The sequence below is a fragment of the Cariama cristata genome, unplaced genomic scaffold (assembly GCF_000690535.1).
Source record: "Cariama cristata isolate BGI_N322 unplaced genomic scaffold, ASM69053v1 scaffold5797, whole genome shotgun sequence".
Classification (NCBI taxonomy): Eukaryota; Metazoa; Chordata; class Aves; order Cariamiformes; family Cariamidae; genus Cariama; species Cariama cristata.
The window spans coordinates 8,204-64,020 of NW_009626971.1; the positions used below are offsets into that span (position 1 = coordinate 8,204).

The 55,817-nt window shown below is 35.7% G+C and overlaps 1 protein-coding gene across 1 annotated transcript; it reads right to left on the reverse strand.

Moving 5' to 3' along the window:
- Positions 1-1,959: 1,959 nt before the first annotated feature.
- LOC104164807 (cadherin-8-like) lies at positions 1,960-47,745 on the reverse strand (the record flags this gene model as incomplete). The annotated part of the gene is made up of 6 exons (XM_009704254.1): positions 1,960-2,096; positions 9,226-9,479; positions 11,968-12,155; positions 16,091-16,258; positions 30,022-30,141; positions 47,451-47,745. Coding segments are annotated over 6 exons (1,162 nt in total), but the record flags the coding sequence as incomplete, so codon positions are not given.
- Positions 47,746-55,817: the final 8,072 nt, after the last annotated feature.

A 55,817-nucleotide genomic window follows, 5' to 3' on the forward strand; every position in this document is an offset into this window, starting at 1 on the left:
TTGGCATTATTATTTTCATAGCTAGTCTGTTAAGAGGCAATTTTACAATAGCGATAGATGCTGAGGCTCCCACGAAGTCTAATGAAAAGGCTGAGTTTTTAGAAAATTCTTGAGTATAATTATGCTTTAAAAATCTGAAGATGCAACAGGCAGACGATTCTGATGTGGCTTAGTAAAGTGCACTTCTGTTAACTTTCTTCTGACACGCACGTATAAGGGAGATGAAAAAACGAATTGGAGAAATTTCTTGAAAAATTATTCTTTTTATTTTGTTATTTTTTGACTTTCTGAAGGAAACAAAATGTAAAATTACTTCATTTTACATCTTACTATTACAATGTCTGAAAACTTTGGAGCACAAATGAAAAATTCTGCTTTTCACGCCATTGCTAAATCTCATGATATGAGATTCCTCGTATGTCTTGAGAAAATCTGTATGGAAATTTTATATCCTTCTCCTTTAAAAACATCAAAATTATTAACTGGTTTGATATTAACCTGGGCAAAATATGCCCTATGAAACCAGAGCTTACTTTCTTATTCAGTTTGATTCCCTGTATCAGCTTGGCTTTCCTGCAAGCAGAGTGTATTCTTGCTAATTTATCAAAGCAGTGTTTGCCTGCAAGATTTAACAGTAATTAAACAGGGCACTGTTGGCACTACTGCACTACTGGCAATGAAATATGCAAATTATTAAAGTATGTCATAGAAATACAGTTTACAGGGGTTGTAAGTTGAGAGCTTGGTTTATACTCAGACCTATCCTTCTCATTTATGTGTGCCTTTTCCGTTACCTGCCACAGATTCCTAACATGTTTTTTTTTTTTGAAAACAAGCACCACAGAAAAATATTGGACCACAAAAATGGGCCAAATAAGCATATTTTATCCTCCCATTCATTATGTCCATAGCTACAGTATTATGAAACTGAGCATTAAAAGTTCTGTATCATAATACCATATCCTTTAAAAAAGATACTCTGAGGGAAAAGCAAGCATTAACATCACCCTATTTTCTACATGCAAGAATTAGCAGCACTGGTCCCTCAGGCTCTGAAGACAAATATTCTTCGAACAATATGTCAAGTGTGTATGTACGTATGGGAATTACGCATATACATTGATTGCAGAATAGATAAGTCAGCAGAAACATTTTCATAGTTTGTGTTTCAGTTAAGATGATGACATGGGATGACAGACCTATGTACTGAATCAGTTCTTTTGTTGCAATATGTTTATGTTAAATGTATAGTCTAAAATACAGTGCTAATATTAATAATAAATTATATTGTCACATGTGATCCTGTCAGCAGTGCTTACAATTCCAAATTAATCAAGAATTCTTCTTGATTAAAATCTAGGACCCATATTGCCAGACAGGGTGACGCTCCTGGCACCCAATGATTTAGGGGTCACAATCAGTCACAATAGTTTTGTGGATCTGAACAATCCATGTTCTTGTCTATAGCTGTATATAAGTAAATTTATTCACATGTATCAAATAGGACTACTTTCATGCAACATTACCCATGTACTTAATAATTTATGGTACTGAAACATAACATCACTCAGCATTAAGAACTCCTGGGTTGAGTCTAAAATTTACTTCTACAAAAGCAAATCTTTAATTTTTTTCTGTCCAAATATAACCAACCAAAAGTAAGGCTTTATTTTAGGGTGTTTTTTTTAAACACTTTTAAACATTTACCCTATATACCCTCTACAAATGTACTTGTGTATCTCTTCAAAATCTATACTACTGTATTCGCTGAAAAAATGCAGCTTTGAAAACTAAAAGAAATGGAACTTCAGCAGAAATTAAGTTTTCTTTCAAAAATTCTGTAATTCAAAAATCCAATGTGTTTTAGCTTTTTCCTAAATTATATACAGTTTGCACGGCACATGTCAAAATTAATTACCAAACCAACAGAACTAAAAGTCAGTATACACAAATACTTACTAGTTTCAGTAGCTACAATAGTTATGTTGTGCCACATATTTGTTTCTCTGTCCAGTGGCGTTGCCAAAGTTATTTTCCCATCTTCTGCATTAATGTTGAACTGTCTCTCAAGGTCAGTATGCCGATCAATTGAAAACCTACAAAACAGACATCCCTGTAATCTACTTAATGAAGTTGGTGTAATCCATACAATCACAAGACAATTTAGGGAGCCCTCTGAGAGCTGGAGTTTTATAGCCAAGTGGATTGAGAAGCTCAATAGCATAATAATTTATAAGACAAAATGACAAACTGAGACTACAAAACTTAATAATTATTGCCCAAGGAGTAATTAGCTGTATACCCAGTGTGAAGGTCATAAAATGCCCTCAGGTTCACTGGGTAACATCTTTGAAAAACGGTGCTGATCAAGAGTTAATTACACAATCCATCACGTTTATTAGACAGTTTCTATGGTATTTCTCAGTAACCGATGATAATTTCAACAATAATGTATTAAGCACACAAAAATGCTGGGCTTCATGGTTATTTTAAAAAGGGCTGAATAATATTATTTTACCAATAAATTTCAGATTAATGAAGCATGAACTATTCACCAAGCATATTATTTGGTTATGGTTCAAGCAACTCCATGGGCAGAACGCAGTTGGTGAATCACCATTTTCCTATAAAACACTCCAAGCACAGAAGGACTGATTGTTGTACAGATTGACATCACTGATTTTTAACAAAACAAGTTTCATCTGACAGGTAGTCAGAGTTTGCAAATGTGAATGTCCAGGTAAATTATGCAGCCCAAACAGAGCCAGCTTGACAACAAGAAAGAGCTGCAGTAGATTGCTCCAACGGTGCATTAAGCAGGATGATGATTTAAAGCTCAGAACAGGATCTCCAGGAAAGCTTTTATGTTTGTCCATTTTCACAGAGTTATTTTATTAATGTATTATTTGCAAAAAGAAACTAAATCAGAAAATTAAGCCTTCCAATTTTTTGACAGGAAAGGTACGAAATGAGAGAGTTTAGCGATAAACTATTGATATGGTTCAACAAAAATTGACTTCAAGGAGTTTTACTGAATCCTAATTGTGGATTTATATAAAAGCCTTTTAAGCCTTTGTGTCTATGTATTACAGAACCTAACAGCATGCACTGACAACTTTTACATCTGTTCTGCATTACATCTAGGAATAACAGGAATAACAAGTTAGGATACAGTATCAGACTAGATTACTTTATAGACTGATCAGAAAAGTGACTGACTGTCAGTTTCTCATTACATTTCTACTTTTTGCAAATATGCTGTTAAATTCACTGATAAAAGAACACGAGCATATTTTGCTACGGTGGTAATGGCACAGTTATCTGAAAATCAGTTATTCTATTCTGGTTTATCCTTTCTCATAAGCAATTTCCAAAAAAAGTTCAAATTCGGAAGTTCATTTATATGCTACAGTAAACATATTCTGATAGACTCAAACTCATTCCAGCATAACACAATTGATTTTGATAGACATAGCATTAGGATCTGATTTCAAATTTAGGATTATGGTGTTCATCTTTTTTTATTTCAGTGTCAGATATTTTCATATTTAGAATGAAAGATACATCGCAATTAGATTGCTTGTGCAATGCATTCAGTAAGATACAGTTCAGTTTCAAAAAATTAGTTCTAAATTATGAAAATTTATCAAAATCTTAAAGTTCAAATGTTTAAAGACTGTATTACTAAAGATCAAGGCTAGCATGATCACACTGGTAAGGTACTTAACAACTCATGGACTTAAGAGTAAAAAACCCTGTTTACATAGGAAATGGGATTTGTTAGATATTTAAGTTTTACTCGCTTAAAAATGAGTAGTTTGGTTAAGAAGAGTACCAGAAAAAATAGGAAGTAAATTTCCAAATGTATGTGCCTAAAGCTAGGCACATGCATCTATATTTGGTCATTTAAGCAAACTGATATTTTAGTGAGCTCAACATACCCAGTTCTCAATGGTTTAATGGGAATTGTACTATCCTCAGCATTTCCGAAAATCAGGTCACTTGTGTGGAAGAATAAAGCTGTAGGTATCTAACTTCAGGCAATCAATTTGGGAAAATGTATCTTAACCTTATTTTGATGTCTCCCTAGTTCCAATTAAAGTATTAGAAGTAAAATTTGGTAGTAGTGAAGTTAGTAAAAAATATCTTACAGACTTTCACAGGTTTAAGATTTCACTCAAGAAAATACAAAAAAGACAGCAATCAACTTTTTAAAAAATGTCATCACTTAAAACTATCTTTTAGTTCTTGATATTTATGTAATGGTGCAAATATGTTCTGGTATCAAACATTTATGAAATTTTTACAATCCACAAACAAAATAAAATATGAAATGGTTACGTACTATTTAACGTTTAGTTGACCTGGGCTTGACATAAATTCCATTGAGATAAACACAGTTTTTCTCTAAGGATGAATCTTTTTTTTAAACTTCCATTCACAGTCTTCCTGCAGTACGTTTTTTTGAAGTTATAAAACTGAGAGCGTAACATCTGTGAGTTTATTATATTGCATTTCATCTCATCCCAACAGTACTTATTCACAATGCAAAACCAGCATCCAAAATGAAAATTTTTAATATAAGTTACATGGCTTTACAAGACTACAAAGATGTAAAATCCTCTCCTGATTTTAATTTGATAAATATTTGGTACAAAATAAAAAATAAAATCTGCAGTGTCATAAACCTGGGAAAACTAATAGTACATTTGCAGTTTCCTTTTCGTGATAATGGTATTGTAACTCTCTTTAATGGGAATGCATTGTCGGATCCATAAGCTATACATAAAACATACATTTCTCTAAAAATGAGAGAATAATACCTTGGGAAATAATATCTTTTGAAATTGCCATAAACTCAGCACAGGATATTGGGAAGTTTTGCTCAGTTTATGGGTATGCTATGGCAATTATAGGAACAACCCCACAGCGGTTTAACAGAAGACTTAAAATTATTCTCAGTCCTTGTTCCTATGCTATTTCTGTTATCACTTAATTTGATCTATTCTTTATTTGCACCAGTGTAAATAAGAGCAGAAATCCTTTTTTGCTGCACCTACTGAGATTGGAATCACGGTACTGACACCTCATCAGTGGTAAATCACCATTGTTTATTAATGCCAGGCAGATCGGACATGCTACTTAGTGACAGATAAACAGCTGTACCGTTAGGGAGGCAGAAAATATCATATCTAGGTTTTTAAGGCCTGCTGTGAATTAAGAAAATGATCAACTGCTGCCAAAGATGAAATCTCTGTCAATATGAATGGGGAAAACCTGCCACAGTGAAGCTTATCTCTCCACAGAGAAAAACACTGAAGGGCAGTGATTTATAGGAGGGCAGATACAGTATAGGAAGAAAGATTATTGCTCTTGCTTTTTTCCGTGCACTTGGATCACACTTTATCCAAGATAATTCACTGCAGATAAATAGACCACGGTTATAAAATAACAACAGAAACATTAAATAAGTACTGCTGGAATCAATAGATTTGTATGCTAAGAGATAATGATTTCTTCAAGCCTAATTATACTATAAGCCAGAATGTACCACCCTTACTAAAGAAACTACAGTAGAGCTTTACAACTAGCTTAGCTGAATTCACGGGGTCTGTTTCCTAAGAGAGATGCATGCAGTCTAGGTGTGGTAAGATGTGAGTCACTGATGCATGCTTCTGAAGTGACTAGGCTAGGATAAGACAAACTATTGGCCATTTTTACAATTATTAGCCAAATCTGTAAATCCATTTCACCATCAGGCTTAAAAGTGAGTCAGGGACTTAAGCAACAGGCACAGCAGAATATCGAATAAAGATAAAAAAGAAGTTTTGCTGCTTATTTTAAAAATACTGGGTTATGAACCATGTGATATAACTTAGACTAAACTAACAACTGATATCAGATAAGTTCAAATTCATTGGAGAAAAGGATAACGAAAGCATAATTCAGCTGGATATGACATTATCACTTGGTCATTCAAAGATGCCTTTGCGTATCCATAATTAGAGCTCAACAACGAGAAAAGTCCCGTATAACATACGCATCCTTTAGACCCAACCATCTAAAGATGACTAAATTTCTTTGGTTGACACAGACATTTCAGACTAATAACCACTGCCAAAACTCTGCATTTGACAAAAGACATTGCTAAATAACCCTTTTCAGGTATTTCCAGAAGGTAGGCACATTCAGAACCAAACTGGTAACCCATCTATACACCTGCTTGTAAATCTGTGATAGCTTCATACCTTTTAGATTAAATGATGGGAAGATCAGAGAACATGTTTCATCTCTTCTAAGCAAGCATAAAAAACAAAGTAATGTTGTATTGGACAGAAATGAGATTAAACTTTTTTTTTTTTAAAAAAAGAGAAGACATAGGAGAAGTTTCTTTCCAGGCTGTTTTCTATAATAATTGTTCTAAATTCTTTAATGTTTTGTCTCATGACTTAATTATCAGACTATTTCCATGGTCAGAGATATTCAAGTTTTATTTCATTTCTGCCCTTTTAACACTCTGAGTTTACTGAGTCTTTGTGTATAAGACTAATGTGCAGCAGATGTGGTATTGGTAGCACATAAGGTGACTCCTATTTTTGATTGTGTTGCCAGGGTTTTTATAACAAATGTACAGAAAAGCTATGTCTAACCAAAATATTGATAGAACAGATCTCCATTGAAAAAATACAATTTCCTTGAAGTCCAATTGGTTGTTGACTCCTAAAATACTGTTTTAAAGAAAAAATACATTAAAAAATGGCCAGCCAGTATTACGACAGTATATTATTTTTAGAACAGAATGTTTTAATTGTTTTTCAAATTTTTAACTTATGTGTAATATTTTTGAAAGTGTATCATAGAACATATACGTAGAATTTACACCATATCCATGATACAATAACAGAATAAACACTTGAAATGCACAACAAAAATGCAACATTCCAATACAACAAAACAATGCTTCCACATATTTTTGTTAGAACCTGCCATGTTCCAGTTTTGCTCCGAATTGGAAAGAAACTGCACTTCTGCTCCCTACTTGTCTCTGATGAATCTTTTTGCTCCTCTAATAGTAGAATTTCTATCTTGAAATCTTTTTTTTTTGCCTTAAAATATTTTTCATGCACAAAATAAAGGCATTTGGACTTGCCAGAGCTATCTCAGATAAAGCTAAACTAATCAGGTAAGCAAACAAGAAAAAAAAAAGTTGCATAGAAAATTGAGCTCTACATGTATTTCTTAATTAGCTATCAAGCCAATAACATAGAAAAATTAAATCTTATAAAATACTGCATATATTTTAAAATAAAATACAAATCACACTAATTAATTACCTCTTTGTTTAAATGTAATGAATTTTTGCCAATTGTTTCATGTATATAAATTGTTTCTACATGACCTCATAAGTAATAACATTCTAATTCAGTTTGCACGTGTAAAATATTTTTGCTTTTAAAAGCTTGAAAATATCTTGATCTATAAAATGACGAAAAAATGGAAATGAAGTAAATATTTTACACAGTTGAATTTTTTGGGCTTGAACAGAATAAGGAGGCTCAATTTTAGGACACGGGCAGGCTTGTAGCCCGTCTAAATTGTTAGGAGTTTGGGGCAGGACTAGAAAAGAATTCTAGGGAAACAGAACAAAACTGGAAAAATAGCCAAGGTAAAACTGAAGCAAGTTGAAGCCAGGCTGAGATGAGGAACAAAGGGGACACAATCAAGAGGCAGAGGAGCACAGGGCCAAGCCAAGAGCAAAGCAGAACAGGGTAGAGGGAAGGAACTAAGGTTAAATTGAAAGAGAAATTACTATCGAGCTGGAATAAAGGGAAGAAAGCCAACTTGCTGCCACCATGGCTGGTTTCACACACCTTTCAGAAGACCCCGTCTTTGTAGTGGCAGGGCAAGCCCTTTTTCACAGATGCCAGTGCACAGCAGTAATAAAATAACAGCGAGCCCCTGCTTAAATTGTGATAGATCAAACTCTGTGCGTTCTCTGTATTACATTTTTTTCTGTTTACATAACATTTTTCTAACCTGGGTAACTACCCTCATTTATTTCCTATTCCTATGATCAGATTACCATCTTTGATCATCCTGAAAACTTCTCCAGTAAGAAAATATATTCAGTGCCTATTAACACTGTCTGGGTTGTGTGCTGCAGTAGAAAATATATTAATCAATCAATTTGTACAGAAAACTGTGATAGTTAATGCTATGTTTAGCTAGTTTTGAAAGGACAATTTAGAAATGAGAGACTCCAATATACTCTGACGTCTTCATACATAAATTCTAATACATCCAAACATGTTGGAAATTCTGAATTTCTAATTCTGAAAATACTGAAATATGACACACAACATGTCGTCCCCCTAAATAAAGGTTTAAAGTTTGGCTCTGTGACAAACCTGATGTAAATGACGATGATTAGAAAATGGTCTTATGAGACAGATTGTAACAATTAGCATCATCCTCACAATGCTGAAGATTGCTGGCGTAGCTTAAATTCCCTAAGGCAGTAATGTACAGTGATGATTATTATTAACCAAACTCTCTCCAAATATGCCTTTACTGTGAATGTGATGTTCTGGTGTTTGTTTTCATAATGCTTTTAGCAGGCAGCACTATACATAGCAAAATATGTTTTGGGAACACTTGCGTCATACCATACTGACCATTACAAAAGGGGAGGGGAAGATGTGTGCTCATCAAAATGAAATCGAAAACACTGATCTGATGAAACTGGAATAACAGATTTTGTTCAAGTTAGATCAAAAGGGGAAAATATTGTAAATCAAAGATCCAAAAGTCATATGGGCACAATCATCTCTGACTTTCTATTTTTAAACCTGGAATGGGTTTAGCCAAAGGAATACAAAATATATTTTGACAACCTTACAACTACATGGAACAAATTCAGTGTTGTTAGTGCAGACACTAGCAGATTATTTCAAATACCTGCAGAGATATACATTGATGATTCAACCCCATCTGACCTCATACCCCCATTTCATTTTCTCATTGCATTCCTACTCATGTTGGAAGGAGCATGTTTGTGATTTTGAGAGTGATCTGAAGTGATAAATCTAGCATCATAAAACAAATCCTATACAAGTATTTTCATAGAAATAAAATGGCATGAGAACAGTGTTATACAATGTATGGGAAAATATACTTAGTATTCTGCTGGTAGTTTTTTCAAAGAGAACTTTAAAGCAGCACTACCTTATAGGACTGGAAGACACGTCAGGGTCATGGGCAGTCACCTGACCAATCACAGAGTTAATAGCAGCATTTTCATGCACTTCCAGTAGGTAAGTAGGTGATGAAAAGACTGGTGGCTCATCAGCATCCTCTACTACAATTTTTACCGTTGCTGTATCCTTGAATGGTCCTCCACTGAGGAAGCGAGGATCAATATGAACGTTGGCTGCTTCTACCTTCAGAGTATAGGATTTTTTGGTCTCAAAGTCCAGTGGCTGTTAAGAATGACAAAGATGAATGCTTTTTACTAATGGCTACAGAGAAAGAACAAGCGAATGTAATGCTGATGGATGAAAGTTATGTGCATTTAAACACATTCAGTGAGTTTTAATGCAATCACATCCCACTCCCAGAAATCCAACCTGCACATTTTCTAGGTATATATTGATATCTGTTTATTAACCAGTCTCGGAGAAAGCAAGACCCATTTTCTTGCTTTGCACAAGAAATTTACTAAAATATTCTCTCTCGTGAATTATACCATTACAATTACATATCAGATAAATACTACAAATTTCTTGGTGATGACATGACTTGCATACTAATCATGCACTTAATCGGTGCTTTGTTAGTTGGAGATAAGAAAAAAAAATTATAGTAGCTCCACAAAGAATAAATATTTTATTACTTCCAGAACAATGTGAGAAATGCAAAGAACTAGCAACTATTATTTGTTGGACATGAGAGGCATTATGTGGAAAAATGTAGAGCTAATCATATAAGAAAGTACTTCAATATTATTGTACTTCGGGTAATTCTGCATTTCTGTTTATAGGGGTAAATGAGGTAGACATCTCTCAGGAATTTCTTCAAACAGTAGCAATTCCTATTTCTGTATCTTTTTTTTTTTTTCCAGAGAGAGAAACACGAAAGCGATTATTTTATCAATATACCTGCCATGTCACCATTGTTTTTACTATTTCAGTTCCATATTGAAACATAAAAGATCAAAACACAGTGGATTTAAAGGAATGAAATACCAAATAAAAACCAAATCTGTGACACTTTTGAATATTAGAATTTTTCATTATAGGAGATTCAAGTTTGTATCTTGAAGCACATCAGTACATTCACTATATAAGTCTCTTGTGTCTCACAATGATTCAAATTTCAAAGATGCAAATTGCCAAGCATTGGAAAGATATTATGATTTGCATTACAATGTCCCAGGGATAAAAAGGAAAGGACATAGAAACTCTGAATCTGCAATGCAAATACCAGCGAGAGTACAAACAGGAACCTTCAGGAAGTCTGTCAAAGCCTTCAATATGTATACTTTCAAATTTTGTTTATTTTTTTCAGGTATGACTCAAGCTCTAACGGGATTTGCTCTTTCTCAAAAATTCCAGTAAACATGAGAAAACCTTGCTTCTTTAGCAGCTCTTAAATTAGTAAGCTTTTGTAATTATGAATGGTGATTTATAAATCAGCATATTCACAATTTGCTAATCGTAGCTCCTGTATCATTTTTTCAATTGCTTTTCATATGCTTTACAGAAATGACAGCACCCCAATACATTTAGTCATGCTTAATCAGAATATTTTATTTAAAATTTACTCTGCATTGTCTAAACCCCATGAATTTATGCCGGAGAAAATCTGTTGGTGAACAGTACCCTCCATACATCATCTACTGTAGTAGAACCAAAATTATTATTGCTGTCAAAATGAATATATGAAACAACATTATGTTAGAGACTCAGTTATGAAATAAAGCCAAGGGAACTGGGGCAAAAGGCTAATTGCCTTAGTTTACAAAAGAGGCCACAGCATACAATAAATAACAGTAAGGAAGATCAGGGATGTATATCATAATTTTCTCTTTAGGAAAACAGTTCTAAATTTAGATAAATATACATAATTTTATTATACATCTACAGTGCTGACCTACTCACTGAGAAACAGAAAATAGAAATTTTTGATGGGTACTCTGCCTGACCTCTTTAATTACAGCTACAAATTGAATATTAATTACCTGTACTCGCTGGATTCTTCTTTTTTTCACTGGAATGTCATGCTTTGGTTTTTTGTTTTGCTTTTTTAAAAACAAAGATTCATTTAAAGTGCTCTACGCTACATATTTAAAACCCTCTCTGCCACTGTTACAAGTTATATTCATATCCTTTTTTGGAACACAGCATGAGAAGCAGCTCTCTTCTCCTTCCTTAGAAAATAATGAAAATTAAATCTGCAATTAATGTTTCCTTGACTTTTCTAGTCAAGTTTTGTTCTAGATACGCTGTTTCTCCCCATACTTTTGTATATAATTGGGTGGTCCTTCTGTTGTGTACGTGTAAATAGCTTATCTTGCATACATCAAGATTGTACAAGCATAGAAAAGGTAACAGAGTTGTAGCCTTCTTTAGGGCCTGAATTTGGCACTTCTCATGTGAAGTAGTACTGATGATCTTGATAAGTGTCACTGAAATCACTATTCATTGAGCAAAGAGAATTCAACATGAAAAAAGCGGAAGACAAAGCCTCTCACACATCAGGTAATTTAAATTGTCCCAGTTGTCCTTTAAATGGCAATTTTGAGGGACATGGCTAATACATCCCTTTTTTATCACTTCGCTGGCTTGACACCTCATCCATAGATAGAAGGATCTTTGGAAATCCAGCATCTTCTCACAGAGTAAAGTCTGGCTGGGTAGTTGCATGTACAATAAACATTTACTTTTTTTTAACAGAGATATCATTTACCTTTCTCACTCTAATAATGCCGTCCTGAGTTTGGGCATCTGTAGTAATTTCAAATATATCCATTCCATCTCCTTCAATAATATCATAGGATGATTTAGCATTTTCTCCAATATCCAGGTCATTTGCTTTCACCCTTCCTATTGGTTCACCAAGAGCAACATCTTCCATTACTGAGAAGTGATACAGACCTTACAAATAAGAGGAAAAGACTAAACATTACACCTGATACTAGTATCTCTTGTGTGCTCTTCAATTGTTTATGCTTCCCCAATGCAAACTCGTAGAGATGTGCAACTGATACAAACCACATTTACACAAGTTATTTACTGAAAGCGGCAAAACATGTTCCTTATATAGGCACATTCAGTTTACTGTATGTGAATGTTCTTTTCATTATAGTAGTATCCTGCTTCTTCCTTGTAGGGAAGCTTAGTGTTGGCAAACATAAATATTAAGCTACTTTCAACACTGAAAGTACACAGCATTCTCTACTGCAGACATTGCTGAACTTACCATTTTATTCACAGACATTTAGCTAGAATTCAACTATGAAACTCTGGCTTTTACTCTTTAGAAAACTGGTCTAATACTTTAAAGATGCCTTAAACAATTTCACATCTTTGCTATTTTTTTGACCTTTTTATTTTGATTTGGTTTTGTTTGTTTAACCCCTTCCACCTCCCTTTTGCGGTAAGAAACTCATTAAGAAACATTCAAGAAAACTCCCAAAATTTATGTCTTAAAGGAAACAATAACTTTTCATAGCAATCATCACTGTATTTACTGTTTGGTTGTAGGGTTAGACTAAAATCCACTAGAAAGTGCTATTCAAATTGTCAGTATTTTTATTTTTTGTAATACTCGTTTCAAACCTCCTGACCTAAGCAGCATCAAAAATTTATTTAGAACTTGTAATATAATATTTTAGGTAAGCATTTTATTAAGAGAAAACTCAAAATACCCATTTTACTATTGTATCTCTCAGTTCTCAACAGTACTCTGAAAAAAAGAAGACACATGCATGCTTTACATCAAAAATTCTGTATGGAGTGCCTATTCTTTTACCTTTTGGTAATTTACACTTATTTAAGCTACAGTTAATATGTGATCTAATCACCTGCAGTGCCACTTAGCAGTTAAAATAGTCAAGAGGAATTCAAGGTTAGCAGATGAGACCGTTAAAATAGTTTTTGACAAAGGGTTCTGGATTTGTTCTTTTCTGTCCTCATAGTCATTCTAAGACAACATGCCGTTTTTACTGTTACGTGCAGCTTGCAGTCTTCTAAAACCAAAATGATCTGGAGTTGCTGTTTTAACTGTTTGTAGGCTGACTGCAGTAGCAACAGTTGAAAGTAGGAAGGAAACTGTGAGGAATTCACAAATATATATATTAGCTATACATATAGTCTGTCCCAAAGTGAAATTTTTTTTTCTTTATTGTTTCTAGGCTAAATTATTAGAGATAATTTGGAGATCATCAAGATTCCTCAAGAATATTCATAATGGCTTACAAACAATGAGCAGTCAAAGTAATCAAGTGCCTCAGGAGACCAAATTATGTGTTCATAATTTATACTGCTGTCCACACTTTGTGGTTTGAATCTCCAGACACAGTTGACTGCACTTTTAAGTTGATATTTTTCTCTCAGATTTATTAAGATAGTTTACAAAATATTGTAAAACAAAAAATCTATGATGCAGCTGACTCTTTGACACAAATTGCTCTCAAGATTTATGAATTGTCCCGTCAACATCCCATAGTGCAAAGCTTAACAAAAATCCACACTGCACGCCTTTGAAAACCCTTGCTTTTCACAGCAGTGGACAGTTCTTCTCAGTACAATCCTATGGAAAACTGCCAGGTTAAAAACTTCTGTGACTTATAAAATGCCTCTAAAATTATTTCAAAGAGATCACAGAAGTAGTGAAAGTTCATCTTTTTCATTTCTAAAACCCAGGAGGCTAACACTCTTTGAAATCAAACCATAAATATACATTTTTTGTCCTGCCTGGAAACAATAAACCAATAAAACACACTGCTTTCTGAGTTCATTACAATTTATTGTGAAAGCAGTATGTATTACATCTTACGAATTTCTATTGCATTCTGCTTAGGCTTTATTGTAAGTTTGACCCTTTCTTGTTTTCCTTTCCAGGCAAAAGCAAACCATGCTTCAACAGTGTAAAAAAAAAAAAAAAAAAGTTAAAGACTTGATCAGCCCTTGTATAAGGCCAGAGTCATGACCAATCTGTAATGCTAGGCATCGTGCTATGAATACTTACTTTTAAAAGGCAGAATTTGCAGTAACACCGACTTACAATATTTACTATAGCTCATCCTTGTTAAATGCAATATATACTTAACCCGAAGTTATAGTACATGCAGGGTTTCTTTATTGAAGTTGCATAATGGTCAGTGTTATAGCAGGGTGGTTATTCCTAGACGGTAGCTTGACTTGTGCACTGGAATGCACTAGCTATAACAACTTCAAAGACAACAACTCTTTGTTGAAGGAAAATTAATCTACATTTTCCATAGAGAAAATACATTTCAGGGATCTGTGATGCAGTCTTCCTCACGCTAACCAGTCAGTGCGTCACTGTATCCAAACGACAAGAGAACAGATATGTGTAAACTCCAGAGGGAAAGTGCAGTTTCATCTCCATACGCATTCACTCCTGTGCTTCCTGCCCAGACCTTCAGCAAATGTACCAATTCGTACCAGTTGTGGTGCTGATTTTCTGATCAGCTTTTTTCATACTGGCAGGCAAAGGCTTTTTGAGACAGAAAGTGCTGATACAAATATAAAAGCCAGGTAAGCTGGCAAAAGTAGATCTATAGTCACTGAGCTAGAGCTACAGCACATTGCAGGTATAAAAGAAATACCCCTCTGCATTCTGGTGATATGGTTCAGTCAGGAGTCTCATCTATAGATGTTTACATTATTAGGGAAATTGTTGTCATATATTGGAAAACATTACTACACAAGTGCAAGCAAAGCAACGTGATATGAAGTAAAAAATTTACGCATTTCTTATTTTTTATAATGAGAACACCTTTTATTGTGCACCCAGTGCTTATCTGCTAAAAACCACTAAGATGAGGTAATAAAACATATATTTTGCAAATAAGCTTTTACCTCTGCTTATTTATTTATTTTTCTCTCTATCTGTATGTGCATTTTCTACACTATAGGAGAGTATTTATCACTTGCTGAGTGTGTCTTTGCTCATTGTGTCCTCAGAACAGGGCAAAAGTGGACTTCAGGTCATACATATGTGGAAAAGAATTAATTTTACATTGGGTGCCTAAGTACTTTGTTACAAAAACATACTTCTTATAACGTAAAAATGATACAAAGTCTAGATGTGAACATTCTCCAAGCCCAAAACAGACTCTTAACACCTTACAACTTTAGTTTTTCAGAACAAGCTGGATTAAAAGGTAAGTTTCTAATAATGCATTAGATTGCAGCTGTTCCAAATAAAATCGATCCAGTCATCATACTCTTCCCTCTTCTTTTTTCTTTTTGTCTTCATCTTTGAAATAGACTACAAAGCTTGTAGAGAATCTCAGCAGGATGCCAAGTCATTTTAACCTAGCCCAGCGTAATATCCATTGGAACCACAGCAGTAAATATAGATTTTGAATTACAGATCAACAATTACCTAGACTAAGACTTATTTTCTTTGTTTTCTTCACTTTTACCTAATTAGTCAAACCTTTATTTCTTTTATCAGTTATGTATGTCTTTTACTGGTGGTGTCACTTGTCTGCATGAGAAGGAAGCACATATAACAGCAACTGAAACTAGCACTTAGAAACAACTGCACTGAAAGCAAATAAATATATGAAAGGAAGTCCCCAAGCCCTTTTGTGTGGATGTAAGAGAGGTAACAGGGAAGAGAACGAGCTGTGTACACTGTTGTGGATGTAATTGCCTCTTTCCTAAGCTCTTAATCAGGCAGAGGACTATTAATCTTTCTCTAGTAGCAGCTACATATTTTTAAATTACATTACAAACCCAGGCAATGTGATGATAAAAAAAGAGCTTAGAAGAAAAAAAAAAAGCACTATATTACTTTCTTATATAGGAGAACACACACACATAATGGCACTTACTCTGTGCAAACTTAGGAGGATTGTCATTAACATCAGTAAGCGTAATTGTCACTGTTGTAGTTCCAGAGAGTCCACCCATATGTCCTCCCATGTCCTTTGCTTGGATGACCACAAAGTATTCTTCTTTGGCTTCTCTGTCCATGTTGGGAAGAGCTGTTTTAATTATAGCTACAATAATGGGGGGGAAAAAGTCAGGTACAGACCCAAACTCAGGTTTGCAGCTATTTTTACAGATATTTGTAAATATTGGCATAAAAATTGAACTGCTAAAGGTACAGTTACGTTGCCTCTTAATACAAATGATAAAGAAGAATTTGAGATTTTCAAAAAAGTATGCTATAGGTCATCTACCTTGATTTGATTAAAATTGCAATGAAATTGTGGTTCAAACCCCAAGAATTAATTATACCTGTGATGCATATTAATTTTAACATTTTTTTCCCTGATAAACTTTTTGGTTTCTGTCCTACATCCCACAGAAATCCGTTGTTTCCCCACAGAATTCACAAACAGAAGACAATCACATAGTAAACTTAGTCTGCAAACACTGTATACCATATCTGTCAGATTGTTTCAGACATTTTAAAACCAAAACCATTATTTAACCTGCTCTTGTATATAAGGCAGGCTACAGTTGTTCCTTTAAGTCCTAAATGGAGTCCCTAAACTTCTACTGGAGAATGACAGCATGTCTTACAGTATGTCTTTTAGCATAGTCATCAGCACTGCAAACTCCTACAGTCACTCCATTGTCCCTACTCTAGGAGGGTCACTTGTTGGACAATGATCTCAGTAAGCTGCTACTTTATTGGGTTAGAAGTTTTTAAAGGCAGAGAACTAAAATGATCTGTAGTATATCAAAATATAAAATGTCAGTGGGCTAGAAGGAAGATATCTGCAAGGGAAGTCCAATTAAATACGGAGCCAGATCCTCTGCAAACTCCTATAGATTTCATGGACAGCTAACAGAAGAAATAATAACATCCTTTTTTCTTTCGAAAACTTCTCCACCTGTAACGTGCTATTATATTCACAACATTCAGTATGGGAAGTGCAATACTAAATGTAAATTTAAATGGTGTTCATCACAGTCTAGTAATGTCCACCATAATAAAAAGACAATAATCAACTAAAGAAGTCCCACTAAACCTAGGGAAAATGTTAAAATGAAATATGGCATTTTTTTCTTTTAAATCTGTTTTTGAGTTCTATTTTTTAAAAAAATCATTTGTCTGTGAAGAAAGAGCACAAAGTTCAAGTTATTGAATTATCTTAGCGTTAAGTGAAGTGTAAGAGCACTGAGGGGAACTGAATCCACCATTGCAGTAGTTCCTTTAAACCATGGTGCTTGAGGGTTCTTACAAGGCATAAAGAAGAGCATCTCTTTTCATGGGCCTGTACTAACAGAGCTGAAGGACACCGTCTATGAGCAGACATTGACAGTAACTTGCCAAGTCTTTGGAATTCATTAAAAAAAGAAGGCAAGAATTCTATATTGTACTGCATATTTGTTAAGATTTGCATGTTGAATAAAGTGGCCAAGTTCACACCCTGGATCACACATACCTGTTACTGGGCCTGATCATACATTTCATTAGCTCTCGCACTGTATTTTTTTTTAATCTGTTCCTTTTTAAGTGTTGTCAAGAGTTTTTAAATGTCAATCAATCCTTATTGTGAATCTGTTAGTTTTGCTCTCTCTATTGGGACTAGCATAGCTGTGAAGACTTCAAATAGCTCTTTTTCTTTCGTATGGGATAGTTTCTATCAAATAAGCTTCTTAGGAATGACACTCTGGCTGAAATACAGAGATTATCTATTAATGTATTTATGGTGAATGAAGAAATATCCCCGGTCTTTATCATTAATAGAGATGCATTTTAGTAAATTTTAGAATCCATTTAGCTTTAATATTGTAATACTAAGAATCTGATCAGACCTTCAGGCTGAGTACAGGATCAAGCTAAGAGCGAGGGGGTGTAAGGTACTTAGAGTAAAGCAATACGCTTGCTACATCAACCACCAAACATTAAATAATAGCAGTCTTGTAACCTACACTTTTGTAAATGATTTCCATAAAACATTTTGGGTTGTTGTCTTACATATTTTGTAAACATAATTCTGGATGAAAATGAAACATCTATCTTATGTCTGCAACTGCCAAGGCAGACTGATCTCTTGTTCCCAAGGAACCCGAGGTGCAATTGATCTTTCATTCCAACATGGGGTAAGTGGGGTTAGGAGCAGCGAGGCCAACTGCACTGCAGGTAAAGGTGAGCTGGGAGCCGAGCGTGGAAACAAGGCAGGCAGGAGCAGGGACCTCGCCCACAAGGAGCCAGGCTGCAGAGTGGCAAGGCAAGGTCCCACTCCGATCCACAGACAGTGGCCAGGCTGAGCCACAGTCTGGTGATCACCCAGCGAGTCCGCAGCAACAAGGCAGGTCTGAGACCAGGCCAGGAAACCCAGCCAGAGGGTCTGGATCTCGGTCAGAATCGATAAAATATGGGACCGGGCACAGATGTAGCACAGCTGGGGGCAGCAATAGAGCCCCAGGTAGAAGCAGCTCCCAAGGAAAAAGAAGGGCAGCCCCTGCACGAAGCTTTCTTCACAACAGCTCGTGTCAGTAAAGGAGCTGACCTTGGATGCGGCCAGCTACACTTCCAAACTTAACCAACCAAACTCCTTGAAGGAGGCTGTGCTCAGGACTCTGGCCAATACAATGTAACCCAGTGCTTCTAAAACCAATGAAGCAGCCTTGAAGTACAACATTTGTGTAATTTAACTGCTCTATACCGTCTATAGGAGGGGACATAAGTTATTCTGCAAACCATTGAAGAATATGCTTCTGTTAAATTTTTTTGAATAAAAACAGGGGAATAGTAAAACCCAGACAATAACAATAAACATTTATCAGATGTGATAGGTGCAAAATACATTCAGTAAAAGAGTAGGGCCATTTCCTCCATAGCAGCCTGGGTAAGGAGAGTAAATGATATTTATTTCTAAAAGCATTTGACAGTTGTGACTGGTTTGCACTGATTGATTTACTATTTAGGAATAATAATGATGCATTCTGCGAGTAATTCTGTTGTTATAAATGAGATGACTCATAAAAACGATGGTAACACAAACTTAGGGTATCAGAATTTGGTTTACATTGATTTTTTTTTCACTAATAGAGATGATCCAAAGATCAGTGAAATCTTATTTCAATGGGTTTTGTATTAAGCCTACTATAACTTTTTCTCCATTATTATTTTTTTAGGTAGAGCTTCCCTTGTTTGTTTGGTTTTTTAAAAACCTAACTTACATAGTTAAGTCTAACCTACAGATGACTTGTATAAGATGCCACATTTCGTATTCTGTAGTTTTTGCCGAGACAAGTTAATTATTTCAATAAAGTCATGACTTTTCCTAGACAGGTATTTAATTTGTCTCTTAATGTATGGACCAGTCTAGCTCTTGCCTATGGTTTGAAAGATATCAGGAAGATTAAATACCTTAAAAGGTATCTAAATCAGAATGACAGTTTCTGACTTTTAAGACTTTTTTTTTTTGTATAAAGATACTAACATAACTGGTTATTTCAATATTTTTATACATATTTCTATCTGCTGTCTCAGCCCATAAACCATTTGCCAGAAGCTAAGAGTCAAAGACAAAGTTTCAATTTCAAACACATTAAAAAGCTAAAAAGAAGTTTACTCTTAATTATTATTAGAGGAGCTGAAGGTTTTTAAATGTCAAATAAATCCAAGTTACACGGGCTGATTGTTACCACCAGTATTTCCATATTCAGCATGTATAGAATGGAGATCAGCAAAAGAGAAGTGCCAGTATCTCTCATGAGGCAAATTAATAAACACAAAAATGCTCTATCCTCACCTAAGTAATGTGATTGAGACAAAGACAGACTAAGAGAGTTATGCATAGAGAATTTCAAGGATATTTATTTGTTCTTTTGCTTTATTCACCAGTTCTCAGGCCAGGCTCACAGGAAGTACTGAAACTTTTAACCTATTTTTAGAAAATCCAGGCTCACCAAATACTAACACGCATACAGCACACTGAACATTAACTCACTGAGCATTCAACCTGATCTACTTCAACTCAACCCAGAAACAAATTGAGAATAAAAACATAATCACTTTCAGCATGCCATGATAGATGAAAATGATATGTGCCAAACAGGAGAGTGCTTTAAAAGAGAGGGATGAGAACTACTGTAAACTAACGTAAGGCAGGTAGACACTTGTTGGAAGATTGTATTCAGAACAGTTATCGACGGCTTACTGTCAAAGTGGACAGATGGATGAAGTGGTTCATAGGGTTTGCTCTGCTTCTAGTGTCATTCAGTATTTCCTGAATGATGGAAGACAGGAAGAACTTATCAAGCCTTTCAGACGCCACAAAGTTGGGAGCCGTTGCAAACATTGGAAGAACAGGATTAGAGTTCAAAACAATTTAGACAAATGGGATATTCTATAAAAGCAGGATGCAACTCAATTTGGCAAGTAAAAAGTATTTTATGTGGGTGAAACAATTAACTTCACAATTACAATAGAGCAGATGACTCACAAGACAGAAAAGAATGTAGAGTCAAAATGAGCTGAATGTGAGTCAACAGCACTTTGCTGATAAATATGCTCAAACATTTCCTGGTATATAGTTAGTATGTGACATGGAAGAACTGTGGAATAATCCACATTATTATGAACTGTGGAATTCCAGTTCACTCATACTGGTAAAGCTGCAGTTGGAATGGTGTGTCCAGTTTTGAAAAGAACTAGCTCATACAGTTAGGGAAGCATGAGGAAAAACTTGACAGCCAAATATGTAAAAATTCCTGGGAACTACTCTTTTTTTCCACTAGGGATAACAGAAGAAATGACAGGCCTAAAATATAAACCACAAAATGAGTTTAAATTGCAGCAAGACAGATTTCAGTTAAATGTTAAGGGAACACTTTCTAAAAAAGAAGTACAGACAGAAGGCTGCCTGTTGAATTTGTCCTATTTCCATTACTGAAAGTTTTTAAGAATCTATCAGAGAAAAAAGTCTGTTGAGAATGAGAAGGGATAAACCTGATCCTTTTTTTGGGACAAGGGCACTCAACTGCATTCTCACTTGAAGTCCCTTCCCTCCACATTGTCTAAGATAAGGCTTTATCTCTATGTACTCTAAAATACTTCACAAACCTCAGTCCTGTGGAAATATTCAATGGACATGTAGTACAACCACTGAACAGATACCTGCATTGTAATTTGGCTACAGAACCTCTGACTAAAGCTGGAAACATCAGGAAGTGGGTTGGAAGATAAAGAAAGCAGGAAGTAATCTATTTCTTCGAAGAATGAAAACACCCCCAATAGGTGTGGAAGTACTTTTTTCTTTTTTTTTTTGGCTGAGTTGCTTTTCCTAAACAGCTATTGGTGTCACACTGCTCAATAGCAAATAAAACAGCTGCAGAATCAGATTTACTTTTACAGTGGTCCTAAATGCACATACTGAGCAATTTGCACAATCTGCCTCACAACTTGAATCGGTTAAACTGCACCCCTGTGGACTACTTTCAAAAACCTATTTGGAAGAATATACACTGTCTCATACTGAAAAAGATCAGGGGAAAAGAAGCAATGTGTCAGGGGCTATAGCTGATGAAGAGAAAGAAGAGAAGCAAAAGGAACAATAGAAATAAGGATCTGTTTTTCACTTTTCACTTTCCTCTCCGTCTTTTTAAGGATCTATATATGGTAATACTATAAAACTACACATAATAATAATAGAGAACATGGAACAAAACCAAGCAAGCACTACACAAAATTGGAATCTGGCCCTGAAAAGCCTTTCTCAAGCATCTCATTCATCTCACATATTTTGATGAAGACTTCCTGCTTTTTCAACTTGCATACTTGGGAACTTTCCCTTCTTCATTTTGGAAGAGCAAAGTAATTGCTTTGATCTTCCTTCTGTGTTAAAATCGTGGTGGAGATTCTCATTAAATATAACAGACATTTAGGACCCAAACTCCTGAAAAATCAATCTTGTAATTTCTCAAAGAGCCGTAAGATGCATTCTTTGTATTCCTATGAAGCATGCTGACTTCAGCGATGTTTTAACAGTCCATAAAAAAGGTTCACCTGGAGATCTGTGGAACACCTGTGGCAGAATTCCTAAAAAATGAACATATCACAGCTAACTTTCTTGAAAATTACAAAAATTCTAGTACTTTGATGATGTGAGACAGTAATACCGATACACTATTTTTAATTCAATTTACCCTTGATAAAAATCATAATCTTTTTAATAAAAACTATCATAAAATATTCTCATTTCTTATTTAGTTCTAATGCCTTAGTATTTTTATTTTAGCAAGACAAGAAAAATATCTGCAGTCTCTAGCAAAGTTGGCTAACTTTCTAGAAAAAATATCAACTACAGGAGTTGTCTGAAATACATTCAGACGTAAACATATTTCAAATCAAAGACATTAGCCACAGTAAAAATAATCACTAGGTGAGGAATTGGATACTAGTTATACCATTTTATGTGGAGTGATTCTGTGCCGTTTTTGTATTTTTAAGACAGAAGCTAACAGAGTACATATTTTATTATCATATTCATTACTTAAAATTGTACGGAGAAGATGGCAATACCTGCCTTTCTGTTAAACTGTGAGATGAAGGTTGAAAATCGTTTTATTAATTCACTTGTTTCTTGTGTAACCTACAATCCATTGTATTTTCTTTTTCCGTCCATATTATTTCCATTTTTGTGTTTTCTGATCTTGCTTTCATTCTGAAGTAGATCTTGCAAGTTTGCCATTGTGTGTAAATTAACACTACCTACCTTTCACTATATGTATTCTGCTTGAAGAATATCATATAGGATATGACTGGATAACACCTATTATGATACTGCCTTTTTATTTCAGATTAACTTGTATCTGGGTTTTTTAGTACAGGTAAAAAGCTTTCATCTCTCCTTACCAGCTATTCCTTTTTCACTGGGACCAAGTTTCACTGGCATAGTGAAAGGATCACCCTCTCACCAACTGAGAATGAATGCAGTAAATAAACATTCTGCATTGCATTTATGACCTTGATTTTATTTGTAATGATCCTCTAATACCTATAATTATACCAGACACTTTACAGAAAGTAGGTTTGGAATTTTTTTTCAGATGTTTTCCAACTCTAGCTGTGTAGTTCAAATTCCTCTCTCTAATTCAGTCTCTTGAAGTGCAACATTATTTAGACACGTAGCTCCTGTTTTCATACTCAGCATGAGGAAAACGGTTAAGTCCTAACTATCTCACTAGCTTTCTAAAATGATAGAGGTATTGCTCCGAGATGCAAGAAATATGTGTGGTATCAGCTTTTTCGTTACTACTATTACTAGATAAACTCTAGAAGAAGAAATCACTTTTTTTCAAATGCCAATCTGTCTTGATCTTAAGCCCCTCATCTTCACCAACTACAGACTGTCATAACTGGTTTCAAAGGTCTCTGCAGTGATTTTATACTTCTTTTATTAATCAGAAAAGACAGCTCTTGCTGCTACTGAAGGACCCAATCTTACATACCTTATCCATAATAGTTGCACTTTATAGTTCTAAGTAAAAAGCAAGAACTGTGGGACTGACCCTCAGGTCTGCTGCAGTAGCGGTTTGTCAGTACAACTCTCTCTCTTAATGGGCTGTCACCAAGACAACTCTTGGAATCACCAAAGAATCTCTGTACAAACACCTTAACGCAACTCCTAAGGTTGCAGAGTATACTTAGTACACATTGATGAGAAAAGGCTTATACTAGTTTGAAAATATACTCTATTTTGAGCATTGTGCCTAAGTGCATTAAATGCTGTCAAGACAGAGCTGAAGATATTGTAACGGAAGTGACCAGGTATAAACTCCAGAAATCCTTGCATGTGCTGGAACCGATTCTGCTACCTTGGGAATGCTGCTATTCAGGCTGTGTGGACCTACCTTCTATATGCTGCTGCACACACCTGCCTTCTCCTCTAGGAAAGGAGTTCCTACACCTCACCTGATAAGACAGAACAACATCTACTCATCCCAGTTCATGCCTCTTAAAATTATTTCAGTTAAAAGTTAACTTTAAAACTGCGGTAATTGGCAAAGCTATCACTGCAGCACTAGTTAATAAAATCAGCTAGAAAGCAGCAGTTCAATCCATGCTCTAAAAGCAAGTTCTAAATGAGAATTTAAATCTAAACTATTTAGAAACTGAACTATTTAGAAAGGCTCTGTTGAACACGAGTTAGTTCTTTTCCTAGCAGCTCATTACTTCCCCCTTACAGCTGCAGATTACTTCCTGTATCAAAACTCTTTTCCCGTCTCTCTCTAGTTTGAAAATGCTACCTTGTCTTTTATCAGGAGTAATTACAGAAACAGTCCCCATGTCTCTCTTTTATTAACACCTTTCAAATATTTGTGCAGTGATTTTGTATCCTTCTTTAATTACTTCTTATCCAGCTTATACAAATCAAGTTCAATCAATCTTTCATTATAAGTAATATTATTCTCACCTCAGCTACCTTGCTTTGAACTTTCTTCAGTATTTCAGTAGTCTTTTTTATGATGATAGGTCTCATCAGTACTACGTGCAATATTCTGAGGGCAGCTTGTGCTATCATTGATACATACCATTGCTAATAAACTGGACATTAACAACCAGAAAGAAGAAATAGTCTGTAACATCACAAAAATGTCTGTACCTCTAAAGTCGCTGTCATTTATCCTCTCGCTATCTTACTTGTTTTTATTCTGCTGGACTGTATTTCAAGGTCTAGATGGCAGATGATAATAAAGACTGCAAATTAAAATAAAAGATTTAAACCTGACTTCTGCTGAATACCGTTTTCATTCCTCCTAGGCCTACTCATTTATGTTCTGATTCAGAACCACAGAGTTCAACACTGTGGTCCAGAGAGGGCCATATACTAAATCATTAAAAGCTCTGTTGATTAAAGCATGTGCTCTTTCACCTGAAAGTTAAAGCTAGGTATAGAAAAAAAAAAATCAATTATTCAGTCTCCAAAGAAATATCCACATTCTATTAGAAGAGTCTTTAGTCTTCTAGGTCTCCTGACTCTTCTTTTTATCTCAGCTTTACTAACTTGAACTTTGGCTTTGTACCAAATGACCATATCCAAGATGGCAGTGTTTAAATTCTATTCTTTTTCATATATTGTAAGGGTTTATGCTTGAATAATACAATGTGGTTTTGAGTGCAGTAGGGCATTTGGTGTAATTTGCCTTGTTCATGTCACTATATTTCAGGTATGCGTAGGAGTGACATTATTTAAGTTCATGTGAAATGTAAACAAGTCAGACACAGCTAAAAAAGTATTTTCTCTGCCATTCCTATATCATAGAACACATTGTCACTTCATATTACATTCCATTATGATAATCTTATTTTAAAGTTGACAGTCATGATTTAATATCCCTGAAAATGCTTAAAAGTGAGGAGTGTACTTTAGCTACTTCTAGCAGTCTCAAGGAACCCCCTTCCCCAGCATTTTGATTGTCATTATTTAGATTATGAGAGAATACATACAACTTGCATGACTTTATAAATAATACATGCTAGTCAGGAAACCTGATATCAGTCAGTTAGATGTAATAATGACTTATGGAATATATTATAGTCCACCATGAGTTTCGTTACTAATCTGATGACATCACATTGTAAGTTTAGCCTCTCACACAAAATCTGATTCTGTATCTTTGTAATGTATTGTTTATATTTACTCTCTATCCAACAAACCAGTGGTAATATTAAAATTCACCTATGAAAAGCAAAAAATATTCAGAACAAGCCATCAAAAAAGCATTTACCCTAAGCCATATTCAGAGCACTGAATGAAAAATAACTTCTGAATTACCTTCTTTCACATGTCTATAACTCATATAGAAGAACTTGCAAACTAGAACTGCAGAAGTATATGCAATTTTCATCTTAGGTAATGGAAAACTATTGTTTTATGGGTCACTTACCAGCACTTATTTCTGTGCACCCAGCATTATAGAATTGTTTCAGCAAGGAGGTTGAGAGTAATGACAGAGTTTCAACGAAGAGTGTGATTCAGATAAGGATTACCGCTAGTTAACATCAAATGAGTAGGAACAAAAAAGCAGAAGAGTAAGTAACTGCTTTCCTCACATTTAACCTCAGGTGTAGCAACCCCTTCTACCATAGGCTTGAGGCATATCCTACACCTTTGCTCCCTCTTTGTGTTCAGAGTACTAGAGAAAGGAGAGGAATCAGGAGTCACAATTGGGATTATTCCTGGCATAACATTAAAACAAAGCAGTAAGGTCAGACAATCTTTAGTCTGAGCCAGGAAATGAAAAAAAAATCATAGGCAGTACAGCCTATCTATGGCTGCCCTGGTGCTGGTAGCTGCACAGATCTAAATCCAGTCTTAATTTCTAATAAACAAAGCTAATAAAAGGCCAGTCATCTAGAAAAATAGTAAGTACGTCAGCTTTAAGTAGCTATACTTTTGATAACATTTGATACATTTCCATTGAATGACAGAAAATAATTACATTCTGAAGTGGATCACTTTAACATAGTCCATTTCTTAAAACAGTTATTCCATTTTGGGAAAGACACAATTCTAGACACAATATCTGTGTTCAAAACCAATTCTCTTTCAAATGAATTGGAAAGGCTTTCAGCTTAGCAGGGGCACTAATCAAATGTAACCACAGAGAAAATGTAGCTATACACACACCCACATCTACCCCCCATCCCCCAAAAATCCCAATCCAAACCCCAAACCCTAAAATGTCTATCACGCCTGGAGGATCAACTTCAGGTTTGATTTGTTTTGGATACGACACTACTATACCTGGCTGTTCTACTTTAATTTATACGCTGTCACAATAGCATCCAAACATCTTCCCACATGAAAACTTTCTCTGAGGTTCCCGAGTACTACATACGAATGTATAACATGATGTGTCTTCCTAGCCTAGTTACTGAGTTGTGATGGTTCACATTGCCAAAGTTGGATAAATTTAAAGAAACAATCAAACATTTACATATTTTCTATTTGATTCAGGCATTTTCTTTTTGTTAAAATGCACCTTCCACTCTATCTGTTCATGGTAACAGCACTACTGTCCAAATTACATAGCTGCCAAACTAGTGTTTTATGCACCACTACCTCTAAAAGGTGAAATATACAGAGCCACAAGCTATTGCAAAATTGTAGCTATCTTAGCATAATACTATTGGCGTTTTGAGACTACATGTAACAACCCATAAAACTCTCTCTGGTATGTAATACACATTATCATACCCTTGCTCCAAAATTCTGGCATCACAAGAAAATCTGCTACGTAGCTCCTTAACATGTTCTGAAATCAACACTTCTGTTCAGAAGAACCACAACCATAAGGCTGCTGGTTATTAGAGCAATCCTTTTCACTCTGTATAATATACAGTTGCAGTTTCTACATGATTACCTGCATCTGGTTTGCTTAATGACTAGACTTTTATGTATATTTATTGTTTACCTATCCTAAACAAATTTAAAATTTACCATGACTAAGATTTCTGTAAGTCAATAAAGACACGTCTCAAACACAAGAACTGCAAAACCACAAGAATTCTGCAAATTTTAAAACATTACGTGTAATGGATAGGTCCATCTAATATCATAGAGGCAACTGCATACTCTCCGGCTTTAACAAAATATTTGGTGGGTAGCTGTATGAGTAGCATGGTAGTTACACTACAGATAAAGGCCACTACATAAAGATGGCAAGGAAACAGAGGATGGCCTCAGTACATAAACTCATTCAGTTGTAACAGCTTAGAGAAGAACATAATTGACGTCCTCCATAGATCCAGAAAAACAGGGAATCTGAAACCACTTATTCGTTAAGAACCAGCTCCATAATATGAAGCCACTTATGCAGGGACTGTGGCAAAGCCACAGTTGAATTCTTCATGATTAAATTCCCTTTAGAAACTAACATGTCATTTTCATGGTAACTGAACTGCTCCTCAAAGGAATATTTGTCACTAGAAATGAAGGTAGGAAGGGGAATTTAATGCCAGTGAAACAGGAGAAAAATAATGATTTTCAGGTTCACCAAAAAGCTTTGGAGCTTCCTCTGGCTTTCATCATAATGGAAATCACTTTCCTAAGTGATGAATAGTTACTTCACTGGATTAAACTTAAGGTTTTAATGCAACACAAATAATAAACCTGAGTAAAATTAAACAATTTTTTATATTTGGAATATTTCTATCAGAGGATAGAAATATTGCTCCTCTATCAGAGCATCCTTTAATAATTTCTCCTATTTTTGTGTGAAAAGTGAAAAAATCTTCTGTGTAGGTGGAGAATACACTTCTCAGCTCCTCTGTGAAAGCTGATCTGTTCCCATGCTAAAGCACTAACTTTCCCTAGTAGAAACTGAGAAAAATCCTACAGCTAATCCCCCTTTAATTAAGACAGCTAACTCAAGTCATTACTGCATGCAATAATTTGTATTATTACAGAAGATCAAATCATATATTTTGATACTTGATGGTCAGGGGTCTGTTCAGAGTTATATTTCCACATGACTTGTGACAAATCAGCCAGCATGAACTAAGAGGCTTCACTAATATCACTCTCTTGACATATTTATTTTTGAAACAAGCTGTTGTTTTTCCACCATGTTGTGCTAGAGTTATTCTTCGTAAAACTCTATTTTACATACAGCATAAAATAAAATACTGAATCACATTCCAGAGACTATTTTCACATTTAGGATAGCTGTCCTTCAACCAGAAGAAAATATTTTAATGGATTAATTCATTAATCTATTAATATTTATTGATCTACACTATTTACCTAAAGTCCCTGCAATTTAGGGCATTTCTAGGAAAGGGAAATAATTTTTTCCCATGCAATCTCACCAGAAAGACTTAAAGAACTTCTGGACTTTAAACAGTCTAAGAGTACTCTGTTTAATGTTGGTGAGAAAACTTAGCACACTTGATCTATCAAGAGCATCCTTTAATAATTTCTCCTAGCGTTTATTTCATAATTTTGTTAATCTGTATGAGGAGCAGAATTTTCACTCCTGCTTTAGTCCTTCATGGTCTTATAAATTCAGGTGGTTTTTTGTATGTTTTAAAATGAGTTACAGTTTTCTTCTCCTTAGGAGATCACAGCTGCTTGACTTACAGTGACTAAAAACAGCTTCTAGTAACAGGTGAAAGAACATAAGAAATAATATAAAATCACTTTAAAAAATATTTCTCAGCCTTAACTAAAAGGATTTGCTGTAAGTATGACATATGTACAGAAAAAGAAGAGGGAATAGATTTATTGGCACTTCTTTCAGATGACTTTCAAGACTTTAAAACCACAGAGAAGTAAAGTTATCCTAAATGCATGCTAATAAAACTTCACACCAACACTCAGTATCATGTTCTTTCTTTCCCCACAGTCCACCCAATCAAGAAACAAAAATAATTTTTAATGAAAACACACAATATATTCAGAAAAATTTCCAAGCTAAACTGTACTTTCTTTAACTGGAAATGTTATAGTCTCATATTGAAAATTGCATTATGCTCATTAAATTCCTCAGGCCAAGTCTTTCAATCCCTAATCAGTTATAAGTCACATGGCACTTCCACTACCTTTGGCTTTGCTTCAGTGCCTTCTGTACTATTAGTATCACCGTTACTTACGTTATCATTAATACAGATTTTTCTTTGTCTTTTCACATGATCACTCTTATGGAATACAAGTGAGACACATGTTACAACTCAGTAATACTGACAGACATCTACTTACGCTCCCCTATTTAAGTTTATTACATGAAATATGTAAGAGGCACAGTCACTTGTGTAAATACAACCCAGGGATTCATATTCAGAGTCACCTACCTGTATGTGGCTCAATAGAAAAGTAAGGCTGTCCTTCCAGAATGCTATAAACCAGCTTGGCACTATTTCCATAAACTGGATCATCTGCATCTGTAGCTGTTACTTTAGTAACAAAGGTGCCTAAATAAAAAGAATATAAACAATTAATGTTTACATGCTTACTAGAAATTTGTGTAACTTATTCAAAAATAATTTGAAACAAAAATTAATTTCCTTGTAAGTTGTATGACAATAATAAAATACAAAAAAATATCAGTAACAACTTAAAACATTACTTGTGGAACACAAACAAAACATTTTCCTTCAAGATGATATATGCCGGCAGACTGAATTTCTGGTTGGAAGAAAAACCTTTTCAGTAGCTGTATTATTTAAGGTTTCTTTGTAGAATGCATTTAAAGGTACCTGATAGATCTCTGTAGACTTCAAGCATTTGCAAAGGAATCATATCAAAGGGATATAAAATACAAGGTTAATAATACAATACAATATGTTGCATTTAAGATCTGCAAAATCACATTTGAAAGAACCTTGCCAAGTTACAGAGACCACATAGAAAAGCAACAATAAAAATGATTACTTTTTTCTTCTCTTGGCTTGCAGCCATAATAATGGTTTGATGTGGCCACAGTGACAGAGTTAGGACAACATCTATTGTCTCTGAAATGAGTCTCTGCCACTGAGAGGGCCATTGTCTAGCCAGAGTTAGAAATTCCATACTCTGACCAAAAAAAATAGAATAAAAAAATCAAGGAAATTGCCCTTTTTATTTCTTAGGCAATATAGTACTTGCCATTTCTGCAAGAAGCAAAATCAAATGAAATTCAGTCAACTACATTAAGCCTGCTGCAGAGAGTTTTTTCTTTGGATGACTTAAAAATACAATGATAACGTTAATTAGGCTAACAACAAAGACAATATCTACAGAACGAGAGAAAGCAAGAACAGGAGAGAGGTTGAGAGCTGAATTTTGTTTCTTATGTTCAGAAAGGAAAAGAATTACAGCACCCACCAAAATACCTCCCTTTCTGGATATGCCAATAAAAATAAACTCCTCTTCCTTCTCATACTTTGTATGATGGTGAATCCAAGTTACATGCCACGCCAGGAGAGGAACAGTAAACTAAACAGGGAGGAGATCCCTTTGGCATGTTCTTGCATTGTGCTCTCTTTCCATCTTTCTCTGTATGGCCCGTTGCTGCTATAGCTTTTACAGTTTTGTGCATTACAGCACATGCAAAATATTTAGAGGAATGTTTGCATGTTCAGAGGTAATATGCATATCACCCAATAGCTTCCACTTCGTACTTTCCCACCTGGGCACTTCAAACATCAGGGCAAGATATGGGGCTAGCAGGATTTGGGAGTGTCTAGAGGGGTGGATAACACCTCCCTTACAGAGCGGAAGTTCTGCAGTACCTGAAGTTGCGGCATGCTTGCTGCATGGAAATAATGTGATAATTCCCAGGGAAGGGAATGTGGGTTGCAGAAATACATCTCGCTAGAGAAAAAAAAAAAACGCCTATGGCTTGTGCTGGTCATATATTTTGGCTACTGGCGTAAATTTATCCATTCTTACAGGGGGAGTACATCAACGAAGGGAAGCAGATCAGCAGGCTATGATGGAAGCTCTACCACGGCCCCATCTGACAGGGAAGTGCCCCACCAGCATCCCTCCTGTTGCTCCGCAGGGTCCAGAAGCAGCGGCATGGCCTGCAGCTGACGCGCACCACGTGGAAGAGGAACGCGATGCTGACGAATATTATGTTGCGTCTATCCTTGACAGATGCTTGCTGAACCTGTTCTTATAAACATGTAAACTGTTTATGTTTTGAAGCCTGATTTTGATGTTGAAAGGTGATCTTATATCTAACCTTTAATTATAATAATCTTTAACCAGCTACTGAGGATGAGAAATGGACTTTCTCCTCAACTTGATGGTTAGTTTGTAAGGAACTAACATTGGAAATTTGTTGTCTGACCAATTAGCAATTTTGCAGTATACCTAGACGCTAACAGACAATGCCTGGTAGTTTTGAGTGAAAATGATGAAGGGGATAGATGTCACAAATGTGTTCCCCAGCCTTGTAGCAAGTACAGCAGCATCAGCCTACAGATGATATCCTGAATGACCTCCGTCACACACAGGAGAATAAAAATTGTAACAGGGAAGCAATCACAGGGCACACTCAGAGGCCATGGCATAGGCTACAGAAAATAAATGAAATGGGGAACAATGACAAGGAAGTATTAAGGAAGCTTGAGTTTGGATGTTGCAGGAACAGAGGAACAAAAGGACCCTTTGTGGCTTGTCCACAGTAGTTACAAAGCATGAAAAGATGTAGCTATTATAATTGTCTCACATATTTAAGTTTTGTTGGCTCACCTTCTGTAGCTCATACACCAGTTACAAGTTCTCTATTTTGCTGCTCCCACCGAAAGCAATCTCTTGGTCAAGGTGCATCTCCCCTCTGGCAGCAATCAGGCTACAGCCCCACCATCCCGGCAGGACATTCCCTGCAGTTCACAGCTGCTGTTCCATGTGTGATACCAAATATGAATATGGAAGTCAGTGCTTTCTTCAACTGGATTCACACTGAAATAGCAGGTGAGGTACTAGGTTTCTGTGGCAGCTATCATAACTTTTGTTTTGTAGTCTTCTAAGACAGAAAAGGTTTGCACAGAACTTCATACAACGGGACGGGGCTGCAATAAGATAAGGCTCATCACAAAACAGTGAAATTTTTTGTAAGAGTATTTTATCTATGCTGTTCTGTTTTGTTTCCGTAATATACTTTATACACGAAGGAAAATAAAGAAGTGAAACTATTGACTTTTTTGAGATTGTGTTTGATTTGCTTAGCTGGCTCTCATTTCAAAGGACTTCAGAAATAATTACATTGCTTGTTTAGAAAGATTTGATATATAATGTCTATTCTTTTCTTATTTCACCTGAGAATTCCTGAAGACTTTTATAGATATTTATTTCAAGATTTCAAAACTTAAATGGGTATGCTGATTCTTTGATAAACACATCCTTTATCCCAAGTGTTCATTAGACATTAAAGTTGAATACGCCTTAATAAAAAGAGGCAGTCAGTGTCTAATATTGCTTCCAATCCTGATGCTCAGCTCTCAAGATTTTTTTGTTGTGATATAAAATAATTTAACCACTTATTGAACCAAGTTCATCTGAAATTTATACATACATTAAAAATACATATGTAGTAGTCAGTATTCCCATTCACTGTTTACATATACAGAAGCGACGAGGAAATGGTATACCCTTCTTTTTCTTTCCCTTACAGGTCACTTGAAGTGTGACTATAATCTCACCTAATAAAACTAATGAAGGGAATGGAAAAATAAAACACTCTCCCAGCTCCTAGAAAGCAATTTCTTACACTGTCAGTCTCTGCCACTCAGCACTTAATTTCCGACCATCATACACAGTTCTGAGAAGGTCTGTCAAATTCAGTAATTTGCTCCCAACAATCTTATTCATGAAAATTGTTTATGAAAGATGTAAGCAATCATGAAACAGAAATTAAAGAATTTACTTCCACTATTGAAATTAGGTAAGCTTTTACATAGTTTAGATTTTATTACCTTTACTTTGAATTTTTTTGTTTTATGCCTTGAATCAAATCTTCTGCAGGTGTGAAACATACCACATTAGCATGTTCACACTGGCAATAAGAAACATATAAAGGAGCAAACTCTGTCCCTTCTGCAGCTGCAGATGATGTTGCCACATCAGTGTTGCTCTGGTTCCACTGCAAGATGCTAAGGGTCCAGAAGAAGTTGCAACCTATCCCACTCCCACAAGTGACAGAAGCCTTTTCAACTATGCATGAACAAAAGATTCGGAAAACTGAGAGATTCCTGAGGCTGAAAAATAATGCAGAAAAAAGGAACTCACAGCCACCATGGCTGTTATTTAGGCAATCTTCTGAACACAGCAGAACTCTCCATGCTTTGGTCTAGAGCTTTGGATTATCAATATTTAAGTAGGATTTTACTCCAGTACAGACACTGCAGTTATAAACTACATAAATATTTTTTACATGCATAATGTGCTTAAAGTTTTAGAGATAAAAATTTTGCACTGAAAAAGCAGTAAGAATGCAGGAAAGAGCATTTATTAAGTAAATGCTCTTTGAAAAACAACATTCCAGGTTCTACCCAGCACATAAACAGTTAAGGTTTCTGTTTGTGTTTAATTTTGACTGCATTTGGCTTCTATTTGTTTCTTTGTCAATGCTACAACAAACTCATTTAGCTAGAGACTATAAATTTGAAATGGTGCCATTTTTACAAGAAAGCCACTATTATAGTCCAAGTCACTGTTGTCCTAATTACAATAATATAGCAGTTTTATATAATCTGGCCCAACAACATAATCACTTTTTTCTTTATGTACTTAATATTGCCTTATGTAAAACTAAACCATTTTTTTGATAGATGAGGCAAATTTCAAGACACTCAGTTAAAAAACTTTCTGCATTTTTTTCTGAGGTCCATTTCTGCAATGCTAATGACCCTGCAATTAAATAGGGACTGCAAAGAGATTCAACAGATTTTAATTAACGAACACTTCTAATGTGATTTAGCCATTAACCATTGCCGATTGTTTTACTCTTTTAGTGTCAGGTTTGATAGTTTCTCTTTGCAACAGCCTAGCAATCAGAGATGTAATTAACAACAAAAGCATTTTTACATGGCTAGGTAAGAAAGCCTGTGTTTGCTAGCAAACTAAGATTAAAAGTCATCATAAAAATAAGATATGTGTGCTCAGCTAGTGCTCTTCTGTTGTTTTGACTGTGTTTTTATGTGCAAGTCAGGTTACAGATCCTGCACATTAGTCAGAACAAAAAATACATATGCTGCCACAGGGAGTAGGAAAGCAAATTTTTTGGTGTGGCAGTGAAATGTGCGTACTGGAAAAAAATTTAAAAAAAACCCCAAACTTGTATGTTCTAAAGGAGGTAATGCATAGTCAGTGCCAGAAATATACATGAATTCATATTCAATGAAGCAACCATTTTGTTGAAAGATTGTAATTGCTGGTAAAAATAAAAAGTGTGACCACAATGCAACCTAATGGGACCATGTTTTCTCATTCTCCCAGGGCCTTCTGTTTTTTTTGCTTTCCTGATGCCCTTTTTGGTCTCCCTCACTCTTTCTTTCCTTCTCTTTCCAAATCTTGACAGGCTGAAATCTCCATTTCATTCTGAAGATCTGATTATCCATCTGACAGGGCCTTAAGAGTATATTTGCATGAAAAAGACCTACCGTTATTTACCAACTGCTTTGTTTTTCTAAGAGGATCACTGTGCTTCAAAATCTCTACTTAGATTTTGAGTTTGGCTGATAGTAGCCTGGCAGTCAGTAGTGGTCAAAGCAAAGCATTGTTTGTATTCAGCAGGCCAGATAAGCATTCTTTCCAAAATGAAGCCTTTTCTTCACTGTCCCTCTTTGCTATAATCTCACAGGTAGCATGACAGTTGTTGTCATGGTAACAATTTTTTATTGAATAAAACTGCAATAATCTCATAAAAACCAGTATAACTTCTTGACATGTAAATTATTACTGCCTCAAAGCTGAAGAAACTTATTCTTATTTGTTTTCCATTGTTGCCAATTTTTTGAATACAAAAACATAGTTTTAAGCCTTATCATCCTGTGTTATTCTGTATGAGACCATTTCTAAACACAAAAATCTATCAATTAGGGACTTTACTAACTGAATAAAGAAAATGTATATGGAACAGAAATCTATGTAACGCATTTCAGAACTTGTTAACATATACAAAATATACACATAAAATAGTGGTATTTTAAATTGCATAGCCTGATGTCTATGTAGATATACACACATATATACGCGGGTACGTTGTATAAGCATTCTACGGTTCTTTTGCAGATCATACGTTATTTCACTCCTACCTTCTACATCAGTACTTGAATGTATTTTTATTATGATTAATAGGTTCTTTATTGCCAAAGCTCTAACAGCCCAAAACATGGATCAGGTGTCACAATACAAAAAAGTCCTCTCCCCAAAGACTCCGAGAGCTGAGTACCAGGAAAGAAAAATACAGACAAACAACTGAAGACAGACACAGAGAGGACAATAGGATGTAAATCATCCTGGGAAGCAATGCTGTCAGCACACAGTGCTGCTGCTGCCTGACCTACCTGCTGTCAGGTTAGCACACCTACCCCACAGTGCCTGCAGCACATAGGCATCATGGAAGAGTTTTAGGGACTTCTTTGAGAACAGATGACAGAGGTCTTGTGTGTTTTTTTCAGGAAATCTTCTCACACTTAGAGGAAAGCATGTGAAAAACAGAAAAGTATTTGCTTTTTAAGTGTCCAGTGGACAACTTTGAGTGACGAAAAATTAATGGAGGTGGAAGATGATGTCCTAAGCAGTGATAAGGGGTAACGATATGGGCCAGAACAGTCCACTAAAGGAAAAACGGGCAACTTATGCTTGACATGCTAGACAGACAGGAAAGCCAGGATGTATTCTGCTATATCTATAGTAGAATCCTGTATGCAGCCATACCTAGAGGGATAAATGAGAAAGAAAATTTGTGTACTTTACAGATGTAATACTGATATGTGGGTGATGAGAACCATATAAATAGACAGATACAAGATTTCACTTAATCTTCTGCAAAGAGAAAAACAACAACAAAAGCTTCCTTACAATGAGAAATCGTACGAGGAGGAATAGCTCCCCAAGGAAAATAACAGAATCCTCCTCACTGAAGAGTTTGCTCTATTGCACAGGATGCTAGATAATGTATTCTAAAGGAAAACCCTAGAAAGACAGGAAGATTAACTAATAGGGTAATTTGTCTTTCCCAGCTGTAATTTATTTGACTCTAAGTAGTAAAATGCCGTGATGCTGTCATGATCTTGTTTATGATGATTAAGGCAAGGAAGAAGGACAAGAGGGTTATTCGTACAACTCGGTTTTAGGTTCAACTGGTTAAGTTAGATACCTAGGTGCACTAGCTTTCTGCTAGATGAACACAGAATTGTTCTCTCATAGGATCCTTCTTTCTTGGTTGACCAGAGAGGAAACCAAATTAAATTAGCCAGCTAATGTGAATGCCTAAATTTCAATCATATGACTACTCTCTTATGTGTATGCACTCAAAACAGGCCATACCAGTCCATAATACTAACCCTCCAGGAACTTCAAGTAGGTAAGCTGGCACACCAACATATAGGACAAGTACAAGTTGTGCAAGACTTTTGGTTTTGTTTACATTATTTTCCATATATATATATAAAAAATGCCTATCTGCACTTACATAATCATATAAACAATTACATACACCTTCTGAAATAAACTACAACTGATATATTTCATATTCAGTTTGTCAAAACTAATCTAAAAGATTAGGGTAACAAAGCATTACTTGTTTGTTTTGTTAGTTTGTTTTATATAAGTAGTCATATGTAATGTCACTGAAACGTACAGAAAAAGAGGTTTGAGAACCCAGTACTCTACAGACCTACAGGAAATGTCAGATGCTGCCCCAAAGAATTGATAGTCTAAACCAAAAGTTTTAACACCTGAAAAATCTGGCTTCATAAAGGGATCTGAAAGAATCCAACAGGAGCATCTTGGTCAACAGTAGGAAATAACCACTACAATAAATTACAAAGTACCATGCAGGAAAATGCAAGAAACTGTTACCTGTTTCCACCAGGAAAATAATCTTTTCGTATACTTCGGATATACTAAGTCAGGTTTAGCTCCATAAGCAGAAGAGGAATCTGAGCTGTTTCTTCCAAATGTTACATATTTCTTTAATGCAATTTTTAGAGTAGTTTAGAAAGTTAATGAAGTCTTTAAAAAATGTTAATATCATGCAGCATGTGTATGAGTCAAAATCTCTGAACAACTGAATATCCTACCACACATAACACAACAATGTTTGTAGATTGTTCATGTGTCATTTTAAGGACTTTTTATCATGTGAGGGAAATGGGAAAAATATATTGTATGCAAATGTGTAACTGCAGAAGTATGAAAGGTGCTTGCTATGCATAGAAGAAAAATGCCTTCTGTACAGCCCACAGACAATGGAGCAAGCTGGCAGCCTTCAGCATTTTACAGCTGTATAATGAGGACTGTAGGAAGTATGGCTGTGAAATCTAATAAGCTGCATATTTTACAATTTTTTTGTGCATAAACTAATTCTTTTAGAACTCTGATACTGCCTTTTTAACATGATCTTTTGGAAACAAAAATGTTTTACATCAGAAAAATATATTCAGATCTAGCGATATAGATAACTCTTTGGCAATTATCCTTGCTGATGTTACCTACTGCTTGGATTTAGCTGGTGGTGAATCCAATAAGAAAGGACACTGCCTTTTCAGTTTTAAGGTTGGCAGTTCTTTCTTGCTACAACTTCTAAGATGGTGCCATTAGAAAGCCTGCAGGTATTCCTTTATAAAGTCCCCTGGGTGGCTGTTTGTTAGGATTAGAATACAGTCTGTAACATCACAGGCAACAGTAGAAGGGTAAAATGTATTTTATGTTTGGCTTAAAGAATTATGTTTTCTCTTCATGTTATTTTTTTATTCTCCCTTTAGATATCACCCTCACTATAGAATATTAATTGATATTTGTGAGAGATGTGGGAAATAGCTATTCTTTTGTTCAGGGCTTTTTGAAAGCCTGCTTGTCTCTAATCAATTGACTATTTCATCAGCATTCATTCTGCAAGGTCCCCAGGCAAAGACAGTAAAATTGGATGATCGCTGTACACTATATTTCCAAGTGGGGCAGAGCGGGGAAGTACCATAAGGTTTGCTGATTTCAATGGAAGTTTCAGGTTATGCTCAGGTGTATTGTATAAAAATATAAAAAAATAATAAAGTAGCCCTGACTGTTTACTGCAGCAATTCTCTGATTTATAACTTTCTGTTGTGAAAACAGAAAACAGCTGGTATAATCTTGCAGCTTTGATGCTCTGCTTGCTTTGTTTGGTAGCGTGAAGCCTATAATGCCAGCAACTGTAATCCAGGTTGCAAAAGCAGACTCTGAAACATTGACCCCTCAGGCCAGCACGGAGCAAGCATATGGCAGCAGAGACTATTTGGGCCCCAGGGAAAAGGTACAGTTGAATCAGCTGCCCAGCAGTACTCTACCGGCTGATTCATGACAAAGCCGTATTGACATCAGCTCCACAGGCAACTGCTTATCTGTATTCATGAAGAAACATTAAGTGGTGCAGATTCAGCAACTAAAGAAAGACTGAGGTACCAGTTTGGGGCAGGGCTGGGAATGACCAGTGCCAGAAAAAAAATGGATTCCGAATTGGATCTGAATCTCATTTTCCCAAATGTCAAGTGTGTCTATCAAAGAGATGCCTAGCACAGGCCATCCGAGTTAACAGAATTTGAGGAGTATTGGTCCCCAATGTTCTAAAGCTAAATCTATTGTGTTAGCAGAGTGATGTAAGTTACATTAATAGAACTTTCTGTAAAAGCATGACCACACTGAGTTTAATTTTCTGACCTAGAACTTTCTATCTCATGGTTAGAACTTGTGTACATTTCCCACAACTAAAAAAAAAGAGAGAATACGTTCCAGTCCATTTCTGTGGCATTTCACAGAGCCTCAGTCCGGCAGCAATCTGTACTGGTCTGCTTCCTCTCATTTGTCCGTTTTCCACTTAGGCATCATCCACTGGCCAGCAAATGGGTTCATGTCACAAGCATAGCTGTTCAGAAAAATGAAATGGCATGCTTTCAAAGCCAACAAAACAAAACCCCTACCACTGTTTTAAGCATTTTTTAGTCCAAATTTGAAATTTGGGAAAATTGTGAAAAATCCTTGCCAAGAGTAGATTTAAATTTGTAATCAAAATAGAATGTATTGGAAACCCGAGTCAAAGACATCTTTTCATACAGTCACAGAACAGAAATACGACGATGTGTTTGATATGTACAAATGAAAGCAACCACGAAGAATTTCAGAAGCAGAATATCTGCAACAAGAACAAGATGTTTGTGACTTTGAGACAAGAATCATCTGGAAAAACAACAGCAGGGCAGATTCTTGTAAGTTACATAGGACTAGAGAAACATGCATGCCAAAATTTTCTCTGCTCTGCCTTCATATGATCAACATACAGCTATGTCTGTCTGTCCTCATCCTGTGAAACAGGAACATCATAGGAAGATCTATTCCTCTATATGGAACTCCACAAGGAACTATGACTTCAGTTCTGATCCACACAGCTTTTTCCTGAGGAGTTTACCTTTTCACTGTGTGTCATTTGCACAATGTTCCTTCGTGCAAAGGGAATGCATGTGTGTAAAAAATGGAAATTTATGACAAATTGCTAACAGTTAATGGAGAGGAAAAAAGACAGCTTTTGCCTGAGAAACCACTACACTTTAATAGCTCCATATTTTGCACAGGTAATTTAGTGCTTTTTTCTAAGAACCAGACAGCATCTTCAGAATCTGAACATTCAAGTACGTGCTGCCATTGGTACGAACTATTTTGAGCAATTCCACTGATTTTAGCAATTCTGCATGAAGTCAATGAACTACCTTAGCACACTCAGGACAATATAGGTCAGTACAACTAAAGGGTCAGATTATAAATGCCTAAAGAGCAATTTCATAACTTCATCCGTGGTCCTCGAGGTCCTAATGGTCATTTAAGAACAATATAAAAAGACAATGACATTTTTAACCAGACCTCATGAGAAATGGAAAGTATAAAAATAATAGCACATACTCAGAAACATGTTTTTTTCAAGGCTCAATAACAAGGCAAATTAAGGAGATTATCATCTTGGTTTTGAATATATCCTAATCAATTACTTAAGGTTATTTATGACTTTGCTTTTGGAACCATGTCTCAGTCACACAGAACGTACAGAAGACTTTTAACACATGCACACTCACTAAATAAATCTCTTGCATAAAACGCTCCTCAGTACCACAGTTAGTGAATGTGACCGTGTACAAGAACAAGCCGGCGAACAAGACAACATGAAGATATACATTTTCTAACAGCTGTTACATTGTTGCCACATTTTACAACATCTGCTGTTTTTTTCCTTAGCTTTTGCACTCCCGTTGCATTTACCCTTTAGGCTAATTTGTAGTTGACCTCAGTAATATAGTCCTTTTACTCTACAATTTTGTGACAAAATATCATTGATTTAACAGTCATGCTCAGTGCCTTAAAAATCAATGGATACATAGGAAAAAAAACCAGTAAGACAGCATGGTTGATCTTAATACCATTTCAAGTCAGGTTTTTATCACAACTTTCTAATTTATCAAGTTATTTTATTGCTATTCATATCAGACATTGCATGTTGATTTCTTATTCAGCAGATTTTGTCCTTTCGCAAGCAATTTGTAACAGGAAGAGAACTAACATCTTTGGGAGAATTGGAAAAAGCTATACTGCGTATAGTGAGCTTCTACTATACATGGCTATACTAAATAACTCTTCTGCTTTTGAAAAAAAAAAAAAGATTGAATGATTTCCTATTTACAGTGGTGTAATCAAGGGCAAACTTTGATCCAAAGGAAAACATTGCTAAGTAGACATGCTTGTGCCAAAACTGGAAATTGATGTTCTGACTCAACTGAACGCCTAAACCTTAAATCCTTTTCAGTAACGACTTTTCCCCCCTCAGTAAATAGTTTTCATGGAAGCATTTAAGGACAAAAACGTTATTCTAAGCTTTTTCACATTGTTAATATTTTCAAGTGTTAAATGCAAAAACAGTTCCAGAGCAATAGCACACTGAATTCCATCGTATGTATTTTAAGATGTTTTTTTTAATGACATCAAGGGAATTCTTAATATTTGGAGATTATTGAAGTTTTTCTGTTTACCTTGTTTCAGGCAAACTATAAGAGAATTCTCTTCCCTTATGGCTTTTGTTCTTCCATCTGTGTCCCTTTTTTATTTCACCAGCATGTTTGTCACTCTACTTCCGTCATCTTCTGTCTTTCAACATGACATTAGCTGTCTAAACACTCTTGGCTTCACCAAGAACGAAATCAGGAAATTTCACTCCTCGTTCCTCTCCTGAAAAAAAGATCCTGAAACTGTACTGTTGGAGACAATATCCACTTTTCCTTCCCTTATCACCTCCGCAGAATGCTTTCAGGGAATTCAGGAATAATCTGCGCATAGCTGAGAAAGCAACACAGAAACAGAACATAGTCGGGGGGGTGGTGGTCTTTCTGGTTTTTCCTTTTCTTTAAATAAGCCACAGGACCAGTTCCAATTACCCTTGTGGATCTTCTAAGATTCCTCATTCATTTACATAATATGCTATCTTCATTGCAGGCATATATACAGAGCTCACAGAATAAGGCGGGGGGGCGAGGCAGACACAACCACAGACTCATGGAGTTGTTCTTTCCAGAAGCTTAGCTGAATCTCGTTTTAAAAGGTTTTAACTGAGTTTCATTCCCAGTGTGTCCCTTTACATCTAAAAGTGATTAAACAAGATTTACAGACAAATTAAATCATTCTCTATTTGTGAAATGCAATACCATTACAATGAAGTGATTCCACTGATTTCATTTTCTGATCTTTAATTCCTTAAGAAAATTAATATCAGAATTAAAAGATTGAAGTGCCCAGTTTCAGCAAAGAACATATTCTCCATACACACCATTAGCTTTCACGAGCAAATTCATCATTTTGGAGTTGGGGAACAGGGTTTACTATGGTAGATTATATAGGAATTACCCTTAAAAAAAGAAAGGAACACAAGGATGAATTAAGGGAAAATTCAATTTAGTTCTCAAAACTTTTTCTGGAATATGCTCCTCTCTTTCCTCAAAGACAGAAACAAATTATTTCAAAATAACTCTGAACATAGTGACGATACACACCACTTAGTACACGTGTGGGTGCATGTTCTAAGACAGCTGAAAAGTAAGCATCATTCCTACCGGAGATAAGACTGTGTAATACTAATCGTCTTTGCACCAAGTAGTGGGAGGAAAGCCATGCAAATCCTTTCCTTTTGTTTTAGTAGGGAAATAGGATTTTCCAGATATCACTGATACATAACATAGAAATCAAACAGGCTGCTTTGGCCATATACATGTGATAATCTCATACATTGGCATACAGAACGTTTGCACGTTACATTGCGGTTTTCACATCCCCATAGTGTACCATTCATGTTCTAAAGACTCATGCAAAAATACCACTGACATTCAGGTAATTCGCCTCTTCTAGCAAGGAACATAAGACCAGTATCTAATGTATCTATTAGGAAAACTCCATTGTGTTCGAACCTCAACATTATGTTACAGAATAATGGAAGGTTAATGTATTCATCTGTATTTTATGCATTGCTTTCCACAGAGGGCCCAAAATAAAATGCCTTGTACTGAATCCTCATTACATAAGTTATATATATATATATAACATATGAGTTCCTCTTCTGTTTCAGAGCAGTCAGAATTGGTATAAGCATTTTGAGGAAAGAAGAGGTTTAGCAGAACTTTGTTTAATCCTGAAAAAGAACACTGACTAGTAATGACTGTGTTGTAGAAATGTCAAAGCTGAAATTAGCAGTGGGTGGAGATCTCTTTAAGGAGAATTAACTAAGTGGATAACGGAAGTGAAATACACTTAGTGTGGCAAAAGAAAAAAAAAAATTCCTTGAACTCTGAAAGGAGACAGTTTTCTTATAAACATTATAGAAGAGTTAAAGTAATTTTAAGAAGATTAACAAAGAAACTTAAAATAATTTACAGAGCATCATCATTTAGTACAGCTCTTGATGTTCCTACCTGTGGGTTAGAAGAGGAAGGCAGAAGGAAACAGTAAGAGCAACATTAGTGAAGGGGTAACATTGTCATCTTCAACATTCCAGCCTTGAAATTTGGTTTCATCAGGGATTAAGATGCAGATTTGACTGTTTATACTGCATAGATTTTACAGTCATTCATGACCCAAATAATGCAATGGCAATCATAGAATCATAGAATTGTTACGGTTGGAAGAGGCCATCAAGTCCAACCTTCCACCCAATGCCACCATGCCCACTAAACCATGTCTCGAAGTGCCACACCTAAATTTTTTTTTAACATCTCCAGGGATGGTGAGTCCACCACCTCCCTGGGGAGCCTGTTCCAATGCCTAACAACTCCTACAATGAAGAAATTCTTCCTAATATCCAGCCTGAACCTCCCCTGGCACAACTTGAGACTGTTTGCTCTTGTCCTATTGCTAGTTACTGAGGAGAAGAGACCGACCCCCACCTCACTACAACCTCCTTTCAGGTAGTTGTAGAGGGTGATCAAGTCTCCCCTCAGCCTCCTTTTCTCCACGCTAAACAACTCCATACTCTGAGTTTTGAAGTGTCAGCTGAGAATTAGGTTTTGTTTTTCAACAAAAGAGCAGGCAAGTATGTTTGTGCTTCTTTAGAGACATAGCTTGAAAACATGCACTCCTAAGAAGGTCACACAAAAAACATGCAAGGTTCAGGGATCATAAAGGATAAAAGAGCAAAACTTGCATAGTTTCAGTAATACAGGTAATAAATGGTAGACCTCAGATAAACTATAACAAATTTCTACCTATGTTTGTGCTGCTAGAATAAACTTGTTTTGGACCAAACTCTTTCATGCAGTCTAAGAATACAGAGAAGTGTGGAGCTACATAATTTCAGAGGCAGTTCAGTGAAGAACTCTTTCTCTTTCCCCCACCATGCTAGGGGAAACAGGTGAAATAATATCCTCCAAAAGCCAGCCCCTTTCACTATTCCCTAAACTGACATCTGTGTCCAGACATTGGTCATTTGTTCTACAGTCTTCTACTATGAAGTTTTCTCGTCTCTCATTTCATCCCCCCTCTTTTACCCTAACACTCTTCTCAGTTGTTTCACTTTCCCTCTCTTTTGTTAATGTTTTACCTTTTATTCTCTTACTCTCATTGCATTTTTACCATCTTTTAAACCTCATGTTAACCAATTCACTAGATTTTTATTCATCTGATCTTCTGACTAGTTTCTTCTCAAAGTTTTTTATTTTCCTCATCTTCTTTACAGTGAATATTCCTTGAATAGGGGTCATATCTTTACTAAGGATTATAAATATTGCTCATATGCACAGATATAAATTATTTTTATAGTAGCCTTTGTGATCAGAAACCATCTTTCCTTGTCCGCATATATCTTCATTTTCTTTCTTCCTAGAACACCAACCAAGTCCCATTCATATAAGGATTAACTGCCTTTAATTTTCCTTCCTCTTTCTCCTACTCTTCTTTTTTTAAAAAAAAAATTTATTTAAGCCATTTTCTTGCCTAGAGCTTGGCAAAAATATATTCTGAAAGCAGGTCCATATAATGTTTGTGCGGCTATACAATTAAAAGTAACTTAACAAATTAAACCTATGTTCTCGTAAAAGAACTGACATGCAGGCTTGAAAATTCATATATCAGTTTCGGCACAAGCAAGTCAATGCAACCAAGATACGAAAGTCTGTTGAAGTGTTGATAAAAAAATTAAGGTCCAGTATCACCATCTAGTCAGCACATCATACTTACATTTGAAAACGACCTGGTGGTGTACTGCCTTCAGTTCTGGGGCCTTCAACACAAGAAGGATGTGGACCTGTTGGAGCAAGTCCAGAGGAGGGCCACAAAATGATCCGAGGGCTGGAGCACCTCTCCTGTGAGGACAGGCTGAGAGAGTTGGGGTTGTTCAGCCTGGAGAAGAGGAGGCTCCAGGGAGACCTTAGAGCAGCCTTCCCGTACTTAAAAGGGACCTAACACGAAAGCTGGGGAGGGACTTTTTACAAGGGCATGGAGTAATAGGACAAGGGGCAATGGTTTTAAACTGGAAGGAAGAAGATTTAGATTAGCTATTAGGAAGAAATTCTTCATTGTGAGGCACTGAAACAGGTTGCCCAGAGCAGTTGTGGAAGTCTCGTTCGTGGAAATGTTCAAGGCCAGGTTGGATGGGCCTTTGAGCAACCTGGTCTGGTGGAAGGTGTCCCACGGCAGGGGGGAGATGGTCTTTAAGGTCCCTTACAACAAAACCATTCTATGATTGTACTGAATGTGAGTGAGAAGATAGTTCTGGCTCCTCACATTTCTCCTCTTTTTAAATAAATAAGACAGATTGGTATTTTTGAAAGTTTTTGATGGGGTGCTGCTTTATTTTACAAAGTGCCTTGTCATTCCCTTCAATGATCTTGCTTTGACAGATGTAGGTGAATTGCCAAAAAGCACATTATCTTCAACCTAATACTAGAAAGCACTAGAATTTACTCTGCATTTCATGGCCAGATTTTGATGCCTGCTTGTACTGAATTCTTATACTACCCCGAAACTGACTCTCTTGGTTTGATGGGCTTACTTCCCTTTTGCTTTAGTAACAGTTAAAGATCATCTGCACTCAGTATGTACGTATCAGTAGGGACTGAAGACCTGAGTATGTAAATATGTACCCCTGTAAGTATATACTTATACATTTGCAAATACAGAACAAGGGACAAACCATACAAAAGAAAAAAAATATCTAATATATTAATCCATGAGGAAATTGATTCACACTAATCCGACAAAATGAATAAATATAAGTAAAATGTATTAAGAAGATTATTTCCTACTCTTTTCTTTTTCTCCCGTTTCACAGAGTTCATTTCCCTTTTCACCACTTTTTTTCAAAGCTTTCTCTGTTTTCCATCTTCTTCGTAAATCCTATGGTTAATTGGTTAAGTCCACTCTAGAGTCTAACCATCAATTCCCAGACCCAGCATCTTTAATTTCAATGTTTTGGCTGATTACAGTTGCACTTAAGAGGAAAACAAATAAGTATGTATCAACATACTGCAAGTGCTACATCTGTGTATGAAAACACACAAACAGATAATTAAACATCAACAAAATATCAATAGGATTAGTGTGTCATGTTGGAACAAATCTTGATAAATCCTTCTGAATAATAATACTCTAACTACAGTGTCCTCATAAGGGGAATATAAATGTAGCCCATTAAAGTGTTGTTGGACAAAGAAAGACACATCTGTTAGTCATTTTCTTACTACCAAAGGACTCTACTACTGTTCTGCAGATGAAAGTTTTGGCCAAGAAGAGACTTGAAAATATGCAAATTAATGCTAACAACATAATAAATAACTTATTATTCATCAACAACGTGTTGTTGGACAAAGAAAGACACATCTGTTAGTCATTTTCTTACTACCAAAGGACTCTACTACTGTTCTGCAGATGAAAGTTTTGGCCAAGAAGAGACTTGAAAATATGCAAATTAATGCTAACAACATAATAAATAACTTATTATTCATCAACAACTCAATGGCATACTGGCATAATTTAAAGTGTGAGTAATCAAAGTTTGTCAATGTTTAGACATACATACCTACAACAGACATTTCTGGAACTGTGGCATGATACGGACCATCAACAAACTCTGGGGCATTGTCATTGATGTCTTGAACCTTAATAATGAATTCTGAAGGAGGCTCCAGAGGTTGGTTTGTGTCCCTGTCAACTGCTTGAGCTGTTAGAGTGTATTCAGCTTTTTCCTCACGGTCAAGCCTTTTCATCGCGTGGATGTCTCCAGTCTTGTCATTGATCACAAAGATTGTTCCAGCTCCATCTCCTGACAGAATGTATTTGATTTTGCTGCTGCCAGGATCCAGGTCTGTGTGTAACTAAAAGGCAAAAAAAAGGCATTTTAGAGACAAAAATTACAGCCAGATTTTTTTTAGCTATTCTTTTGTATTTTAATCTGAGCACCAGTGATCCATATCTCAGCTTGAATACACGAGGAGAGTAGGGATTTGTATGCATACTAATCAAAAGCGAATGTAATCATAGGCATAATTAGACTTTCTATTTTAAAAGCAGCTGTTATATATATTTTAAATCCCTATTCTAAAATGCAAATGTCTTCAGAACTTCAATCAAAATGAAGAAGCACAAAATGTCCTTAACTTATGAGGTCAAAGGGTGAATGAAGGATTAATAATAAAATATATTTTAATCTAGTTTCTTATTTTTAGTTATTACTTTCAAGCTTATTTTCAGGTGACTGAAAATGGCTGAACACTGGCCTCTATGTAAAGTTTGTAATGGACAGCATTCACAGAAATTTAGAACCGTATCATAACTCAGCTGTTAGCAGAACTTAAAAGGCTCTAAGATCTTTATTTCAAAAATATTTCCCCTGAAGGAAACCTTCGTTAAAGCCACTTTCCAGAAATATAAGAAACCTCCTTACACAAATCTTCCCATTGTCCTCATGCCCCATTAGAAAAATAATATTTACATTGTACTTAGCTTTTCAGAAAACAAGATAGGATTATATTAATCTGAAACCATATGAGAAAAATAGGTTTCCTCCTTTATTTTGAATTTGTTTTGTTAATTAAAAGCCTAAACTGAAGAACACTGGAGACACAAATTCCATTGATTTTTTTGTAGGCTCAGAGCCAAGTACTATATATCAGATTATCTCCAATAATTTTTCATTTGCGAGGGTGAGCGAACTAATTGGTGGACCATATGTATTAGTTTCACATTCAAAAATACAGGATAACAACTTAAGTTTACAGTAATAGTGTTTTAAATTCTATTTACTATTAAATCTAACACACTCAATACAAACAATAAGTAGTAGTGAATAATAAGTAATTAAAAATGTAACTTGCATTTATTATTATTTATCTCTGCCTCACAAAAGATAGTCTGAAGGAAATATGTATAACCTGTTTAGGACAGCTGCAACATGACTTACAATAACTACTACTAGACTTGTTCCTGTTTGGTCATTTTAGTGCAAACAGCTCAACAGAAATTCTTGCTGGTTATGCATTTTACTCTTCAATTGATAGCAGTGGTTGCCAGGGCCAGGTAGCATTGTCATTTGATATAAGAACCTGTACTAGGATATTAAAATAGGTGTGGAAAAAAAGCCTTGCAACACTGGCCACAAGTAGATTTTTATGTCATACCACAAATAGGCTCTGCAGGTTCTTAAGTCGATAATTGGTCATGGAGTTATATCTGCAAATTAGCTGTTCAGGAATAAGAGCTCAGAAAACTCGTTAACAGCACCTTACAAAAAACGAATCTCGAACTGTTGCAATGAGCACAGCAGACAATGGCAGTCAGGTCTGATTTTCCAGCTGATCTGGTTTATTTTACATACAAAATCCTGGGCCACCAGTGTATTCTCTGCTCTACAATAATAGCAGAACTGCCACTGACTACAAGAGATGTAACTTCATCCTCTGTGTTTTGCTGGGCAACACATTATTACCACATCAGCTAGTACCACACCATTGTTTTAACAACTTTTTAAAAGCACTTTAACTGTCTGTGAATGTCAATGACTCAATCCAGTTCACTCTTCCTACCCAACCCACTGAACGTACATATAGACATGAAGCGACAGTCGAGTCCTATTTCCAAAAACTCAATCTGTTTTGCTTTTTGTAGTTGCCATCAGTTCTTACTTGAGAACAACCAGCATAATTTACATTATGTTAACAGCAGTCTCCTGTTAGTTGGTACTGCAGTTTTGTCAGCTCAGTAAGGTATATTAATACAGCTTTTTTTGCCTTAAAGATTATTGTCCTTATGATCAGGATTATACTCAATCTAGGTGTCAGCAACATTAAAGTATTTTCAGAGTCCCAGAGCCTGTTAAGATGAATCCAGAATCTGTTTGTGTTTTAAACAGATTGTTTATACTTTAAGCATTTGTTTGATTCCTGAATAAAATCTATATGTTATTAACATTGCATACGAAGGTTTTGGCAGAATATTCATAGCTGAATTACAGTGACATCATATCACAACATTGTCTGGACACACACAACTCAGTAAATCAATTGGGAACATGTCAGTTCACCCAACTACACAGAGCCTTACAGTGAAAAACTATAATCTTAATTTCTAAGAAGGCACTAGCTGGATAAACTAGACATTCAAAGATTCTCCAATTTGCTATTTGCTAGTAAGTAGGAGAGGCTGTCAGTATAATCTCTGGAGTAAGTTTTGCCCATATTATCCAATGAAGTTATGGTTCATAAATCAGTTCTGATATAAATTAATGTAGAGCTATAAAACCTTTGAAGTGCTAGTAAGATACCAACAGTTAAAATGAAAAAAAAAGTCTATGATTACTATTGTTTCTTCTACTAGGTTAAAGTTCTTTGTATCAAAAATAAGAAATAGATATTGCTATTTCAAATATGATAAAATGAAGGGCTAAACATTAGACAAAAAGTGAAAGAGCTAGAACCATTTTACAGTCTTAAAGTTGAAACTGAGTCTAGTGGAAGACCAGTTTTTTACCCAAAAATTAACAGTGGCAAAAAATACAGTAATTTTTTAGTTCTTTAATAAAAACCACGTCATAAATATGGCATTTACTGAAATCACATGTACTTTTAATGGCAAGTATCCAGGCTGACAGATTAAAATATCTTTTCTAGGTTTTGAAGTTCTTACACTCTAATATCAAAATATTATAATAAGTGACCTATGGAAGAGCCATTTTCCAAAATAATTTCATTGTTTGGATTTAGGATTAAAAAGTCATCATCTACTTACAAAGTTAAATCACAGATCTGAAGTGACATTCTAAGCCAAAAAGCATAGTATTTTTTTCCAAGTAGTATTTCCTCTCTTCTACCAGATGTGAATGATAATTTACAGCAATCGTCAAGCTTCAGCAAGCTGTGTTCACGTGAAGGTTAAACACCATTAAACACGTAATTATATAGGGTCTAGGTGAATGATAGAGAGGCATAATGAATATGATAAATGAATATCAGTTTCTACTGAAAAAGCCTCACAAATGTTGTAAATGTGAAACTGCTTTCCACACCTGTAGCTTTATTTGTTGCGTTTGTGTTTGAAACTTGACCTCTTATTTTTCGGAGCAGTATCAAGAAATGTAACAAGAATTTCTGTTTAAAAAAGGAGACATCCATAGCTAGCCCCTCTGTCCCACTACAGACAGCATCCCAAAACAAACAGAAAAGCATATTTAGTAGAAAACTTAATGATGTTCAGAGTGAGTCAAACTCACTTCTTTTACCTGCAATTCAGTTAATTAGACTTCAAAGGAAGTGAAGTTTTCTTCCTCCATCACTGCCCTACCTGTAGGACTATAAATTCAAGCATGTCTCTCCCTTAAAGTAGCAGATGCAACCCCATCACCCAATTTATGCCTGGATTTATGGCAACAGGAGGACTTTTGGATCCTCTCCTAGTTTTAATGGTGATACAGATGCCCTGGTACTAATACCCTACTAATGGCTCCCAGGTAGCTTCAGCACAGGTCCATTCCTAAAAGATAAGCTTCATTCAAAATGAACCCTCTGAACACCACAGTTTCTAGTCATTATTAATTCCTTTGCTATTCTATAACAAAGATGATAATGAAGGTAATACTAATGGTAACAGTACACACAGTGTACTTCCACAAAACTAACATTATTTTCAATAATAATGAATGCACCTCTAAAAGTATTGCCAACACACTATTCAAATATATAACACATATTTATAGTCTCCCACGTACGTACATTACCAACATGCATAATTACAATCAATACAAGAGAAATTGCAGAGATAAAACTTACTCAGAGCCTCTATATTCTGTAGATGTAAGAGTACTACTCTGCAGTAAAAAACAAATACTTGAGCATGTTACTGATAATAAATTCTCCTATTCCATAGATATTTGTTCATCGTATTTTTGACTACGTTTTCTTAACAAATACTTGGTTCAAAGATACGTAGGCAGCCAAGGACTTAATGTATGGACAAAGGCTGCAGAAGCTCCAAGCTAGGTTTGTGAAGTTCTTTTGCAATTCTGACTACACAGAGAGATTTACAAGTCTCTTCTGTAGATGGAAACTGTCTCACCTGCTCTCAGTCAGCTATCTGGCAAATCAGTAGTAGTCAAAACAACAGCTTGCTCAGCACAATGAATTTCATGTTGAAGCCATGTTCAGCATCAGGAAAGTACATAATGCACTAGGGTCTGGTCCATATTCAGAATTAGCAGAAAGCTGTTGATAGGTTTTTGTAGTAGGATTGGGCACTTCAAGTCCTCTCCAGGTGTGTTGTTGATGCACAACTTGATACAGACTAGCCCGTAATGAGATGCATCAAAGGGAGGACTTGTAACCCCAATTTCTTCATACTAGTTAAAAAGGATAAATTTATCAATAATTCACAAGAGGGGGGAATCTACATATTATGAAAATGCTCCTGGACATTTTTAATTAAGAAAAGAGAAGGTAGCATTATGTAGTCAAGTTTTTATTTGAGTTTGTTAGAAAGTAATTAATTCATCCTTGTGTAATTACGAGGGAATTAACCCTTACTTGTTTCAAAGGAAAAACCATAATCTGCCCTTAAAACTTAATTTCAAAGTTTGCATCATTCTTTTCTTTCCTAACTCTGGAATCTTTTTTAAGGGACTAACTATTGCATCACTGATATTCACCTGCTGTTACACGGATACACACACAACACACCAATACTATCCTAATGCTTCAGGTTCTTTTATTTTTTACCCATGCCCTGCAATAAAATTCCTCATTTATGGAAGCAGACCCCATTTAATGAACTTAGAGACAGAATTTTCATCTTTTATGACTCTCTTCCAAAACTGCTGGGTTCTAAGAAGCTCTAGCTCATTCTATGAAAGTATGGAAGGATTTTAGTAACTTACAATCCTTTTTATATCTATATATATATCTCTCTCTCAATGCTTTCAAAAACTGTAATGCACCTTACTCATCATGTGTTTCTTTCTGTACATGACTTTGCAGGTTGTTGGGTTTTTTCTAAAAATATTAACATCATTAGGTGTTACAGAAGGTTTTTGTGTGTATTGCTGATGCGCTCTGACACATAATGGACAATGAGCATGTTTACTGATGACCTATAGTTTAAAAAAATCATTCATAATTAAACTATAATAGATTCAATTCATTTGCACACAATACAGAATTAATAAAGTGAATGTAATTTCAATTTAATAGAATCTTTCATTTTCTCCATGGATAGGCTGATCCCATCTTTAGTGATGGGAATTATAGCTGCACAATGGGGAAGAGGAAAACCAAAAATTCTGCATTGTTATTCAGGGTAATGACAAATTGGGGCACAGACTTGATGTACTCGACATAATGTCAGTACTTGGAACACTTCCAGAAAGGAAACAGACATGTCCATGGGTGACAGAGGTTTCATTTAAGATATGAGAATCATGTAACTTGAAGCCTCTGGAGTAACTGTCAAAAGACATTATCGCTCACACTTCTCAGCTGTGGTTTCATAACCACATTCAAAGAGAATTAAAGCAATAATATCCCTAACACTTTCATTTAAGAGTGTAATCACTGCTTTTGTCTGCCTCAGTTTCCTACAATGTCATTTGAGTATCTTTGATTCCAGATGGCTTCTTTTATGTTTCTGTATATTCTTTGCTACCATTTTTTTCATTCTATTTGATTTGCTAATTTTGTCTCTGTTTATATTCATACTGCAACTGTGCACAAACTGCTTTTCATTGCTTACCTTTTGGTACCACCTTATAATACACTAGAGTGAACTGTTGTTTAAAAACTGCAGACAAGATTGGGATCTAACAAATCTGTTTGTTCTAATTCACTGATTATGACCAACCGATGCAAGAAAAGAGCTCAGGAATGCAACTGAATCTCAATCTAAGCCCTTTCTGGTTAGAGCACCATTGGTCCTTGCTGTAATGCATCATGTATCGCCTTCCTCACCAGGCTGAATTAATAATTTTTAATATCCATTTTTTGCTCAATGTCTTGGGAGAAAATCAATAGCTATACTTGTTTTTACAGACAGGAGCAACAGAGGAAGAGATAAACCCACATTCGGTCTTACAAAGATCCATATTAGGAAAAAACATCCAGACTGTAGGACTACCCAAGCCATTCCTAAGCTGTTCTGCAGAGTTATCTCCACTTAATCACAGCATTAATTTTTAATTAGACTTGTTATGTATTGCTGGTGTTGTTTCACAGAAGTTGTTCCTCTTGCCAGGGGAACTCCCTAAGAGGGAGGAAACCATGCTTCCAGATGCAAATTCTTTCCCAAATCCACAATCACATGTTCATCTTCAGCGGTTGTGATGGCAACAGACACACAGTAATTTGTTTCTACTCTTTGCTATCTTCATCCCAAAGCATGGTCTCAGGTTGATTTTTCTGTATATATTTCATATATACCTTGCTGCTTCTGAATCCTTATGTCAGGCTAGATGATAGCTAAAGCTTTCCACTTTCCTAGTTCTGGCCTTGGCCCTTTCCATTTGGGAATACCATCTGTCTTCCCTTCTGTCCTGAGAACACCACCACCACACATGACCTGTGTCCCACTGCAGCTTGGACTGCCGCCTTTAGTCATTGCTTTCTGCAGCTATTTAACGCCCAAGTGTCCCGTGTCAAGTGGCCTCAGATGGCTGGCACCTTTTTGTAGTTGGCTTTCTGCCTAGCTTGGAGTTCATGTAACTATTTCTAAACCCAGACGGCTGTTCCTTTCTCGTGTTCCAGCAGACACTGCTCCTATAAAAAGGTCTTGATTTTTTTTTTTAACCCAACTGTTTCTGATACTTGGAAACGTGCAACAAAATTATGTCATATTGCCAAAGAGGAATCCTTTCTCATCTCATTTACTTCTCTTATTTCATCAATAGAGTGCTGTCGTTCACCACAGGAGATCTGAAAGGTGGGTACAGAGAGCCTCAAAAATTGCATGCAGTTTTAGTCTTGTAAAACATAGTCCCTCCTCTGTAAAAAAAGGGAGTATCTGTCTGTCATCTCCTACTGTTTAGCGTCAAGCACTTATATTAACACTCCCAGTGCTTCAGGCATTATAATTAACAGTGCCTCCTGCATTTGTCACTCTTTTCCCAACTCAGTGAAATAGCAGTAAAGCCTTTTACTCCCTCCTCCATCTCGTCAGTCTTGGACACAAACTGTGCTGTAGTTTCTACTACCTGTAAGATTGTGTGAAGTCTCCAAACATGGCTTCAGAAGACTATTCCCTTTTGGTAGTCAATTTCTGCTGCCAGCATCTTGCCACTCCTTCCCTCAATATAGACAAAAGACGGAGAAGGCTGTAAAAAACTATAAGCCATGGGAATCTCCCATTCAGCATGGCAGCTGGAAGTTCGGCAGTTCCTATATACCAAATCTTTCTCTTTTGTTCCTTTAATCATCATCACCTTACTCACACTGTTCTGAGCTTTTCTTCCATGTTGTTTGAGCTGTATTTTTTCTTTCCTCTTTAAAAGCTTATAATAACTTGCTAGGCTTCATTCTCAGGGACAGAGTACATTGCACTTGAACGCTAAGACCTCATTGTGTTTTTCAAATTATTTTCTCAAGTGAATGTCAGAGCAATATCTTGTAATACATACTCTTAGAATTGCAGAAGAGGAATAAAAAAGTTAATCATTACATACCCACAGCACTAATTTGAAGGTTGCTTAGAAAATCTGTCAAACTAGACAAGCTATAGCCTAGATCAGCGAAAGTAGGAAAAAGTACAGCAGGCCACTGCAGTCAAAGGTGACAGGATATTTCTATTTAAGTTGTTATGATTCTACCATCCTTCAAAGCTCTGCTTTCAGTTGCTTTCACCACTCTGCTTTTCTGATCATGCTTTGCTAACAATGATTAGGAGGATCCCAGTGATAATATATTTAACCTGTCTTCTT